Raw genomic sequence first — 70375 nt, 5'->3', positions numbered from 1 at the left:
ACAGCAGTCGGAGCGGGGCAGGCGGCGCTGTTTTCCTGTCAGGTCAGTCAGTGAAAGGGCGAAGTGACTGCAGTCACTTCGGCCCTGTCGACTGAGGAACGCGCGTCAGGATAAGGTGTCAGGCGATCCTCACATTGAATGCTCCTGTGATACGGTCGGTTAGCAAGGCGATCTGGCCAAGGTTGCTTCACTGCGAAGCCTGCCCGAGCTGGGCCTCGGGCGAGTCGAGGGTGCGCCCGTTGCTTGAGGAGGCCCTCGGGCGAGGCGTGAATTCGTCTAGGAGTACTGTTCCTGCCCGAGGCTGGGCTCGGGCGAGGCGAGATCGCGTCCCTTGAGTGGACGAAGCTTTGACCTGAATCATGCCCATCAGTCTCTGCGGCTTGCGCTGATGGTGATTACCAACCGAGTTTAGGAGTGTTGGGGGTACCCCTAATTATGGTACCCGACAGTAGCCCCCGAGCCTCAAAGGGAGTGTTGGTACTCGCTTGGAGGCTTTGTCGCACTTTTTTGCAAGGGGACCGGCCTTTCTCGGTTACATTTTGTTCCGGTGGGTGCGCGCGAGCGCACCCGCCGGGTGTAGCCCCCGAGGCCTTGGAGGAGTGGTTTGACTCCTCTGAGGTCTTAATGCCTTTTGTGATGCCTCAGCCGGTCTGGTTGTTCCCTCATGCAATCTGATGGTAGTCCGGGTGCATGGTCAGGTTCCGAGTTTTCAGGCTAGTTTGTTGATGCTGTCAATGGTTTGGCCGTAGCCGGGTTTGCGAGAGCAGCCCCCGAGCCTCTGCACGGAGCGAGAGGACTATCAAGGACTGACTCGACTTTTATCATACGCCCCTTCGTCGCCTTTCCGCAAGGAGGGGGGAAAGCGCCATGTTGCCCTCGGAGGGCGCCAAACATGGTGTCTCCAGTGAGTTGCTAACGGGTGATCCGAATGGACGCTCGTGCCCCGTTTGATAAGGGTCGGCTAGTGGCCCAGAGGCGCGCTCCAAAAGTACATGCAGGTGATTTGCTAGACCCGGTCCCGTTCGATAGGGTCCGAGGGCTCGATGCCTCCCTCTGGTGGGATTCCGTTACAAAATCGCTCCTGCTGGTCTCGGAAATGTCCTAGGGTACCTCGGGAGTGTAGCCCGAGCCTCGGCCATGTATCGGACGTACCCAGAGTCATCCCTCGCTCTGCGTGCTCTGGGGTGGCTGTCGAACCCTTCGAGGGGCCAGCCTTCGAACCCCTGATCAGTAGTGGGCGCGGAGCCCGAGTGCTCTGAGGCGGATGTTGAACCCTTCCGAGGGGCCAGCCTTCGAACCTCTGATCAGTAATGAGCCTGAAGCCCAAGTGCTCTAGGGCGACTGTCGAACCCTTCCGAGGGGCCACCTTCGAACCCCTGATCAGTAGGAGAGCTCGGGGCGTACTTCCTTCGCGGAGAAGGATCCCTTTCGGAGTATCCCCTTTCCCGGTCCCTGTAGCAAGAGAGAGAAAGGGGAGAAGGAAAAGGATATGAATTTAAACGGCGTGGCGCACCTTTTTTGACGCAGTCATCATGGCGGAGGTGAAACGTCGTCCGCTTCGCCTACCAAAGGCGTCGTTTGCCCTGCCGCAGAGTTAATGCGACAGGACGGGCGATTCGCGGGGCGGCCGTTGCGCGTGCGCGAGTCGTTCGAGGAACGGGAGTTTTGCCTTCGAGTTTGAATTTCGCAGCGGGTTTGGGCGAAGTGTTGAACGGATCTCGCCCGGGCCTTTATATACTCGGAAGAGGGGCTGGCGGTGGTTCTTTACTCTGCTGCTCGCCTTCTACTTTGGTTTCCGCAACCTAAGAGAATAGTTAGAGAAAAGAAAACCGCGCACCTTGTTCCCTTCGCCTCCACCCCCTTCGTTCGGTGATGGCCGATAGGGTGACCGTCGTTTCGCCGCGCGATCCGTGGCCTCTCTCCACCGTCACGGTGGATGATCTGGAGGCCCTCGTCGCCGATGGTTTGCTCTGTCCCCTCTCCGGTGACCCGCAGCCGGAGTGGGTGGTCCCTGCGATCGAGGCCGTCCTGACTCCGCCGCCGGGGTATGTGGTTAGTTTCGTCTCCTTCCACGAGCGGGGGGTTCGGAGTGCCAGCGAGTCGTTTCATGCGGGCGCTCCTGCACTATTACGGGGTGGAGCTGCACAACTTCAACCCCAACTCCATTGCGCAAGCGGCCATCTTCGCGGCGGTTTGCGAGGGTTTTCTGGGGGTTGACCCCCACTGGGATCTGTGGACCCATCTCTTCTCCGTGGAGCTTTTCGCCTTGACGACGGGGGAAAAGAAGGTCCGCATGGCGGTGCGGGCCGGTGGCTGCACCCTCCAGTTGAGGCAGGGGCGCGCGCAACAGTACATCCCCGCCATCCTTGTGTCTTCGAACAAGGGGTGGCAGCGCCGATGGTTTTACCTCCAGAACGACGACGGAAGGCTCCCGTCATTTTCTCAACGAGTGGTGACTGTCGCCGGCAGCAATTGGCGATGGGGGGCCACGCGCGAGAAACAAGAGAATCTCCAGCCTCTTCTGGTGGCCTTGCAGAGGTTGCGAGATGGGGGGCTCACCGCTGCGGGGGTGGTCGCCGCCATCCATCACCGGAGGGTGCTCCCTTTGGCAGAGCGGCGGTTGCCGCTCTCAGAGATGAAGCCGGGGGTTGATTTGGAGGGCTCGCAGATGTCCTCGGCTCCCCTTTCCACCGACGACCTCCGCAGGCGGATAGTGGGCACGGTAGGGAGTCTGGATGCCGGCGCCCTTACCCAGCCCGTGATGCGTCCCGAGCGTGGGTACGTGTCCCTGGTGAGTGTCTGCTCCTTCTTCTACCTTGTGCCGGGTCGCCTTTGATTCTCACCGTCGGGATTTCCGTTTGTCTCCAGGAGTTGGGATTTTTCAAGCCCTCCTTGCCACCGGTCCCGGAGGACGCGGTGGACCGAGCCGCGCGGAGGGTCGCCACGAAGAAGAAGGAGAAGAAGGACGCGGAGAAGGCCTGGGCTCGCGAGCGGATGCGGGCTCGGCACGCCTTGGAGAGGCGCCGTCTGAGGCAGGAGAGGGATGGGCTCCCGAGGGAGCCGTCGCAGGAGACGCCTGACGACGACGATGATGATGACGATGATGACGACATGGCGGCCCGCCTTGGTCTTAGCCCGGATCTGAGGCCGGGCTAGGGGTCGTCGAGTCAGCCTCCAAGTGGGCTGGAGCCGTCGGCATCTGGGGCCGGGCCATCTAGGTCCTGGTCCGAGGAGCGGGGGCAGGCCGAGGGGGTACTTGATCCGTTGGCCGAGGTAGTTGAGGTGACCTCGGGGAGTCAGGCCGACCCACCTGTCCCCCATGAGCAGTCGCCCATGCCGGCCGTACAGAAGGTTGATCCTCAGGCCATCGTGACTGCGCCTAGGCGGACCATCCCTTCGGCGCCCCGGGCGCCCGAGGCGGGAACGGTGCCGAAGCCGGCAGCGGGGCAAACCTCAGCAGCGCCTGTGGGGACCGAGGCCCGAGGGGCCTTCTCGCAGGCACGATTGGCCTTGGTCCGGAGCGGGTAAGTATCTGAGGATACCACTATTTTGGCTCCTTCTTTGTGTGTCCTGATCCTGCTTTATCTTTTCCTCTCAGCAAACAGAGGCAAGGTTCGACCGGTCTGGCTCCCCGGAAGGCCCTTAAGACGGTGCCGGCTTCTGCAGCTAGTGCCGCACCGCGCCACGCCGGTTGGCTGGCCTCCGCACAAGATGCCCTCAAGTGGGGGGCCCAGGAGGCACGAGTTGCCATGGGGCATGCTTAGGCTGACCCCTCCGTCGGGGCGGCCATCGTGCCGGGGGAGGCTGCTGACGTGGCTGCAGCCTTGAGCCCACCTGACGTGTTGCCGGCGCCGGCACCAACTCCTACCGAGGCCGTTGCTGTTTTGCCCGTGGAGCCACCCGTCGCCGCCGATGCTAGGATGGCTGAGGTGCCGCTGCTCGAGGTCGTCTCTGACCTTCCCAGTCTCGGCCATAAGGAGGGGGTGGCCGCTGTTGCCGAGGTCGGTGATAGGAAGCCTGCCTCCTTAGCCGAGGGGGTACCCGATGCGTCGACTGCAGGGGGTCCCGACGCCTTGGAGGAGGGGGCGCAGAACCGCGGCCCGTCTTGGGGAGCGGCGACCTCATCCCCGCGCGGTGCGATCCCAATGAGTGGCGTGGGCAGGCGCTCCGGTTCTAGACCCGCGGCGCCTCGAAACCCCTCTTCGTCCATGACGATGAGTGAGAGGAGCAGTCTCGGGATGAGCTCCGTGAGTATGCCGAGGCAGCGATGGGGTCGCTTCGGTCGACCATGGAGATCCTTTCCAGGGATGTTCCCAGGGTCCTCCTGGTAAGGATTTCAGGCATACCTTTCGTGTGACCAGGGCATTCTTTGTGACACCATGCTTCCCTTCCTCAGGAACTGATGCATCTGAGCACCGCCAAATCGCTGTTCATCCGCCACGAGATCGATGTCTGGGGTTTGCTGTGGTTCCTGAGGGCCACGCTTACCGAGGCTACCGAACGCCTCGCCCAACAGAGCGCCGAGGCGGCAGACCTTCGGTTGCTCTATGATGAGCTGGAGGTGGAGGCAGCGGCGGCTCGGGCAGAGGCGGCGTCGGCATGGACGGAGGCACAGCAACGGCAGCTGGAGCTTGGCCAGGTCATTGGCGAGCGGGACTAATCTCGGAACCAGGCTGTCGAGGCTGTAGGCCGGGCTGAGGCCCATGGGGGCCAGCTAGCCGAGGTGTCTGCTCGGGCCGGAGCCCTTGCAGAGGACCTGGCCGTGGCCGTCGGGTCTGCCCAGTCCGCCCAAGCCACAGCCTTGGAGCAGCGTGCCCGGGCTGAAGGTATGTTTTGGCCGCATTGTGACTTCGATTCAGCTTCATTCTTCAACTCGTGTCTGAAGAATTCTGTTTGGCTGTTTGCAGAGTTCGAGACAGCTCTCAACGAGTCCATCAAGGCGCTTGCCTAGGCGGCTGAGCAGAAGGAGGTCGACCGCGTGGCCATGTCCGAAGCTATCTCGGCCTTCTGCCAGGTCTTTGGCCTCAATGACGTCCCCTCGGGTAGTTCCCCCCCCAGAGTCGCCTGTGGGCCTTGGGCGGCCACGTGCGTAGCAGACTCCGCAAGGCGCTGCATCACGACGTTAGGCGGGCCTTCGCCGTGCTCGCTTCCCACTACGACGTGGATCTGGAGCGAGTCAGCGAGGGGTACTATCTACCCGACGAAGACGAGGCTGCCTTAGCCGAGGTTCAGAGGCTTGATGCGGCCGTTGCGGGCCCGAGCGCGGTGCTGGCGTCCTCCTTCGAGGTGGAGATCCTTTCGCTCGCGTCGCCGCCCGGGGCCAGGTCAGATCTCGCCGAGGGTGGAGACGGCGCCGAGGGTGACGCTCCTCCCCTGGGCGATGCCTGAATCTGCGAAGCAGTCTGTTTGGAACATGCATGTGTCTTTCGCGGCCGCCGAGGCCTAAACACTTTGTTTTCGTGTTATAAAGCTGCGTTTCTTTTCCTCTTGTTTCGAGTATCCGGACTTGTTTGTTAGTAGCAGAATCGCTTATCCGAGTAAGAGTTACTTTTTGCGGAAGGTGACGAGTGAGGTATCCGTATCCCGGAGGCGTAGGAGTCCCTCGGCTCGGTCGGCCTTGCCGCTTACGTGCGCTCTTACTCGTTTTGCAGAATTCTGATATCGATATAGTCGGAAAGCATGAAAGTCGTTTTGGTGGAAAAGTTTTTCCGAGGAAAATTTTGACGCAGAGGGGGTTCCCCCCTTCTAGCCCCCGAGGGAGGGTCGGGCTTTACCGAGGCAAGGCTGACCCTTCCTTGACGGTTAGACTTTATTTGTGTATGTATAGAAAATGAGGTATATGAACGATTTGAAAACATATTAAGGGTAAAATCGACGTAGTTGTCGGATGTTCCAAGCGTTGCTGTAGACCTCGCCTTGACTGTTGGCCAGCTTGTATGTTTCGGGCTTCAAAATCTTGGCGATGATGAACGGACCTTCCCAGGGAGGAGTAAGCTTGTGGCGACCTCGGGCGTCCTGCCGCAGCCGAAGTACCATGTCTCCCACCTAGAGGTCTCGAGGCCGAACCCCTCGGGCGTGGTAGCGTCACAGAGACTACTGATACCGTGCTGAGTGTAGTAAGGCCGTGTCCCGAGCCTCTTCCAACTGGTCCAGTGAGTCTTCTCGGCTGGTCTGGTTGCTTTGGTCGTCGTACACCCTCGTCCTCGGGGAACCGTATTCTAAGTCTGTGGGCAAGATAGCCTCGGCCCCATAGACTAGAAAGAACGGCGAGAAGCCTATGGCTCGGCTTGGCGTCGTCCTCAGACTCCAGACCACCGAGGGTAGTTCCTTCATCCATCGCTTGCCGAACTTGTTGAGGTCTTTGTAGATCCTCGGTTTTAGTCCCTGCAGAAGCATACCGTTGGCACGCTCTACCTGCCCATTCGTCATGGGGTGAGCTACGGCGGCCCAGTTCACACGGATGTGGTGGTCCTCGCAGAAGTCCAGGAACTTCTTGCCAGTGAACTGGGTGCCATTATCGGTGATGATGGAGTTCGGGACCCCAAAGCGATGGATGATGTTGGTGAAGAATGCCACCGCCTGCTCAGACCTGATGCTGGTTACGGGTCGGACCTCGATCCACTTGGAGAATTTGTCGATGGCGACCAGCAGGTGCGTGAAGCCCCCGGGTGCCTTCTGCAAGGGACCGACGAGGTCCAGACCCCACACAACAAGCGACCAGGTGATGGGTATTGTTTGCAGGGCCTGAGCGGGCAGATGCGTCTGTCTCGCGTAGAATTGACATCCTTGGCAGGAGCGTACAATCCTAGTGGCGTCGGCCACCGCAGTCGGCCAGTAGAAGCCTTGTCGAAAGGCGTTCCCAACGAGAGCCCGAGGTGCTACGTGGTGACTGCATGCCCCCGAGTGTATTTCTTGCAATAGCTCCTGACCTTTGGTGATGGATATGCATCGTTGGAGAATGCCTGAGAGGCTGTGGTGGTAGAGCTCCTTTTCATCACCTAGTAAGACGAACGACTTGGTGCGCCGCGCCAGTCGCTGGGCTTCGGCTTTGTCAAGGGGTAGCTCTCCTCGGTGGAGATATTGCAGGTATGGGGTATGCCAGTTTCGATTAGGTGTGACCCCATTCCACTCTTCCTCGACGCGCAGTGCCTCACCCTCGGCGGCCGAGGATACCTCGGGCTGGGCCAAGGCTTCCTCGGGCTCGGGTGTGTCGTCGGTCTTGACGGAGGGTTGATGTATGTCTCTGGAGAAGACGTTCGGGTGAACCGTTGTCCGCCCGAGGCTATTTTAGCTATCTCATCCGCAGTCTCGTTGTACTGTCGAGCGACGTGGTTGAGCTCGAGCCTGTAGAACTTGTCTTCTAGGCACCGAACCTTGTCGCAGTAGGCCTCCATCTTTGGGTCGCGACAGTGGGAGTTCTTCTTGACTTGGTTAATGACAAGCTGCGAGTCGCCATGAGCGTCGAGGCGCCGAACCCCTAGCTCGATGGCGATGCGCAACCCGTTAACTAGAGCCTAGTACTCGGCCACGTTGTTTGACACTGGGAAATGGAGGCGCAGCCGTAGCGGAGGTGCTTCCCGAGGGGTGAGATGAAGAGCAGGCCCGCACCTGCTCCTGTTTTCATCAGCGACCCATCGAAATACATGGTCCAGAGTTCTAGTTGGATCGGAGCTGTTGGTAGCTGGGTGTCGACCCATTCAGCCACGAAGTCCGCCAAGACTTGGGACTTGATGGCCTTCCGAGGAACGAACGAGATTGTCTCGCCCATGATCTCCACTGCCCACTTTGCTATCCTACCCGAGGCCTCTCGGCACTGGATGATCTCCCCCAGGGCGAAGGATGACACCACAGTCACCGGATGAGACTCAAAGTAGTGTCGCAACTTTCGTCGCATCTGAATTTGCGGGTAGCGCATCTTGGTCTCGGATAGCACTTCACTGATGAAGTAGACCAGCCTCTGGACGAGCAGTGTATGTCCTTCTTCTCGTCTCTCGACTACGATCGCGGCGCTGACCACCTGAGTGGTTGCGGCTACGTAGATCAAGAGGGCTTCTCCCGCAGCGGGGGCACCAAGATGGGCGCGTTTGTAAGGCGCGCCTTTAAGTTTCTGAGGGCTTCCTCAGCCTCGGGATCCAAGTGAAGTGCTCGGTCTTACTTAAGAGGCGGTACAAGGGTAGGCCTCTTTCGCCGAGGCGCGAGATGAAACGGCTCAGAGCCGCAAGGCATCCCATGACCCTCTGTACTCCTTTCAAGTCTTTGATAGGCCCCATGTTGGCGATGGCCGCGATTTTCTCCGGGTTGGCCTCGATGCCCCGCTTGGAGACAATGAACCCCAGGAGCATGCCTCGAGGGACTCCGAAGACACAATTCTCGGGATTGAGTTTCACGCCCTTCGCCTTCAGACACTTGAATGTCGCTTCAAGGTCAGAGAGGAGGTCGGAGGCTTTCCTCGTCTTGACTACGATGTCATCGACGTAAGCCTCAACCATTCGGCCGATGTGCTCTCCGAACACGTGGTTCATGCACCTTTGGTATGTCGCACCTGCATTCCTCAAACCAAATGGCATAGTAATATAGCAGTACATGCCAAAAGGTGTGATGAAAGAAGTCGCGAGCTGGTCGGACTCTTTCATCTTGATTTGGTGATAACCTGAGTAGGCATCGAGGAATGACAGGGTTTCGCACCCAGCAGTGGAATCCACGATTTGATCGATGCGAGGCAGAGGGTAGGGAACCTTCGGACATGCTTTGTTTAGACCAGTGTAGTCTACACACATCCTCCATTTCCCCCCTTTCTTTTTCACAAGCACAGGGTTGGCTAGCCATTCAGGATGGAATACCTCTTTGATGAACCCTGCAGCCATCAGCTTGTGGATCTCCTCGCCTATGGCTTTGCGCTTCTCTTCGTTGAAACGGCGCAGAGGCTGCTTCATGGGTCGGGCTCCAGCTCAGATATCCAGTGAGTGCTCGGCGACATCCCTCGGTATGCCGAGCATGACCGAGGGACTCCACGCAAACACCTTGTCGTTCGCGCGGAGAAAGTCGACAAGCACTGCTTCCTATTTGGGGTCGAGCTCAGAGCCGATCCGGACTTGCTTGTAGGCGTCGTTGCTGGGGTCGAGAGGGACGGACTTAACCGCCTCCGCTGGCTCGAAGTTGCCGGCGTGGCGCTTCGCATCAGGCACCTCCTTGGAGAGGCACTCTAGGTTGGCGATGAGGGCCTCAGACTCGGCGAGGGCCTCAGCGTACTCCACGCACTCCACGTCGCATTCGTACGTGTGTCGGTACGTGGATCTGACGGTGATGACCCCGTTGGGGCCCGACATCTTGAGCTTGAGGTAGGTGTAGTTGGGGACGACCATGAACTTGGCGTAGCATGGTCTCCCCAGCACTGCGTGGTAGGTTCCTCGGAATCCGACCACCTCGAACGTGAGGGTTTCCTTTCGAAAGTTGGAGGGAGTCCTGAAGCAGACGGGCAGATCGAGTTGTCCAAGGGGCTGGACGCGCTTCCCGGGGATGATCCCGTGAAAGGGCGCCGCACTGGCCCGGATCGTGGACAGATCGATTTGCAAGAGCCCGAGGGTCTCGGCGTAGATGATGTTGAGGCTGCTATCTCCGTCCATGAGGACCTTGGTGAGCCTGACGTTGCCGATGACGGGGTCGACGACGAGCGAGTACTTCCCTGGGCTTGGCATGCAGTCGGGGTGGTCGCCCTGGTCGAAGGTGATGGGCTTGTCGGACCAGTCTAGGTAGACTGGCGCCGCCACCTTCACCGAGCAGACCTCCCGGCGTTCCTGCTTGCGGTGCCAAGCCAAGGCGTTCGCCACTTGCCCACCGTAGATCATGAAACAGCCGTGGACCTCGGGGAACTCCTCTGCCTTGTCGCCCTCCTTCTTGTCGTTGTCTTGGCCTTTTCCACCTTCCGCCGGGGGCCCGGCCTTATGGAAGTAGCGCCGAAGCATGACACATTCCTCAAGGGTGTGCTTGACGGGACCCTGGTGATAGGGACACGACTCCATGAGCATCTTGTCGAACAGGTTGACCCCTCCGGCAGGCTTCCGAGGGTTCCTGTGCTCGGCGGCAACGACAAGATCTGCGTCGGCGGCGTCGCGTTTCGCTTGCGACTTCTTCTTGGCCTTCTTCTTCGTGCCGCGCTGAGCGAACGCCTCGGGGACGTCTTCCTGCTGGCTTTCCTGAGGCTGCTTGTCCTTCCGGAAGATGGCTTCGACTGCCTCCTGACCAGAGGCGAACTTGGTGGCGATGTCCATCAACTCGCTCACCTTGGTGGGAGTCTTGCGACCCAGCTTGCTCACTAGGTCACGACAAGTGGTGCCGGCGAGGAACGCCTCGATGACATCTGAGTCGGTGATGTTGGGCAGCTCGGTGCGCTGCTTTGAAAACCGCCGGTTGTACTCCCGCAGGGATTCCCCCGGCTGCTGGCGGCAGCTTCGGAGATCCCAAGAGTTCCCAGGGCACACGTATGTGCCCTGGAAGTTTCCAGCGAAGGCTTTGACCAGGTCGTCCCAGTTGGAGATCTGCGCAGGAGGCAGATGCTCCAGCCAGGCTCGGGTGGCGTCGGAGAGGAACAGGGGGAGGTTGCGGATGATGAGGTTGTCATCGTCCGTTCCACCCAGCTGGCAGGCCAGCCGGTAGTCCGCAAGCCACAGTTCCGGCCTCGTTTCCCCCGAGTACATAGTGATGGTAGTCGGGGCTCGGAAACGGGTCGGGAACGGCGCCCGTCGTATGGCCCGGCTGAAAGCATGCGGACCGGGTGGTTCGGGCGAGGGGCTCCGATCCTCCCCGCAGTCGTAGCGTCCCCCACGCCTGGGGTGGTAGCCTCGGTGCACCTTCTCGTCGAGGTGGGCTCGACGGTCGCGGCGGTGGTGCTCGTTGCCAAGGCGACCCAGGGCTGTAGGCATTGCGTCCCGCGTGCGCCCGGTGTGGACCGAGGCTTCACGCATGAATCAGGAAGTCGCTGGTGATGCTCTGGGGGGCACCCTTGCCTTCGGGAGGCAGAGCTCTTGGCCCATCGTACCGCGGCATCCTCCAGGAGATTCTTGAGTTCTCCCTAGATACACCGCCCCTCGGTGGTGGATGGCTCCAGCATCGCTCGGAGTAGTATTGCCGCTGCAGCCAGATTATGGCCGACCCCGCTGGAGGCCGGGGGCAGCCTTGCCCTGGCATCGTCAGCGATGCGGTGCTGGACATCTCGGGCCTGATGACGCGCTTCTCCGACGAGTGCTCGACCTGCCCACTCCTGCTCGATGTTTTGCCGGAGCTGCACAAGTTGTCCTGCTTCCTCGTCGAGCTTGGCCTGCATCTCGTGGATTTGCTCGAGCTGTGTGTCCTGACCCCCCACAGGGACTGGGACCACAGCTAGCTCCCGCAGGATGTCAACGCGAGGCGCAGGCCCAGGGGGATCGTCGTCCTCCAGCATACCAAGGTGGTTGCCTTCGTCGAGACCCCCTAGATCGACGTGGAAACATTCGCGACTTGGGCCACAGCCCTCGTTGTCAAGGCTGTGGCCATCATCGGAGCAATCGGAGAGGCAGTAGTCACATGCGGTCATGAAGTCTCGCATGGCACTAGGATTACCGAGCCCGGAGAAATCCCAACCAGAGTCGGGCTCGTCTTCTTCCTCGGAACCCGGGGGCCCGTAGGCCGAGACGACCATCAGTCGGTCCCAGGTTGACCACATATGGTACCCTGGAAGGTTAGGATATGCCTTTATGAAAGCGTTCACCGAAGCGGGGTCGCTCGGTGGATCGAAGCTGAATCTAAAAGGCACAGGGTGGAAAACGGACGGTACCTCTTGATCGACGGACGGTGACGAAGTCGCGTAGGGGACGGACTGCACCGTTCTCTTAGGTACGAGGCTAACGCCCAGCAAGTCCTCCGCGAGAGTGCTGGTGTCATCTGCCCGCTTAGGGTTGGCACGTTGCGGGGAAACGACACTCGCCGTCGTCTCAGGCGCGAGGTCAACGCCCGACATGTCCCCTGCTGGGGTGCCAGCGTCGTCGACTCGCTCAACAGCCGACGAGGTGCCGCCTCCTGCTTGGCCACGGTTGCCCTGCCTCCTCCTCCTGCGGCGAGGAAGGTGGCGGGACAGACCCGGATGCTGCTCTTCCGCCACGGGGGGAAAACGTCGTCGAGTCTGCCACCGCCGGGCGGGCTGACGACCGCTGTTGTCGCTGTTGCACTGCGGAGGAAGGAGTACCATGTCGTAGCTACCATCGAGGGACATGAACTCGAGACTCCCGAAACGGAGCAGCGTCCCGGGCTGAAGAGGTTGCTGGAGACTACCCATCTGGAGCTCGACGGGAAGTTGTTCGTCAACACGCAGCAGGCCCCTACCTGGCGCGCCAACTGTCGGCGTTTCGACCCCGGTGGGTCCCTGGACCGACGAGTAAAATTGTCGCTGCGTGTCCCAGCCCAGATGGGTTGGCACGAGATGGAACACAAGGGGGGAGAACCGTGGCTCGTATTATCCTGCGCCCAGGGCGGATGCGCTTGCAGTAGGGGTTACAAGCGTTCGCGAGGGAGAGAGAGAGTGTGAGCCTGTTCGTCAGCCCGTCCTCCCGCGCGACCACCCTCTCGTATGAGGGCCCTGGACCTTCCTTTTATAGATGCAAGGAGAGGGTCCAGGTGTACAATGGGGGTGTAGCTATATGCTAACGTGTCCGGCAGAGAGGAGCCAAAGCCCTATGTACATGCCAACGTGGCTGTCGGAGAGGTGCTTAAGCCCTGTGCATGTGGTGTCGTGGCCGTCGGAGGAGCGCTTGAGCCCTATAGAAGCACAGCTGTCGGGGCTGCTGGGGCCTTGCTGACGTCTCCTTGCTTTCGTAGGGGGCTTGAGAACCGCCGTCGTCATGGACGCACGCGGGGTGCCATCATTACTTGTTTTACCTGGGTGAGCCAGATGGGACGCTGGTCTTGTTCCCCGTAGCCTGAGCTAGCTAGGGGTAAGGCAATGATGTACCCCCTGTGGCGTGGTCGGTCTGAGCCCAAGGTCGGGCAAGGCAGAGACTCCTCCTGAGGCCAATGCCGGGGTGGGGTGAGGACGCGATTCCTTCTGAGGTCGAGGTTCAGGCCGAGCCCTGGGGTCGGACGAGGCGGAGACCGTCTTCCAAGGCCGAGGTTGAGGCCGAGCCCTGGGGTCGGGCGAGGCGGAGACCACCTTCTGAGGCCGAGGTTGAGGCCGAGCCCTGGGGTCGGGCGAGGCGGAGACCACCTTCCGAGGCCGAGGCGGGGGCCGAGCCCTGAGGTCGGGCGAGGCAGAGACCTCCTTCTGAGGACGAGGCCCAAGGTCGGGCGAGGCGGAGCTTCCTGTTGCGCCTGAGGCTGGACTTAGCTGTTGTCAGCCTCACCCTGGCACAACAGTCGGAGCGGGGCAGGCGGCACTGTTTTCCTGTCAGGTCGGTCAGTGGAAGGGCAAAGTGACTGCGGTCACTTCGGCCCTGTCGACTGAGGAACGCGCATCAGGATAAGGTGTCAGGCGATCCTCGCATTGAATGCTCCTGCGATACGGTCGGTTGGCGAGGCGATCTGGCCAAGGTTGCTTCACTGCGAAGCCTGCCCGAGCTGGGCCTCGGGCGAGTCGAGGGTGCGCCTGTTGCTTGAGGAGGCCCTCGGGCGAGGCGTGAATTCGTCTAGGACGGAGTACTGTTCCTGCCCGAGGCTGGGCTCGGGCGAGGCGAGATCGCGTCCCTTGAGTGGACGAAGCTTTGACCTGAATCATGCCCATCAGTCTCTGCGGCTTGCGCTGATGGTGATTACCAGCCGAGTTTAGGAGTGTCGGGGGTACCCCTAATTATGGTACCCGACAACATCAGACAAAGAAATACACTTCGGCATGATGCAACACCCATGACACTTAGGTTTTGTTTATACATGACACGGACACCTGTCACTATACTAGTTTGAAATTGGGAAGAAGAAGCGAAACGGGAAGAGAAAAGAGAGTAACGCCCGAATTTGGTGAGTGAAAAGAAGAAAAAATTCTACCCCCAAATTTAGGGCGTTACAAAAGCCATACACAAGCATTACATTTCCAAGCATACAAAAATTTAATATTCCTGTAGCACGTTTTCAGCAGCCTCGCGTAATAGTCTATCGACGACTTCGTCAACGACTTCGTTAGCAATCTTCATTATATCCAAAGCTTCTTTTATAGCCGGGTCGGCTTCGGGATTATACAGCTCCTGTGGTGGTGAAATATCAGCTGCAATAAAAAACATGTTGGTGAATTTCGAAGCTAGAAACGAGCAACGAAACAAAACCTTAAATAAAAGTACCTATAATCATGGCGCGTTCAGCAGCCTCTTCAGCTCGTTTAGCCTCTTCTCGGGCGTCGTGAGATTCTTTCTCATTCTTTTTAATGGCTTCATCAGCCATCTCGCGACTGCCCTACATCCAAACATCAAAGTAAAACCTCCCGCCTAGCAAAGAGGCTTTGGCCAAGGGATCCTTGGTGTCATCTGCTGATAAAATAGATTCTGGCTGGGCTGCGGCCTTAACATGCTCATAGCCGGCTTTCTCCAAAATTGCCGAAACCCCTCATGCACCGGCGAAAGCACAGAAATCACCACGATCGCTGAGTATTTCATCAAAAGCTTCAGCCTCTTGGCCGATCCACTAGATAACCCCTTCAGGATCACCGCAGATAAACCTTTGCTCCGAAGAGTATGCTCCCACCTTTGCAAAACTACCTTTTAGCTTCTTAGCGCATTCCAAGGATATTTCATAGCATTTCTCCTTGGAGTTCCGAAGCTCTTTGACATTATTTTCCACCCTTGATCTTTCCATTTCACTTATTTTCTGCTTCGCTTTTCCAACTTTAAAATTTTCATTCATTTCGGCAAGCTTTTTCTTCAAATCTTCAACTTCGGTCATGTAAGCTTCGGCTTGTGCATTAAGCTTGGCTTTGCTGGTTTTCACCCTGTTCACTAAGGAAAAAAATATCTTGTCTTTCTCCACAACTTCATTCCTTAGTGAAATTGCCTCTATCCAAGGTTTCCAAGAGCTATCTGGCAGCTCTCGTCGTCTGCTTCCTTTTGAGCCCTTAATGCTTTACTTAGAATTAAGCCCTAATGAAAAAAAGTGTATGTGAGAACATAACAATAGCAAGAAAACCTACAAACATAGTTTATTTTACAACAAAAGTATAAATACCTTCAAGCTATTATAAGCAAGGCTATCTGCAAGATCATCCTTTAACACTGCAGATAGGCCGAGCTCAAGCTTCGGGAATCCCATGTTCCTCATCATTTCCCGGCAAACAGATATCTCTTTATTGTCTGGTAGGCAATAGAGAAAATCATCTTCATCATTACCACTGTACACCAAGGATCCTTGTGGATACTTTAGATCCCTTGCATATTGTCTAGCTTCAGCAATCTGCTCCTTCAACAATTGTTTTCCTGAAGCATGTCGCACGATAAACTCTAGCTCTTCGGCAGGTGCTTCGGGAGCAGGAGACTTGGATTTCTTAGGGACATCTTCATTCTCCATGGCTAGAGGAGCAGCCCCCGAAGGATATGCTTCGGCGAGAACTGAGGGTCCAGCCTTAGAAGTAGTCTGCGCCGTGCTAGCTTCGCCAGATTTCTTTAAGACTTCGCCCTCTGTATCAGGCGCTGAAGAAGGAGTTTGTACCTTTATAGATTTCATGACAGTGTCTAGTACACTGGCCATTCTCCTCCTCCTCGAAGTTGCTGCAAGAATATTTGATGCCTTCGGTAGCTCTGTCTCACGCAATGGACTCAGGACCTTCGGTTGCTCTGCCGCTTGCTTTAGTTCTGGCCCTTCAGCCGGTTCTGTCCTAGCTTCGGTAGGAGCAGAGCAACTTGGCTCAGATACGAAAGAGGACCCCTCAACTAGCTTCGGCGCTTCGCCCGTTTCAATGCGCTTAGGCCAGTGGGTCAGAACCTTAACCTTCTTTGACTTCGACGCGCTAGAAGTCGCCGAAGTAGCAGTCTTTCTTTTCCTTACTTTCGCGAATGATAACAGTAATCCAAATATACGAATCCAATTACATCAAACACCATGTTCAGTCTTTTCTTGCCTCGAGCCCCGAAGGCCGTTTTCATGGCATTATCTTTAGCTTTCGAGTAGGCTCCAAGCAATTCATCGCTGGTTGCTTCTATGCCGTCTAGCCCGTCATCATTCGGCTCATCAAATTGACTCTTGTATTTGAAGATGTACTTCAGGTAGATTAAACCACCTTGGCTAGACCCAGCAGCAGCCTCCTTCGACATCTCCCACCCACTTGCGAGTGGCCACACTCTATAAGCAATGTGCTTCTGCACTAAGTCCCTTGTGCCTATGTAAGTACATGTTGTATTAAAAGTAGTCTGGCATGCTTGTATATCATTCCCCATGGTAGTGGATGACCTCCTAATGTCGAAGCGAGACCATATAAGACGTTGAATAATCCCCTTAATATCCTCTGTTTCAACCAAATCATTTTTCACGTAGAACCACTCCTGCATCCAGGCCCCCAGCCATCTCTTCCAAAATATCGGAACTGGGTAGCTCACCTCAGAGCGAGGCACGAAGATGTAGCAACCGAAGTTGTTGTGATATTGCTCCCTTCCTGTAACACTATAAAAACCATCAACTAAAAATAATGCATATAGTTATTTATGGTAATTAGGGTAATAATTTTTTCATTCAAGTGTTGGTTATTTATTTGCATTTTGAATAATTTTTGATTGTGCATGATTGATTTGTGGATATTTAATAGCATTTCTTCTTATAGGAAAATCCTAGTAAAATAATATAATAATTATTAGTCCAAAAATAAGTATTTTATTCATAAATAGTTTTGGTATAATTATTATGAATTTTAGAGTTATTTAAAAATGTATTTTGAATTTAGAAAAAACAAAAGGAACCCTAACCCTAACCCTAAGGCCCACCAAGGCCCATCTAACCCTCCCAGCCGTCGCTCCCCCTGGCTTCCTCCCAGGCAGGCGCCGCCACCGCCGCCCCTAATCCCCTCCCCTTCCCTTTCTCTCTCCTCCACCTCGCTTCTCTCTCACGCGCGCGCCGCCAGGAGCCCCAACCCGACCGCGCCCGAGCGCCCAGCCGCGACCCTGATCCCGCGCCGCCAGGAGCTCCCAACCCGATCGTGCCCGCGCCCTTGCACCCAGCGCCCGACGCCCAGGAACGGAGTAGTCGTGCCCCGACGTCTACCCCGCGCACCCAGCGGCCCCGAGCAGCCCAAGCGCCACGGCCAGGAACCACGCCACCCGCGTATTGAAGACCCCGTACCCCGCGACCGTTTATTCTCCCTCCCCATTGCTCCCTCCATTGATGCCTTGGGAAGTAACTGACGCATCTATGGCGCCATGAAGACCCGTCGGCGCCCCTCTTCCTTTCCCGGCCGACCTTCCCTCTCTCCTCCCTCCTTCTATAAAAACCGAGCTCCTCTCTCCCTCCTTCCTACCTGAGCTCACCCCATTCTCTCCCTCAAGCTCCTCACCGTTAGAGCCACCGTCGCCGTCGCCAGAGCCCGTGGAACTCGCCGGAGCTACGCCACCCATCGTACTGAGTCTTCACCTATACGCACGCCCAAGCCATCCACCGTTCGTCACAAGGTTGAAGACGACCCAAAATATTTGTGTATTTTCGAAATTACTTTTGATTCGATTTATGAATTGTATATTTATTTTGTTGTAATATGAACATGTGTGATTCGGAATTCATACGTATGTGCGCTAGGAATTTTCTGTAGATAAATGTGATAAGTAGTGTACCGTGATTATTCATGTTATCCGATGCGATGATTTTTAGAGTGACGGATTAGAGAGAAGTATGACGAAAATTAGTAGACACACGTTGGTGATAAAAACACTAGATAGGAAATTTTATAGTTAATTTTGGTCACATTGAACTTTGGAAATTATTTAGAGAATTATAATCATAGGTTCATTTTAATGGTATTAGTAAATGATATAGAATTCATGGCCATATAAATATTATAGGATTTTAGATGGTTTATCTCCGATTATTTTTAGTGATACTTTCTTTTAGAAAGAAAGGAGAAAATACCACTAGTCTTATGGAAAATAGTTTTTTACTAGCCAAAATAAAAATGCTCATAAGTATAGCACTTAACTTTTTAGAATTGGTAAAATACTTGTTTATGTTATAAAAAGCCCAATTGGTGATTTATGTTGATTTTTAGAATATTATGTTAGTAGATTCATTTTTAGCTATACTCAATAATTCAAGTTAGAAATAAAAAGAATAAAATCTATTAGTCTATTTATTAGTGTTAAAGAAAATAATTATCTTTTATTTTCATAAAGGATGTTAATACATATTAATACTAGTTAAAACTATTATTATAACACCTACTCATAATTTCATCATTTTTGACTCGCAATAACAGTCATAAATGAATTAATAAGTATTTACGCTTTATGATGTATTTATGTGTGTGATAAGTGTGATGTATGAGTGTGATGAATGTAATGGTGAATGATTACCCATGTACTGGTGTATGTTTATTTATCTGGCATACGTATTCTTTTGTATGTGCGATACGCAAATCGATGCTAGAAGTGGACTGTGAGGTAGATGAGCCTAACACGTTCGAGGACGACCCGCAGGACACGTTCGAGCAAGGCAAGTGGATTCTCCCTCTGCATATTCTAATTGTACCCAATTAACGCATATAATAATGTTTACTTTTTGGATATACTGCATAATTTGATGGGTTTTTCCTAATTAAGGATCTCCTAGATTTACCAACTGAATTCCTTGATTACCCTGGAAAATACTATGCTTTGCAAAATTGCTACCGCTCAACTTGTTAATTTTGATGTCACTCATTATTTGATATTAATGTTCCGGAAATGAAATTGGCAGTATGATATTAACCCGATGGTTAAACAAAATTATTTCATATTAATTGGAACATGGAGTGACCACCTAGGATAACAATGCAACCACGAGTGCTATCATGGCTCTAGCTTTCGTAATTAGCTTTATACGCTTAGTACCTAGCAACCTTACCTGAAATATGAGCAAGAGGGGGAGCGGCAGTGGTGGCAGCTCACGTTAACATGGGGATGTATTCTTGGCTAAGGTACCTCGCCCAGACAACCTCCTGTCACACCCGGTTTTAAGGTACAAAGCCGGGTGCATCTCATACATGCGCCAAGAAGACAACATATATAATAACATAGTGTATAGAGATAATGTCACAATATAATCAGAGTACTTATTACATAGCGGAAGTCTTACAAAATAAAATATAAATATAACAGGATCTAAAATTCATCCTTGGCGCCAGAAAGTCAACTCGGAGACGCCACCTAGATCGAATCGAACTCCTCGATACGTGACTCCTCTTGAACCACATGTCCTTCTCCTGTGTGGGGGGTGTGAGACAGCAAGGGTGAGCTCACACATGTTCATCGCTCAACAAGTTGTGGGGAATAATGTGGCATGAACTCACCTGTCGGCGTTTCGACCCCGGGGGGTCCTTGGACCGACGAGTAAATTGTCGCTGCGTGTCCCAGCCCAGATGGGTCGGCGCGAGACAGGACACAAGGGGGAAAACAGTAATGGGAAACCGCAGCCTCGTGTTGTCCTGCGCCCAGGGCGGATGCGCTTGCAGTAGGGGGTTACAAGCGTTCGCGTGGGAGAGAGAGAGCGAGAGCCTTGTGTGTCGGCCCGTTCTCCCGCGCGGCCACCCTCTCGTACGAGAGACCTGGACCTTCCTTTTATAGACGTAAGGAGAGGGCCCAGGTGTACAATGGGGGGTGCAGCAGTGTGCTAATGTGTCTAGCAGAGAGGAGCCAGAGCCCTAAGTACATGTCGTCGTGGCTGTCGGAGAGGTTTTGGCGCCCTGTTCATGTGATGTCGTGGCCGTCGGAGGAGCGCTTGAGCCCTGTGGAAGTACAGCTGTCGGAGCTGTCGGATCCTTGCTGACGTCTCCTTGCTTTCGTAAGGGGCTGAGAGCCGCCGTCGTCATGGAACACGCGGGGTGTCATCATTACTTGTTTACCGGGGCGAACCAGATGGGACGCTGGTCTTGTTCCCCGTAGCGTGAGCTAGCTAGGAGTAGGGTAATGATGGCCCCCCCTATGACGTGGTCGGTCTGAGCCCGAGGTCGGGCGACGCGGAGGCTCCTCCGAGGTCGAGGCTGAGCTCGGGCCCGGGGGTCGGGCGAGGCGGAGACCGTCTTCTGAGGTCGAGGTTGAGTCCGAGCCCTGGGGTCGGGGGAGGCGGAGTCCGTCATCCGAGGTCGAGGTTGAGTCCGAGCCCTGGGGTCGGGCGAGGCGGAGTCTGTCGTCCGAGGTTGAGGCTGAGTCCGAGCCCTGGGGTCGGGCGAGGCGGAGTCCGTCGTCCGAGGTCGAGGTTGAGTCCGTGCCCTGGGGTCGGGCGAGGCAGAGTCCGTCGTTCGAGGTCGAGGCTAAGTCCGAGCCCTGGGGTCGGGCGAGGCAGAGTCCGTCGTCCGGTGTCGAAGTTGAGCCCGAGCTCTGGGGTTGGGAGAGGCGGAGCTTCCTATGGCGCCCGAGGCTGGACTTAGCTGCTGTCAGCCTCACTCTGTCGAGTGGCACATCAGTCGGAGCAGGGTAGGCGGCGTTGTTTTCCTGTCAGGTCGGTCAGTGGAGCGGCGAAGTGACTGCGGTCACTCCGGCCCTGTCGACTGAGGAGCGCGTGTCAGGATAAGGTGTCAGTCGATCCTTGCATTAAATGCTCCTGCGATACGGTCGGTTCGTGTGGCGATCTGGCCAAGGTTGCTTCTCCACGAAGCCTGGGCCTCGGGCGAGCCGAGGGTGTGTCCGTTGCTTGAGGGGACCCTCGGGCGAGACGTGAATCCTCCTGGGTCGGCTGCCTTTGCCCGATGCTGGGCTCGGGCGAGGCGAGATCGTGTCCCTTGAGTGGACGGAGCCTTGACCTGAATCGTGCCCATCAGGCCTTTGCAGCTTTGTGTTGATGGGGGTTACCAGCTAAGATTAGGAGTCTTGGGGGTACCCCTAATTATGGTCCCCGACAGTAGCCCCCGAGCCTCGAAGGGAGTGTTGGTACTCGCTTGGAGGCTTTTGTCGCACTTTTTTGCAAGGAAACCGGCCTTTCTCAGTTGCGTTTCGTTCCGGTTGGTGAGCGCGAGCGCACCCGCCGGGTGTAGCCCCCGAGGCCTCGGAGGAGTGGTATGACTCCTTCGAGGTCTTAGCGCGTTTCGTGATGCTTCAGCCAGTCTGGTTGTTCCCTCATGCGAACTGGCCGTAGCCCGGGTGCATAGTCAGGTTCCAAGTTCTCGGGCTGGTATGTTGACGCTGTCAACGGTTTGGCTAGAGCCGGGTTTGCGATAGCAGTCCCCGAGCCTCCGCACAGAGTGAGAGGACGGTCAAGGACTGACTCGGCGTTTTTCATACGCCCCTGCGTCGCCTTTCCGCAAGGAGGATGGGGGGAGAGCGCCATGTTGCCCACGGAGGGCGCCGAACATGGTGTCTCCAGTGAGTTGCTAACGGGTGATCCGAGTGGACGCCCATGCCCCGTTCGATAAGGGTCGGCTAGTGGCCCAGAGGCGCGCTCCAAAAGTACCTGCAGGTGATTTGCCGGACCCGGTCCCGTTTGATAGGGTCCGAGGGCTCGATGCCTCCCTCTGATGAGATTCCGTTACAGAATCGCTCCTGCGGGTCTCAGAAATGTCCTAGGGTACCTCGGGAGCGTAGCCCGAGCCTCGGCCATGTATCGGACGTGCCCAGAGTCATCCCTCGCTCTGCGTGCTCTGAGGCGGCTGTCGAACCCTTTGGGGGCCAGCCTACGAACCCCTGATCACTAGTGGGCACGGAGCCCGAGTGGCCTGAGGCGGCTGTCGAACCCTTCCGAGGGGCGAGCCTTTGAACCTCTGACCAGTAGTGGGCGTGGAGCCCGAGTGCTCTGAGGCGGCTGTCGAACCCTTCCGAGGGGCCAGCCTTCGAACCTCTGATCAGTAGGAGGGCTCGGGGCCCGTTTCCTTCGCGGAGAAGGATCCCTTTCGGAGTATCCCCTTTCCCGGTCCCTGTATCAAGAGAGAGAAAGGGGAAGAAAAGGGATATGAAATCAAACGACGTGGCGTACCTTTTTTTGCCGCGGTCATCATGGCGGAGGGGAAGCGTCGCCTGCTTCGCCTGCCAAAGGTGCCGCCTGTCCTGCCGCAGAGTAAATGTGACGGGACGAGTGGTTCGCGGGGCAGCCGTTGCGCGTGCGCGAGCTGCTCGAGGAACGGAACACGGGCGCGTCGTCTTTACACCGTGGGAGAGGGTTCTCTCGCTGCTCCAGGAGGGGACGTGAGCCTGCAGTCAATTTGACTGCTGCTTCCGCCCGCCTGCCGCCGTCATTACTGTCGGCCCACTTTTGGCCATATCGACCGTCGCGCCTTCTCCCGCGGTAGACTGACCCATGACCGATGTGCTCGGTTGGCACTGTTGGGCCATGCGCAGGGTTGCCTCGAGTCGCGGTACCGGTTCCGCATTCGAGAAGGCGTGGTACTGGCGCAAGTGGCGGTGCAGTTTCTCGTACGTAGTAACCGGCGCGCCAGTTACATGACGTGTGGGCCTGGGCCCCATGCTGGACGCGTCGAAGTCGAAAGGGTGCGCCCCCTTGGTGCAGTTGCATGCCGCCTGCATGGTGGTCCGCCATTTCGCCCGCTGGTTTAGGCGAAAGTGGGGGAGTGCTTGTAACCGCTGGGCAGTTGTGCGCTCCGCGCGCGGTGGTTTGGCTCCTCCTGTCCTGGGCCAGCTTGTATGACGCATGGGACCCAGCCCCCGTGTCGTAGGGGGAGGACCTTGGAGCGTGTTGGTGAAGACTCAGTCCGTGACGGCTGAGGACACAAGTGGGGAGAGTCGCCTTTAAAAGGAGGGCAACCCCCTTGGATGACAACCATGTCTTCGCACTCTCCTCATGCATCGCGCCCTTCCACCTTCCGAGCCCCCGGATGGGGAGCGCCCGTGTTGCTTTCGTCTTGCTGTCGTTGGAGGAACACAACTTCGCGGGAGTTGGTACCTTTCAGCCATCGCTCGGCTTCAAGGATTTTCATCAAGCAGCCCGGCTGCATCCCCTTGCCGATGGTCACCCAAGATGGTGACCACCAGTTCGACGGTGGGGAGAAGCAAGCCGGGCTGCGGCCTCTGCCCCGCCCTCAGCTTCAAGGATGTTCATCATCAGTGCTAGGGAGGGGAGTGCGCCGAGTTGGGGCCTGTCTCCACGCGGGCAGCGACCCGCTCCTTCCCTCAGTGATCGGGGGGAAGGGCGTTCGCCGTTCGTGGCGCTGGCGGCTGCCGCGTGTCTGGCTCTCCGGCCCGAGCGGCTTCGGCGCTGCTTCCGGTGCCACCTCCCACCGAGGCAGCCAGAAGAGGTTTCTCTGCCGACGAGATAGTCGGTGCCACCCGCGGACTGACCTCCGGCTCTACAACCTTGGTAGCTTGTCCTCGCCCCTCGAGTGGGGACGTGGGCGAGGGCCTTGTCGCAGCAGCGTCTGCCCTGAGGTCATCGCTGCTGCTGTTTGGCTGCCCGGAGCGGAGGTCGTTGTCGCTGCTGCCGGAGTGGACGGCGGCGAGCCACTTGGGGTTTTGTCGTCCCGCAGGCCCTCCAATGTGGGGGGTTGTTCGTACGTGCGGGGGTGGAACCGAAGTTCCGTTTGTAATGGCACCTTGAGTGTCGGTGTTTGTTCCTCGTGGCTGTCGGGGCCTGAACATGTGTGTATTTCAGCGTAAAGCCGTGTTTCTTCCTCATTTCGAGCACTAGGACTCGCCTGTCGGCTAGCCGAACCACTTAACCAAGTGTGAGTCGCCTCGTGCGGAAGGTGACGAGTGAGGTATCCGTATCCCGGAGGCGTAGGAGTCCCTCGGCTCGGTCGGCCTTGCTGCCCGAGGCTTCTCTTGCTTAGTTAAAGAAACCCTCGGCCGCTCTGCGATGAGCCGGAGCCGGAGGCAGCGGAGTCAGCGTGGACAGAGGCGGAGTTGGCTCGAAAAGAAGCTTCGTCGGCCGGAGCCTGGCCAGGCCATCCACTGGCGGGACCAGCGCCGGAGTCAGGTTGCCGAGGCCATGAGCCGAGCTGATGTCCTCGGGGGAAGAAGCTTCGTCGGCCGGAGCCTGGCCATGCCATCCACTGGCGGGACCAGCGCCGGAGTCGGGTTGCCGAGGCCATGAGCCGGGCTGATGTCCTCGGGGGACAGCTGGCTGAGGCTACGGAGCGGCCAGTTGAGCCGTCTGCTCGGGCCGGTTTCCTGGAGGAGACCTCGGCAACGATGGCCCAGGTGCGGTGCTGACAGGTTCCTTCGAGGTGGAGATCCTCCGACCGTGTCGCCGTCCGAGGCTGGGACGGACTCCGCCGAGGGTGCTGCTGCTCCCCCACTGATGTCTGATCCTACAGGAACAGTTTATCTGTAGTGTGCGTATGTTTTTTGCGGCCGCCAAGGCCCAAACATACCGTCGTCGTGCTGTAAAGCTGCGTTTCTTTTTCCCCTTGTTTCGAGTATCAGGACTTGTTCGTCAGTAACATAATTGTTTATTCGAGCAAGAGTTACTTTTCACGGAAGGTGATGAGTGAGGTATCCGTATCCCGGAGGCGTAGGAGTCCCTCGGCTCGATCGGCCTTGCCGCTTACGTGTACTCTTACTCGTCCGTTGGATTCTGTTATCGATATAGTCGAGAAGGCACGAAAAATCGTTTCGGCAGAAAAGTTTTCGAGCATTAAGACTTGTTCGGTCAGCGGAATCGCTTATCCGAGCGTGAGTTACTTATCGCAGAAGGTGATGAGTGAGGTATCCGTATCCCATAGGCGTAGGAGTCCCTTGCCTCGGTCGGCCTTGCCTGCTTACGTGTACTCCGTCGTTTTCAGGATCCCACTTTCGAAGTAGTCGAAAAGCACAAAAGACGTTCTGGCAGAAAGATTTTTTCCGAGGAAAATTTTGACGCAGAGGGGGTGCCCCCCTTCTAGCCCCCGAGGGAGGGTCGAGCTTTGCCGAGGCAAGGCTGACCCTTCCTTGATGGTTAGACTTTGTTTGCGTATGTAAACGAGGTGTATGAACGACTTGAAAACATCTTAAGGGTAGAAGCGACGTAGCTGTCGGATGTTCCAAGCGTTGTTGTAGACCTCGCCTTGACTGTTGGCCAGCTTGTATGTTCCGGGCTTCAAAATCTTGGCGATGATGAATGGCCCTTCCCAGGGAGGCGTGAGCTTGTGGCGCCCTCAGGCGTCTTGTCGTAGCCAAAGCACCAAGTCGCCCACCTGGAGGTCTCGGGACCGAACCCCTCGGGCGTGGTAGCGTCGCAGGGACTGCTGATACCGCGCCGAGTGTAGTAAGGCTACGTCCCGAGCCTCTTCCAACTGGTCCAGTGAGTCTTCTCGGTTGGTCCGGTTGCTTCGGTCGTCGTACGCCTTCGTCCTCGGGGATCCGTATTCTAAGTCTGTGGGCAAGATAGCCTCGGCCCCATAGACTAGAAAAAACGGCGTGAAGCCCGTGGCTCGGCTTGGCGTCGTTCTCAGACTCCAGACCACCGAGCGAAGTTCCTTCATCCATCGCCTGCCGAACTTGTTGAGGTCGTTGTAGATCCGTGGCTTGAGTCCTTGCAGAATCATGCTGTTGGCACGCTCTACCTGCCCATTCGTCATGGGGTGAGCTACGGCGGCCCAGTCCACCCGGATGTGGTGATCCTCGCAGAAGTCCAGGAACTTTCTGCCGGTGAACTGGGTGCCATTGTCGGTGATGATGGAGTTCAGGACCCCAAAGCGATGGATAATGTTGGTGAAGAACGCCACCGCCTGTTCGGACCTGATGCTGTTTAGGGGTCTGACCTTGATCCACTTGGAGAATTTGTCGATGGCGACCAGCAGGTGCGTATATCCCCTGGATGCCTTCTGCAAGGGACCGACGAGGTCCAGACCCCACACAGCGAACGGCCAGGTGATGGGTATTGTTTGTAGAGCCTGAGCGGGTAGGTGGGTCTGCTTTGCGTAGAATTGACACCCTTGGCAGGTGCGTACAATCCTAGTGGCATCGGCCACCGCGGTTGGCCAGTAGAAAACCTGTCGGAAGGCGTTTCCAACGAGGGCTCGAGGCGCTGCGTGATGACCGCAAGCCCCGAGTGTATTTCTTGTAATAACTCCTGACCTTCGACGATGGACATGCATCGCTGGAGGATGCCTGAGGGGCTGCGGTGGTAGAGCTCCTTCCCGTCACCTAGTAAGACGAACGACTTGGCGCGCCAAGCCAGTCGCCGAGCTTCGCTCTGTCGAGGGGTAGCTCTCCTCGGTGGAGATATTGCAGGTATGGGGTCTGCCAGTTTTGATTAGGCAGGACCCCATTCTGCTCATCCTCGACGCGCAGTGCCTCACCCTCGAGGGCCGAGGGTGCCTCGGACTGAGCCGAGACCTTCTCGGGCTCGGGCGTGTCGTCGGTCTTGACAGAGGGTTGATATAGGTCTCAGGAGAAGACGTCTGGAGGAACCGTTGTCCGCCCCGAGGCTATCTTAGCCAGCTCGTCTGCAGTCTCATTGTATCGTCGGGCGATGTGGTTGAGCTCGAGCCCGTAGAACTTGTCCTCCAGGAGCCGAACCTCATCACAGTAGGCTTCCATCTTCGGGTCGAGGCAATGGGAGTTCTTTAAGACTTGGTCGATGACAAGCTGCGAGTCGCCACGAGCGTCGAGGCGTCGGATCCCTAGCTCGATGGCGATGCGCAACCCGTTAACCAGAGCCTCGTACTCGGCCACGTTGTTGGACGCCGGGAAATGGAGGCACAGCATGTAGTGGAGGTGCTTCCCGAGGGGCAAGATGAAGAGCAGGCCCGCGCCCGCTCCTGTTTTCATCAACGACCCGTTGAAAAACATGGTCCAGAGTTCCGGTTGGATCGGAGCTGCTGGAAGCTGGGTATCGACCCATTCAGCCACAAAGTCCGCCAAGACTTGGGACTTGATGGCCTTCCGAGGGACGAACGAGATTGTCTCGCCCATGATCTCCACCGCCCACTTTGCAATCCTACGCGAGGCCTCTCGGCACTGGATGATCTCTCCTAGGGGGAAGGATGACACCACAGTCACCGGATGAGACTCGAAGTAGTGTCGCAACTTTCACCGCGTCAGAATTACCGCGTACAGTAGCTTCTGAATTTGTGGGTAGCGGATTTTGGTCTCGGACAGTACTTCACTGATGAAGTAGACCGACCTCTGGACGGGCAATGCGTGCCCCTCTTCTCGTCTCTCGACCACGATCACGGCGCTGACCACCTGAGTGGTAGCGGCGACGTAGATCAAGAGGGCTTCTCCGGTAGCGGGGGGCACCAGGATGGGCGCGCTTGTAAGGAGCGCCTTCAGGTTCCCGAGGGCTTCCTCGGCCTCGGGGGTCCAAGTGAAGCGCTCAGTCTTCCTTAAGAGGCGGTACAAAGGTAGGCCTCTTTTGCCGAGGCGCGAGATGAAACGGCTCAGAGCCGCAAGGCATCCCATGACCCTCTTTACTCCTTTCAAGTCCTTGATGGGCCCCATGTTGGTGATGGTCGCGATTTTCTCCGGGTTGGCCTCGATGCCTTGCTCGGAGACGATGAACCCCAGGAGCATGCCTCGGGGGACTCCGAAGACACACTTCTCAGGATTGAGTTTTACGCCTTTCGCCTTGAGACACTTGAATGTCGTTTCAAGGTCGGAGAGGAGGTCAGAGGCTTTCCTCGTCTTGACTACAATGTCATCGACGTAAGCCTCGACCGTTCGGCCAATGTGTTCTCCGAACACGTGGTTCATGCACCTTTGGTATGTCGCACCCGCATTCCTCAAACCGAATGGCATAGTAACGTAGCAGTACATGCCAAAGGGTGTGATGAAAGAAGTCGCGAGCTGGTCGGACTCTTTCATCCTGATTTGGTGATACCCTGAGTAGGCATCGAGGAAAGACAGGGTTTCGCACCCAGCAGTGGAATCCATGATTTGATCGATGCGAGGCAGAGGGTAGGGAACTTTCAGACATGCTTTGTTTAGACCAGTGTAGTCTACACACATCCGTCATTTCCCTCCTTTCTTTCTCATAAGCACAGGGTTGGCAAGCCATTCGGGATGGAATACCTCTTTGATGAACCCTGCAGCCATCAGCTTGTGGATCTCCTCGCCTATGGCTCTGCGCTTTTCTTTGTCGAATCAGCGCAGAGGCTGCTTCACGGGTCGGGCTCCAGCTGGGATATCCAGCGAGTGCTCGGTGACATCCCTCGGTATTCCAGGCATGTCTGAGGGACTCCACGCAAAAACCTCGGCGTTCGCGCAGAGAAAGTCAACGAGCACTGCTTCCTATTTGGGGTCGAGCTCAGAGCCGATCCAGACTTGCTTGGAGGTGTCGTTGCTAGGGTCGAGAGGGACGGACTTAACCGTCTCAGCTGGCTCGAAGTTGCCGGCGTGGCACTTCGGATCTGGCGCCTCCTTGGAGAGGCTCTCCAGGTCGGCGATGAGGGCCTCGCATTCGGTGAGTGCCTCGGCGTACTCCACGCACTCCACGTCGCATTCGTACGCGTGTCGATACGTGGAGCCGAAGGTGATGACCCCGTTGGGGCCCGACATCTTGAGCTTGAGGTAGGTGTAGTTGGGGACGACCATGAACTTGGCATAGCATGGTCTCCCCAGTACTACGTGGTAGGTTGCTCGGAACTCGACCACCTCGAACGTGAGGGTTTCCTTTCAAAAGTTGGAGGGAGTCCCGAAGTAGACGGGCAGATCGAGTTGTCCGAGGGGTTGGACGCGTTTCCCGGGGATGATCCCGTGAAAGGGCACCGCGCCGGCCCGGATCGAGGACAGATCGATCTGCAGGAGCCCGAGGGTCTCGGCGTAGATGATGTTGAGGCTGCTGCCTCCGTCCATGAGGACCTTGGTAAGCCTGATGTTGCCGATGACGGGATCGACAACGAGCGGGTACTTTCCCGGGCTCGGCACGCGGTCGGGGTGGTCACCCTGGTCGAAGGTGATGGGCTTGTCGGACCAGTCTAGGTAGACTGGCGCCGCCACCTTCACCGAGCAGACCTCCCGGCGCTCTTGTTTGCGGTGCAGAGCTGAGGCGTTCGCCACTTGCCGACCGTAGATCATGAAGCAGTCGTGGACCTCGGGGAACTCCTCTGCCTTGTGGCCCTCATTCTTGTCGTCGTCGTAGGCTCTGCCACCTTCCGCCGGTGGCCTAGCCTTGTGGAAGTAGTGCCGAAGCATCACGCACTCCTCAAGGGTGTGCTTGACGGGACCCTGATGATAGGGGCATGACTCCTTGAGCATCTTGTCGAACAGGTTGGCGCCTCCGGGAGGCTTCCGAGGGTTCCTGTACTCGGCGGCAGCTACAAGGTCTGCGTCGACGGCGTCGCGTTTCGCTTGCAACTTCTTCTTGCCCTTCTTCTTGGTGCCGCGATGAGCGAACGCCTCGGGGACGTCTTCCGGCTGGCGCCCCTGAGGCTTCTTGTCCTTCCGGAAGATGGCCTCGACCGCCTCCTGACCAGAGGCGAACTTGGTGGCGATGTCCATCAGCTCGCTCGCCCTGGTGGGAGTCTTGCGACCCAGCTTGCTTACCAGGTCGCGACAAGTGGTGCCGGCGAGGAACGCGCCGATGACATCCGAGTCGGTGATGTTGGGCAGCTCGGTGCGCTGCATCGAAAATCACCGAATGTAGTCCCGCAGGGACTCTCCCGGCTGCTGGCGGCAGCTTCGGAGATCCCAGGAGTTCCCAGGGCGCACGTACGTGCCTTGGAAGTTGCTGGCGAAGGCTTTGACCAGGTCGTCCTAGTTGGAGATCTGCGCAGGAGGCAGATGCTCCAGCCAGGCTCGGGCGGCGTCGGAGAGCAATAGGGGAAGGTTGCGGATGATGAGGTTGTCATCGTCCGTCCCACCCAGCTGGCAGGCCAGCCGGTAGTCCGCGAGCCATAGTTCCGGCTTTGACTCCCCGAGTACTTGGTGATGGTAGTTAGGGTTCGGAACCGGGTCGGGAACGGCGCCCGTCGTATGGCCCGGCTGAAAGCTTGCGGACCGGGTGGTTCGGGTGAGGGGCTCTGATCCTCCCCGCTGTCGTAGCGTCCCCCACGCCTAGGGTGGTAGCCTCGGCGCACCTTCTCGTCGAGGTGGGCTCGACGGTCGCGGCGATGGTGCTCGTTGCCGAGGCGACCCAGGGCCGCAGGCGCTGTGTTCCGCGTTCGCCCGGTGTGGACCGAGGCTTCCCGCATGAATCGGGAAGTCGCGGCGCGATGCTCCGGGGGGTACCCTTGCCTTCGGGAGGCAGAGCTTTCGGCCCGTCGGACCGCGGCATCCTCCAGGAGATTCTTGAGTTCTCCCTGGATACGCCGCCCCTCGGTGGTGGATGGTTCTGGCATCGCTTGGAGTAGTATCGCTGCTGCAGCCAGGTTCTGGCTGACCCTATTGGAAGCTGGGGGCAGCCTTGCCCTGGCATCGTCGGCAATGCAGTGCTGGACGTCCTGGGCCAGATGACGCGCTTCTCCGGACGGTGCTCGGCCTGCCCACTCCTGCCCGATATTTTGCTGAAGCTGCACAAGTTGTCCTGCTTCCTCGTCGAGCCTGGCCTGCATCTCGCAGATTTGCTCGAGCTGTGCGTCCTGACCCCCCGCAGGGACTGGGACCACAGCTAGCTCCCGAAGGATGTCAATGTGACGCGCAGGCCTAGGGGAATCACCGTCCTCCGGTATACCAAGATGGTTGCCTTCGTCGAGACCCCCTAGATCGACGTGGAAGCATTCGCGACTTGGGCCACAGTCCTCGTCGTCGAGGCCGTGGCTACTATCGGAGCAATCGGAGAGGCAGTAGTCACATGCGGTCATGAAGCCCCGCATGGCACTGGGGTTATCGAGCCCGGAGAAATCCCAACCAGAGTCGGGCTCGTCATCTCCCTCAGAACCCAAGGGCACGTAGGTCGAGACGACCGTCAGTCGGTCCCAGGTTGAACGCATATGATACCCCGGAGGGTTTGGACATGCCTTTATGAAAGCGTCCACCGAAGCGGGGTCGCTTGGCGGGTCACAGCTGAATCTAAAAGGCATGGTATGGGAAACGGACGATACCTCTTGATCGACGGATGGTGACGAGGTCGCGTCAGGGACGGACTACACCGTTGTCTCAGGTACGAGGCTAACGCCCAGCGAGTCCTTCGCGAGCGTGCTGGCGTCGTCCGTCTGCTTGGGGTTGGCGTGTCGCGGGGAAACGACGCTTGTCTTCGTCTCAGACGCGAGGTCAACGCCCGACGTGTCCCCCATTGGGGCGCCGGTGCCGTCGACTCGCTCGACAGCCGACAAGGTGTCGCCTCCTACTTGTCCATGCTTGCCCGCCTCCTCCTCCGTCGGCGGGGAAGGTGATGGGACAGACCTGGATGTTGCTCTTCCACCACGTGGGGAAGACGTCGTCGATTCCACCGTCGGCGGGCGGGCTGACGGCCGCCATTGTCGTTGTCGCGCGGCGGAGGAAGGAGTATCATGTCGTAGCTGCCGTCGAGGGACATGAACTCAAGACTCCCGAAACGGAGCACCGTCCCGGGTTGGAGTGGTTGCTGGAGACTACCCATCTGGAGCTTGACGGGAAGCTGTTCGTCAACATGCAGCAGGCCCCTACCTGGCGTGGCAACTGTCGGCGTTTCGACCCCGGGGGGTCCCTGGACCGACGAGTAAATTGTCGCTGCGTGTCCTAGCCCAGATGGGTCGGCGCGAGACGGGACACAAGGGGGGAAACAGTAAGGGGAAACCGCGGCCTCGTGTTGTCGTGCGCCCAGGGCGGATGCGCTTGCAGTAGGGGATTTCAAGCGTTCGCGTGGGAGAGAGAGAGCGAGAGCCTTGTGCGTCGGCCCGTTCTCCCACGCGGCCACCCTCTCGTACGAGAGCCTTGGACCTTCCTTTTATAGACGTAAGGAGAGGGCCCAGGTGTACAATGGGGGGTGTAGCAGTGTGCTAACGTGTCTAGCAGAGAGGACCCAGAGCCCTAAGTACATGTAGCCGTGACTGTCGGAGAGGTTTTGGCGCCTTGTTCATGTGATGTCGTGGCCGTCGGAGGAGCGCTTGAGCCCTGTGGAAGTACAGCTGTCGGAGCTGTCGGATCCTTGCTGACATCTCCTTGCTTCCGTAAGGGGCTGAGAGCCGCCGTCGTCATGGAACGCGCGGGGTGTCATCATTACTTGTTTACCAGGGCGAACCAGATGGGACGTCGGTCTTGTTCCCCGTAGCCTGAGCTAGCTAGGAGTAGGGTAATGATGGCCCCCCTGTGACGTGGTCGGTCCGAGCCCGAGGTCGGGCGAGGCGGAGGCTCCTCCGAGGTCGAGGCTGAGCCCGGGCCCGGGGGTCGGGCGAGGCGGAGACCGTCTTTCGAGGTCGTGGTTGAGTCCGAGCCCTGGGGTTGGGGGAGGCGGAGTCCGTCGTCCGAGGTCGAGGGTGAGTCCGAGCCCTGGGGTCGGGCGAGGCGGAGTCCGTCGTCCGAGGTCGAGGCTGAGTCCGAGCCCTGGGGTCGGGCGAGGCAGAGTCCGTCGTCCGAGGTCGAGGTTGAGTCCGAGCCCTAGGGTCGGGAGAGGTAGAGTCCATCGTCCGAGGTCGAGGCCGAGTCCGAGCCCTAGGGTCGGGCGAGGCGGAGTCCATCGTCCGGCGTCGAAGTTGAGCCCGAGCTCTGGGGTCAGGCGAGGCGGAGCTTCCTATGGCGCCCGAGGCTGGACTTAGCTGCTGTCAGCCTCACTCTGTCGAGTGGCATAGCAGTCGGAGCAGGGCAGGCGACGCTATTTTCCTGTCAGGTCGGTTAGTGGAGCGGCGAAGTGACTGCGGTCACTTCGGCCCTATCGACTGAGGAGCGCGCGTCAGGATAAGGTGTCAGTCGATCCTTGCATTAAATGCTCCTGCGATACGGTCGGTTGGCGTGGCAATCTGGCCAAGGTTGCTTCTCCGTGAAGCCTGGGCCTCGGGCGATCCGAGGGTGCGTCCGTTGCTTGAGGGGACCCTCGGGCGAGACGTGAATCCTCCTGGGTCAGCTGCCTTTGCCCGAGGCTGGGCTCGGGCGAGGCGAGATCGTGTCCCTTGAGTGGACGGAGCCTTGATCTGAATCGTGCCCATCAGGCCTTTGCAGCTTTGTGCTGATGGGGGTTACCAGCTGAGATTAGGAGTCTTGGGGGTACCCCTAATTATGGTTCCCGACAGTAGCTTCCGAGCCTCGAAGGGAGTGTTGGTACTCGCTTGGAGGCTTTTGTCGCACTTTTTTGCAAGGGGACCGGCCTTTCTCGGTTGCGTTTCATTCCGGTGGGTGAGCGCGAGCGCACCCGCCGGGTGTAGCCCCCGAGGCCTCGGAGGAGTGGTATGACTCCTTCGAGGTCTTAGCGTGTTTCATGATGCTTCGGCCGGTCTGGTTGTTCCCTCATGCAAACTGGTCGTAGCCCGGGTGCATAGTCAGGTTCCAAGTTCTCGGGCTGGTATGTTGACGCTGTCAACGGTTTGGCCGGAGCCGGGTTTGCGAGAGCAGCCCCCGAGCCTCCGCACAGAGTGAGAGGACGGTCAAGAACTGACTCTGCTTTTCTCATACGCCCCTGTGTCGCCTTTCCGCAAGGAGGAGGGGGGAAAGCGCCATGTTGCCCTCGGAGGGCGTCGAACATGGTGTCTCCAGTGAGTTGCTAACGGGTGATCCGAGTGGACACCCGTGCCCCATTCGATAAGGGTCGGCTAGTGGCCCAGAGGCGCGCTCCAAAAGTACCTGCAGGTGATTTGCCGGACCCGGTCCCGTTTGATAGGGTCCGAGGGCTCGATGCCTCCCTCTGATGGGATTCTATTACAGAATCGCTCCTGTGGCTCTCAGAAATGTCCTAGGGTACCTCGGGAGCGTAGACCGAGCCTCGGCCATGTATCGGACGTAGCCAGAGTCATCCCTCGCTCTGCGTGCTCTGAAGCGGCTGTCGAACCCTTCGGGGGCCAGCCTACGAACCCCTGATCAGTAGTGGGCGCGGAGCTCGAGTGGCCTGAGGCGGCTGTTGAACCCTTCCAAGGGGCGAGCCTTCGAACCTCTGACCATTATTGGGCGCGGAGCCTGAGTGCTCTGAGGCGGCTGTCGAACCCTTCCGAGGGGCCAGCCTTCGAACCTCTGATCAGTAGGAGGGCTCGGGGCCCGTTTCCTTCGCGGAGAAGGATCCCTTTCGGAGTATCCCGTTTCCCGGTCCCTGTAGCAAGAGAGAGAAAGGGGAAGAAAAGGGATATGAAATCAAACGACGTGGCGTACCTTTTTTTGACGCGGTCATCATGGCGGAGGGGAAGCGTCGCCTGCTTCGCCTGTCAAAGGTGCCGCATGTCCTGCCGCAAAGTTAATGCGACGGGACGAGTGGTTCGCGGGGCAGCCGTTGCGCGTGCGCGAGCCGCTCGAGGAACGGAACACGGGCGCGTCGTCTTTACACCATGGGAGAGGGTTCTCTCGCTGCTCCAGGAGGAGACGTGAGCCTGCAGTCAATTTGACTACTGCTTCCACCCGCCTGCCGCCGTCATTACTGCCGTCCCACTTTTGGCCATATCGACCGTCGCGCCTTTTCCCGCGGCGGACTGACCCATGACCGATGTGCTCGGTTGGCACTGTTGGGCCATGCGCAGGGTTGCCTCGAGTCGCGGCACCGGTTCCGCAGTCGAGAAGGCGTGGTACTGGCGCAAGTGGCGGTGCAGTTTCTCGTACGTAGTAACCGGCGCGCCGGTTACATGACGTGTAGGCATGGGCCCCATGCTGGACGCGTCGAAGTCGAAAGGGTGCGCCCCCTTGGTGCAGTTGCATGCCGCCTGCATGGCTGTCCACCCTTTCGCCCGCTGGTTTAGGCGAAAGTGGGTGTCGGCGTTTCGAGACAGGGGGGTCCCTAAGCCGACGAGTGAGTGTGCTGCGTGCCCCAGCCCAGATGGGTCGAGCGCGTGGGCGAGCGCGGAGGGGGGAGAGGCGAGGCGGCCGGAGCCGAGCGTGAGAGAGGTGGAATGTGATATCCTGGCCCCTGGGATGGGATGTCCTGGCCCAAGGCTTAATAGGATTAATAGTGTAATCATACCAACAAGGTGCATCTTCTTTTTCGGAAGCCTATCTCGAAAGAACCTCTAAGTTAAGCGTGCTTGGCTTGGAACAATTTGGGATGGGTGACCGACCGGGAAGTTTTCTCGGGTGCGCATGAGTGAGGACAAAGTGCGCACAAAAAGACTCGTGTTGGTCTGTGGGGACAATATATGATCCTAGAGAGCTGCCAGGAGTAAGTACCGTCGGTCCAGGGATTGGACGGGGTGTTACAAGTGGTATCAGAGCCGACCCTCGCGGTTTCACGGGCGTGTGTGGGCTAGGGGGTTCGGGTATATGGCGCATGGCGCTTGTGGGCCTGGAGTGGTCACATGGCATGGCATATGACGACACTAGACATACAGACGTGGCCAAGAGGGGAGGTTCCTGGATTGGGGTTGACCGACGAGGACGTCGGTCTTCTAAGGGGGGTGGATTGTGATATCCTGGCCCCTGGGATGGGATGTCCTGGCCCAAGGCTTAATAGAATTAATAGTGTAATCATACCAACAAGGTGCATCTTCTTTTTCGGAAGCCTATCTCGAAAGAACCTCTAAGTTAAGCGTGCTTGGCTTGGAACAATTTGGGATGGGTGACCGACCGGGAAGTTTTCTCGGGTGCGCATGAGTGAGGACAAAGTGCGCACAAAAAGACTCGTGTTGGTCTGTGGGGACAATATATGATCCTAGAGAGCTGCCAGGAGTAAGTACCGTCGGTCCAGGGATTGGACGGGGTGTTACATGGAAGTCCCGCGGCCTTCGTGTTCGTCCCGCGCCCAGGTCGGGTGCGCTTGCAGTAGGGGGGTTACAAGCGTCCACGCGGGTGAGGGAAGCGAGCGGCCCCAAGAGAGCGCGGCCAACCTCCTCTGAGAAGGCCCTGGTCCTTCCTTTTATAGTCGTAAGGAGAGGATCCAGGTGTACAATGGGGGTGTAGCAGAGTGCTACGTGTCTAGCGGAGGGAGAGCTAGCGCCCTAGGTACATGCCAATGTGGCAGCCGGAGAGATCTGGGCACCCTGCTGGCGTGATGTCGTGGCTATCAGAGGTGCGGCGGAGCCTGATGGAGGGACAGCTGTTGGAGCGGTCGAGTCCCTGCTGACGTTGTCCTGCTTCCGTAAGAGAGCTGGGGGCCGCCGTCGTCATAGAGCTTGTGGAGCGCCATCATTGCCCCTCTGGCGGAGCTGGCCGGACGAGACGCCGGTCTTGTTCTCCGTGACCCGAGTCGATTCGGGGTAGGATGATGATGACGCTTCCTGTTGACGTGGCGGTCTGTGCTCTAGGCAGGGCGACGTGGGGTTTCCTCCGAAGCCGAGGTTGAGTCTTGCCTTCAGTTGCCGTGGCCGAGCCCGAGCCAAGGGGTCGGGCGAGGCGGAGGTCGTTCGGCCGAGGCCAGGGCGGAGTCCGAGCCCTGGGGTCGGGCGGAGCGGAGTTCGTCGTCTTCCGGGTCTTAGCCCGAGTCCGAGCCCTGGGGTCGGGCGGAGCGGAGTTCGCCGTCTTCCGGGTCTTTGCCCGAGTCCGAGCCCTGGGGTCGGGCGGAGCGGAGTTCGCCGTCTTCCGGGTCTTAGCCCGAGTCCGAGCCCTGGGGTCGGGCGGAGCGGAGTTCGCCGTCTTCCGGGTCTTAGCCCGAGTCCGAGCCCTGGGGTCGGGCGGAGCGGAGTTCGCCGTCTTCCGGGTCTTAGCCCGAGTCCGAGCCCTGGGGTCGGGCGGAGCGGAGTTCGCCGTCTTCCGGGTCTTTGCCCGAGTCCGAGCCCTGGGGTCGGGCGGAGCGGAGTTCGCCGTCTTCCGGGTCTTAGCCCGAGTCCGAGCCCTGGGGTCGGGCGGAGCGGAGTTCGCCGTCTTCTGGGTCTTTGCCCGAGTCCGAGCCCTGGGGTCGGGTGGAGCGGAGTTCGCCGTCTTCCGGGTCTTTGCCCGAGTCCGAGCCCTGGGGTCGGGCGGAGCGGAGTTCGCCGTCTTCCGGGTCTTTGCCCGAGTCCGAGCCCTGGGGCCGGGTGGAGTGGAGTTCGTCGTGGCGCCCTTGGCAAGGCCTGATTGCCTGTCAGACTCACTCTGTCGAGTGGCACTGCAGTCGGAGTGGCGCAGGCGGCGCTGTCCTTCTGTCAGACTGGCCAGTGGAGCGGTGGAGTGACGGCGGTCACCTCGGCTCTGCCGGGGGCGCGTGTCAGGATAGAGGTGTCAGGCCACCTTTGCGTTAAATGCCCCTGCAGTTTGGTCAGTCGGTGTGGTGATTTAGTCAAGGTTGCTTCTGAGCGAAGCCAAGGCCTTGGGCAAGCCGGTGATGTGTCCGCCATAAAAAGGGGGCCTCGGGCGAGACGGTAGTCTCTCGAGGTCGGCTGCCTTCGGCCGAGGCTAGGCTCGGGTGAAGCGTGATCGAGTCACTCGTGTGGACTGATCCCTGACTTAATCGTGCCCATCAGGCCTTTGCAGCTTTATGCTGATGGGGGTTACTAGCTGAGAATTAGGCGTCTTGAGGGTACCCCTAATTATGGTCCCCGACAGTAGCCCCCGAGCCTCGAAGGGAGTGTTAGCACTCGCTTGGAGGCTTTTGTCGCACTTTTTTGCAAGGGGACCAGCCTTTCTCGGTTGCATTTCGTTCCGGTGGGTGCGCGCGAGCGCACCCGCCGGGTGTAGCCCCCGAGGCCTCGGAGGAGTGGTTACACTCCTTCGAGGTCTTAATGCTTCGCTTTACGCTTCGGCTGGTCTGGTCGTTCCCTCATGCGAACTGGCCGTAGCCCGGGTGCACGGTCGGGGCCCAAGCTCTCGGGCTGGTATGTTGACGCTGTCAACGATTTGGCCGGAGCCGGTTTTTGCGAGAGCAGCCCCCGAGCCTCTGCACAGGGCGTGAGGACGATCAGGGACAGACTCGGCTTTTTACATACGCCCCTACGTCGCCTTTCCGCAAGGAGGAGGGGGGAGCGCGCCATGTTACCCTCGATGGGCACCGAACATGGTGTCTCCGGTGAGCTGCAAGCGGGTAATCCGAGTGGACGTCCGTGCCCCGTTCGTTGGGGGTCGGCTAGGGGCCCAGAGGCACGCCCAAAAGTACCTGCGGGTGATTTGCCGGACCCGGTCCCCTGGCGACGGGGTCCGAGGGCTCGATGCCTCCCTCCGATGGGATTCCGTTACAAGATCGTTCCCGCTGGTCTCGGAAATGTCCTAGGGTACCTCGGGAGCGCAGCCCGAGCCTTGGTTATGTATCGAACGTACCCCTGGTCATCCCTCGCTCGGTGTCTGAGGCGACTGTGAACCCTTCGGGGGCCAGCCTTCGAACCCCTGATTAGTAATGGGCGCGGAGCCCGAGTAGCCTGAGGCGGCCATGGAGCCCTTCGGGGGGCTGGCCTTCGAACCCCTGACCAGTAGTGGGTGTCGGGCCCACGCGATCTGAGGCGGCTGTTGAACCCTCGGGGGGCCAGCCTTCGAACCCCTGATCAGTAATGGGGGGCTTGGAGCCCGGTTCCTTCGTGGAGAAGGATCCCTTTCGGGGTATCCCCTTCCCCGGTCCCTGTTGCAAGAGATAGAGAAAGAGGAAAACGGAAAAGGATACGAAATCGGACGACGTGGCGTACCTTTTCTGAAGCGGTTATTACGGCGAAGGTGAAGCGTCGCGCGCTCCTCCTTCCAGAGGCGCCGCGTGTCCCGCCGCGGAGTTAATGCGACGGGGCGAGTGGTTGGCGGGGCGGCCGTTGCGCGCGGGTGGTCCGTTCGAGGAACGGGTCACGGGTGCACCGTCTTCACGCCGTGAGAGGAGGCTCTCTTGCTGCCTCAGGATGGGACGTGAGCCTGACTGACGACGTGACCGCTGCGCCCGCCCGCCTGCCACCGCCATTACTGCCGGCCCACTTTCGGTCGCTTTGACCGACGCGCCAGTCTGGCGCTGTTGGGTCGCCTCGAGTCGTGGCATAGGCTTCGCAACCGAAGAGGCGCGATGGTGGCGCAAGTGGCGGTGCGGTTGCTTGCATGCAGCAACTGGCGTGCCGGTTGCTCGACGCGTGGGCCTGGGTTCCAAGCTGGCGTGTCAGAAGTCGGAGAAGCGCGTCCATCTGGCGCGGTTGCATGCCGCCTTCATGGCTGCCCGCCCCTTCTGCCCGTTGGTCTGGGCGAAAATGGGGGGTCGCCTGTAACCGCTGGACGGTCGTGCGCACCATGCGCGGCGGTTTGGCTTCTTCTGCCCTGAGCCGGCTTGCATGACATGCGGGACCCAGCCCCCGAGTCGCAGGGGAGGGCCTTGGAGCGTGTTGGAGAAGACTTGGCCCGCGGCGCCTGGGGGCGCACGTAGGGGGAGTTGCCTTTAAAAGGAGGGAGGCTCCTTTTGTAAGGCAACCATGTCTTCTTCCTCCCTTAAGCGCCGGGTCTTCCCGTCTTCCAAGCCCCCGGATGGGGGATATCCGCCGCCTTTCCGCCTCCTCGTTGGAGGAACGCAACTCCATGGGAGTTGGTACCTCTCAGCCATCGTTCGGCTTCAAGGATTTTCATCACGCAGCCCGGTCGCACCCCTTCACCGGCGGTCACCCGAGATGGCGACCTCCAGCTTGATGGTGGGGGAAAGCGAGCCGGGCTGCGGCCTCTGCCCCTTCCTCAGCCTCAAGGATTTTCATCACCAAGGCTGGGGAGGGGAGAGTGCCGAGTTGGGGTCGGCCCCTGCGTGGGCGGTGGCCCGCTCCTTCACTCAGTGATGGGGGGAGAAGCGGGCATTGCCCGTGGCGTCCGGCAGCTGCAGCGTGCCTGGTCTTCAGCCGCGAGTGGCTTCGGGGCCCCTTGCGGCGTCGGCGTCTGCCACGGCAGCCGGAAGAGGTTCTTCCGCCGGCGTGGCGGCCGGGACCGGCCACGGGCTGACCTCCAACTTCTACGGCCTTCTGCCCGCCCTTGCCTCACGAGTTTTGGCACGGGCGGGGGCCTCCTGACAGCGGCATCCACCCTGAGGTCAGCGTTGCCGCTGTTCGGCCCCCCGGAGCAGGAGTCGCCGTCGTCGCCATTGCTGGAGCAGGTGACGGCGCGCCGTTCGTCGGTCTTCCGTTGCTCCGTAGGCCTTCCCCCTCGGAGTGGGGTTGTTTGTACCTGCGGAGGGGGAACCGGAGTTCCGTTTGTAATGGCACTTCGAATGCCAGTGAATTCGTTCATTGTGGCTGTCGAGGCCTGAACGTGTATGTAATTTTGGCACGGAGCCGTGTTTTTTCCTCATTTCCGAGCACTAAGTCTCGCCTGTTTGATTATCTGAACCGCTTTACCAAGCATGAGTTGCCCCTGTGTCAAGGTGACGGGTGAGGTGTCCGTATCCCGGAGGCGTAGGAATCCCTCGGCCCGTTCGGCCTTGTTACGTGAGGCTCCTCTAGCTTAGTTGAAGAGACCCCTCGGCCGCCCTTTGGTGGATCGAGGCTGGGGGTAGCGATATCAGTATGAACAGAGGCGGAGTTGACTCGAGAATGGGGAACCTGGTTGGCCGGAGTCTAGCCGTGTTGCCCGTCAGCGGAGCCGACGCCCAAGTCGGTCAGTCGAGGCCTCGGATCGGGCTAGCGCCCTTGGAAGCCGGTTGCCCGAGGCCTCAGGGGTAACCGGTTGAGCCGCCTGCTCGGGCCGGATTCCTGGAGGAGCCCCTGGACCTCGGCGCCGCCCGAGGCTGGGTCGGGCTTTGCTGAAGACGTCGTCGATGCCGAGGGTGCTATGGCTCCCTTCGGCGTGAAGACCCGAGCCTGCAGGATCAGATCATCTTGTAGCGTGCGCTTTCTGCGGCCGCCGAGGCCAGAAGAACACGCCCTCGCCGCGCTTGCGAAGCTGCGTCTATTTTTCCTCCTGTTTCGAGCATCTGGACTTCGTCGGTAACAGGGATGTTTGTGTGAGCGAGAGTTGCTTTTCGCGGAAGGGACGAGTGAGGTATCCGTATCCCGGAGGCGTGGGAATCCCTCGGCTCGGTCGGCCTTGCCGCTTACGCATACTTTCACCCGTCCATGAGGCCCTGTCCCCGACTTAGTCGAGAAAGCTTGAAGGACTGCTTCGGCAGGAGAGCTTCCGAACGTGATGACTCGTTTGGTCCACGGAGTCGCTTTATCCGAGCGCAAGTTACTTATCGCAGAAGGGGACGAGTGAGGTATCCGTATCCCGGAGGCGTAGGAGTCCCTCGGCTCGGTCAGCCTTGGCTGCTTACGTGTACCTCGTCGTTTCCAGGATCCGCTTTCCGAAGTAGTCAAGAAGCACGGAAGAAACCCTGCTAAAAAGAGATCCTTTTTCGAGGAAAAATTCGACGCAGAGGGGGTCTCCCCCCTTTTAGCCCCCGAGGGAGGGTCGGGCCTTGCCGGGGCTAGGCCGACCCTTCCTTGACAACTAAACTTTGCGTAGGTGCGAGGTATATGGACAACTTGAAAACATCTTAAGGGTAGAAGCGACGTAGCTGTTTGATGTTCGAAGCGTTGCCGTAGATCTCGCCTTGATTGTTGGCCAGCTTGTATGTTCCGGGCTTCAGAACTTTGGCGATGACGAATGGCCCTTCCCAGGGGGGCGTGAGCTTGTGCCTCCCTCGGGCGTCTTGTCGCAGCCGAAGCACCAGGTCGCCCACCTGGAGTTCTCGGGACCGGACCCCTCGGGCGTGGTAGCGTCGCAGGGACTGTTGGTACCGCGCCGAGTGTAGCAAGGCCCTGTCCCGAGCTTCCTCCAGCTGGTCCAGCGATTCCTCTCGGCTAGCTTGGTTGCTTTGTTCGGTGTAGGCCCTCGCCCTCGGGGAGCCGTATTCCAGGTCAGTGGGCAAGACAGCTTCAGCCCCGTAGACCAGGAAAAACGGCGTGAAGCCCGTGGCACGACTCGGCGTCGTCCTTAGGCTCCAGACCACCGAGGGGAGTTCCTTCATCCATCGCCTGCCGAACTTGTTGAGGTCGTTGTAGATCCGAGGCTTGAGCCCTTGTAGAATCATGCCGTTGGCACGCTCTACCTGCCCATTCGACATGGGATGAGCCACGGCGGCCCAGTCCACCCGGATATGGTGATCTTCGCAAAAATCCAAGAATTTATTGCCGGTGAACTGGGTGCCATTGTCGGTGATGATGGAGTTTGGGAACCCGAAGCGATGGATGATGTTGGTGAAGAATGCCACCGCCTGCTCGGACCTGATGCTGTTCAGAGGTCGGACCTCGATCCACTTGGAGAATTTGTCGATGGCGACCAGCAGGTGCGTGTAGCCCCCGGGCGCCTTCTGCAAGGGGCCGACGAGGTCCAGACCCCATACAGCGAAGGGCCAGGTGATGGGTATTGTCTGCAGAGCCTGAGCGGGCAGGTGTGTCCGCTTTGCATAGAATTGGCACCCTTCGCAGGTGCGGACAATTCTAGTGGCGTCAGCCACCGCCGTTGGCCAGTAGAAGCCTTGCCGGAAAGCATTTCCAACAAGGGCTCGGGGTGCTGCGTGGTGGCCGCAAGCCCCCGAGTGTACTTCTTGTAGCAGTTCCCGACCTTCGGCGATGGAGATGCATCGCTGGAGGATGCCCGAGGGGCTGCGATGGTAGAGCTCCTCTTTGTCGCCCAGCAAGACGAATGACTTGGCGCGTCGCGCTACCCGCCGAGCCTCGACTTGGTCGAGGGGTAGCTCTCCTCGACGGAGATATTGCAGGTACGGGGCCTGCCAATCTTGGCCTGGCGTGGCCCCGCTCTGCTCTTCCTCGATGTTCAATGCCCCGCCCTCGGGGGCCGAGGGTACCTCGGGCTGAGCCGAGGGTACCTCGGGCCGAGCCGAGGTTACCTCGGGCTGAGCCGAGGGTACCTCGGGCTGAGCCGAGGTCACCTCGGGCTGAGCCGAGGGTACCTCGGGCTCGGGCGCGTCGTCGAGCTTGACGGAGGGTTGATGCAGGTCCCGGGAGAAGACGTTCGGGGGGACTGTCGTTCGCCCCGAGGCTATCTTCGCCAGCTCGTCTGCGGTTTCGTTGTAGCGCCGAGCGACGTGGTTGAGTTCGAGCCCGAAGAACTTGTCTTCCAGGCGCCGAACCTCGTCGCAGTAGGCCTCCATCTTCGGGTCGCGGCAGTGGGAGTTCTTCATGACTTGGTCGATGACGAGCTGCGAATCACCGCGGGCGTCGAGGCGTCTGACCCCTAGCTCGATGGCGATCCGCAATCCGTTGACCAGAGCTTCGTACTCGGCCACATTGTTGGACGCCGGGAAGTGGAGGCGCAGCACGTAGCGCAAGTGCTTTCCGAGGGGCGAGATGAAGAGCAGGCCCGCACCGGCTCCCGTCTTCATCAGCGACCCGTCGAAAAACATGGTCCAGAGCTCCGGTTGGATCGGAGTCGTTGGTAGTTGTGTATCGACCCATTCGGCCATGAAATCCGCCAACACTTGGGACTTGATGGCCTTCCGAGGGGCGAACGAGATCGTTTCGCCCATGATCTCCACCGCCCACTTTGCGATTCTGCCCGAGGCCTCTCGGCACTGGATGATCTCCCCCAGGGGGAAGGATGACACCACAGTCACCGGATGGGACTCGAAGTAGTGTCGTAGCTTCCGCCTTGTCAGGATCACAGCGTACAGCAGCTTTTGAACTTGTGGGTAGCGGATCTTGGTCTCGGACAGCACTTCGCTGATGAAGTAGACCGGCCTCTGAACGGGCAATGTATGCCCTTCCTCCTGCCTCTCGACCACAATCGCGGCGCTAACCACCTGAGTGGTCGCGGCAACGTAGACCAAGAGGACTTCTCCGTCCGCCGGCGGCACCAAGACCGGCGCCTTTGTAAGGAGTGCCTTCAGGTTGTCGAGGGCTTCCTCGGCCTCAGGGGTCCAAGCGAAACATTCGGCCTTCCTTAAGAGGCGGTACAGAGGCAGACCTCTTTCGCCGAGGCGTGAGATGAAGCGGCTCAGGGCCGCGAGGCATCCCATGACCCTCTGTACCCCTTTTAAGTCCTTGATGGGTCCCATGCTGGTGATGGCCGCGATCTTCTCCGGGTTGGCCTCGATGCCTCGCTCGGAGACGATGAAACCTAGGAGCATGCCTCGGGGCACCCCGAAGACACACTTCTCAGGATTAAGCTTGACTCCTTTCGCCTTGAGACACCGGAATGTCACTTCAAGGTCGGAGAGGAGGTCGGAAGCCTTCCGAGTCTTGACGACGATGTCATCGACGTAGGCCTCGACCGTGCGACCGATGTGTTCGCCGAACACATGGTTCATGCACCGCTGGTACGTCGCACCTGCATTTCTCAAGCCGAACGGCATGGTGACATAGCAGTACATGCCGAACGGCGTGATGAAAGAAGTCGCGAGCTGGTCGGACTCTTTCATCCGGATCTGGTGATACCCTGAGTAGGCATCGAGGAAGGACAGGGTTTCGCACCCAGCAGTGGAATCCACGATTTGGTCGATGCGAGGCAGAGGGTAGGGAACCTTCGGACATGCTTTGTTGAGACCAGTGTAGTCTACACACATCCGCCATTTCCCCCCTTTCTTCCTCACAAGCACAGGGTTGGCAAGCCATTCGGGATGGAATACCTCTTTGATGAACCCTGCCGCCATTAGCTTGTGGATCTCTTTGCCAATCGCTCTGCGCTTCTCCTCGTCGAATCGGCGCAGAGGCTGTCTGACGGGTCGGGCTCCGGCCCGAATATCCAGCGAGTGCTCGGCGACATCCCTCGGTATGCCGGGCATGTCCGAGGGACTCCACGCAAAGACGTCGGCGTTCGCGCGGAGAAAGTCGACGAGCACTGGTTCCTATTTGGGGTCGAGCCCGGAGCCGATCCGGATCTGCTTGGTGGTGTCGCCACTGGGGTCGAGGGGGACGGCCTTGACCGTCTCCGCTGGCTCGAAGTTGCCGGCATGGCGCTTCACGTCTGGGACCTCCTTGGAGAGGTTCTCCAGGTCGGCGATGAGGGCCTCGGACTCGACGAGGGCCTCGGCGTACTCCACGCACTCCACGTCGCATTCGAACGCGTGTTTGTACGTGGGGCCAACAGTGATGACCCCGTTGGGGCCCGGCATCTTGAGCTTCAGGTAGGTGTAGTTGGGGACGGCCATGAACTTCGCGTAGCATGGCCTCCCTAGCACGGCGTGGTAGGTTCCTCGGAACCCGACCACTTCGAACGTCAGGGTCTCCCTTCGGAAGTTGGAGGGTGTCCCGAAGCAGACTGGGAGGTCGAGTCGCCCGAGGGGCTGGACGCGCTTCCCAGGGATGATCCCGTGGAAGGGCGCAGCGCCTGCTCGGACGGAGGACGGATCGACGCGCAGGAGCTTGAGGGTCTCGGCGTAGATGATGTTGAGGCAGCTGCCCCCGTCCATCAGGACCTTGGTGAGCCTGACATCGCCGACAACAGGGTCGACGACGAGTGGGTATTTCCCCGGGCTTGGCACATGGTCGGGGTGGTCGGCCCGGTCGAAAGTGATGGGCTTGTCGGACCAGTCTAGGTAGACTGGCGCCGCCACCTTCACCGAGCAGACCTCCCGGCGCTCTTGCTTGCGGTGCCGAGCCGAGGTACTCGCCGCATGCCCTCCATAGATCATGTAGCAGTCGCGGACCTCGGGGAACCCCCCTGCTGGGTGATCTTCGTTCTTGTCGTCGTCGTGGGCCCTGCCACCCTCGGCGGGCGGCCCGGCCCTGTGGAAATGACGCCGAAGCATAACGCACTCCTCGAGGGTGTGCTTGACGGGCCCCTGATGGTAGGGGCACGGCTCCTTGAGCATCTTGTCGAAGAGGTTTGCACCTCCGGGGGGCTTCCGAGGGTTCTTATACTCGGCGGCGGCGACAAGGTCCGCGTCGGCGGCGTCGCGTTTCGATTGCGACTTCTTCTTGCCTTTCTTCTTGGCGCCGCGCGGAGCAGACGCCTCGGGGGCTTCTTCCGATGGGCGGCCCTGGGACTGCTTGTCCTTTCGGAAGATAGCCTCGACTGCCTCCTGGCCAGAGGCGAATTTGGTGGCGATGTCCATCAGCTCGCTCGCCCTGGTGGGGGTTTTGCGACCCAGCTTGCTCACCAGGTCGCGGCAAGTGGTGCCGGCGAGGAACGCGCCGATGACATCCGAGTCGGTGATGTTGGGCAGCTCGGTGCGCTGCTTCGAGAATCGCCGGATGTAGTCCCAGAGCGACTCCCCTGGCTGTTGCCGGCAGCTTCGAAGGTCCCAGGAATTCCCGGGGCGCACGTATGTGCCCTGGAAATTGCCAGCGAAGGCTTGGACCAAGTCGTCCCAGTTGGAAATCTGCCCCGGAGGCAGGTGCTCCAACCAGGCACGAGCAGTGTCGGAGAGGAACAGGGGGAGGTTGCGGATGATGAGGTTGTCGTCGTCCGTTCCACCCAGTTGGCAGGCAAGGCGGTAGTCCGCGAGCCACAGCTCCGGTCTCGTTTCCCCCGAGTACTTTACGATAGTAGTCGGGGGTCGGAACCGGGTCGGGAATGGCGCCCGTCGGATGGCCCGACTGAAAGCCTGCGGACCGGGTGGTTCGGGCGAAGGACTCCGATCCTCCCCGCTGTCGTAACGTCCCCCACGCCTGGGGTGATAGCCTCGGCGCACCCTTTCGTCGAGGTGAGCCCGACGGTCGCGTCGATGGTGCTCGTTGCCGAGGTGGCCCGGGGCCGCAGGCGCGGTGTTGCGCGTGCGCCCGGTGTAGACCGAGGCTTCCCGCATGAATCGGGAAGTCGCGGCATGAGGTTCCGAGGGATATCCTTGCCTTCGGGATGCAGTGCTCTCGGCCCGCCGGGCCGCGGCGCCTTCCAGGAGATTCTTGAGTTCTCCCCGGATCCGCCGACCCTCGGTGGTTGACGGCTCCGGCATCGCGCGGATGAGCATTGCTGCGGTTGCCAGGTTCTGACCGACCCCGCTGGATGCGGGCGGCGGCCTGATCCTGACGTCGTTGGCGACGCGGTGCTGGAGACCTTGGGGCAGATGACGTATTTCTCCGGCCAGGGGTTGGCCCACCCATGCCTGTCCGACGTCCCGACGGATCGGCTCAAGCGCTCCTGTTCCCTCGTTGAGCCTGGCCTGTGCCTCGCGGACTTGCTCGAGTTGTGGGTCGTAACCCCCCGCCGGAGCGGGGACCACAGCTAGCTCCCGTGGGATGTCAGCGCGAGGCACCGGCCTAGGGAGATCACCATCCTCCGGCATACCAAGATGGTTGCCTTCGGTAGGATCCCCCAGCTCGATGTGGAAACATTCGCAGCTCGGGCCGCAGCTCTCGTCGCCAAGGCTGCGGCTTCCATCGGAACAGTCGGACAGACAGTAGTCACACGCGGTCATAAAGTCCCGCACGGCACTGGGGTTGCCAAGTCCAGAGAAATCCCAACCGATGCTGGGGTCGTCATCTTCCCCGGACCCAGAGGGCCCGTAGGTCGAGGCGTCCGTCAGTCGGTCCCAAGGCGACCGCATACAGAACCTCAGTGGGGTTGCACTCGCCTCAATGAGAGCGCCCGCCAAATCGAGGTCGTTTGGCGGGTGGAGGCCGAGTCGAAATGACGCAAGATGGGAGTTAGTCGTTACCTTTTGGTCGACGAGGAGCGACGTAGTCACATCGGGGACTGGTTGCGCCGTCATCTCTGGTTCGAGGGCGACGTCCTGCAGGCTTTCCGCGAGCGCGCCGGCGTCGTCTTCTTGCTCAGGGTCAGCGTGCCGCGGGGGGACGGCGCTCGCCTCCGTCTCGAACACGAGGTCGACGTCCGGCGTGCCTTCCGTCGGGGCGTCGGGGGCGTCGATTCGCTCGACGGCTGGCGAAGCGCGGCCTCCCGTCTGGCCTTGACGGCTCCGCCTTCCCCTCCGTTGGCGGGGGAGAGAACGGAGCGAGCCCGAAAATAGCTCTTCCACCACGCGAGGAAGACGTCGTCGATTCCGCCGCCGGCGGGCGGGTTGTCGGCCGCCATTGTCGTGGTCGCACGGCGGTGGAAGAAGTATCATGTCGTAGCTGCCGTCGAAGGACATGAACTCGAGAGCCCCGAAACGAAGCACCGTCCCGGGCCGGAGAGGTTGCTGGAGACTGCCCATCCGGAGCTTGACGGGGAGCTAGTCGTCAGCACGCAGCGTGCCCCTACCTGGCGCGCCAACTGTCGGCGTTTCGAGACAGGGGGGTCCCTAAGCCGACGAGTGAGTGTGCTGCGTGCCCCAGCCCAGATGGGTCGAGCGCGTGGGCGAGCGAGGAGGGGGGAGAGGCGAGGCGGCCGGAGCCGAGCGTGAGAGAGGTGGAAGTCCCGCGGCCTTCGTGTTCGTCCCGCGCCCAGGTCGGGTGCGCTTGCAGTAGGGGGGTTACAAGCGTCCACGCGGGTGAGGGAAGCGAGCGGCCCCAAGAGAGCGCCTGTCTCGTCCTCGGTCCCGCGCGGCCAACCTCCTCTGAGAAGGCCCTGGTCCTTCCTTTTATAGTCGTAAGGAGAGGATCCAGGTGTACAATGGGGGTGTAGCAGAGTGCTACGTGTCTAGCGGAGGGAGAGCTAGCGCCCTAGGTACATGCCAATGTGGCAGCCGGAGAGATCTGGGCACCCTGCTGGCGTGATGTCGTGGCTATCGGAGGTGCGGCGGAGCCTGATGGAGGGACAGCTGTTGGAGCGGTCGAGTCCCTGCTGACGTTGTCCTGCTTCCGTAAGAGAGCTGGGGGCCGCCGTCGTCATAGAGCTTGTGGAGCGCCATCATTGCCCCTCTGGCGGAGCTGGCCGGACGAGACGCCGGTCTTGTTCTCCGTGACCCGAGTCGATTCGGGGTAGGATGATGATGACGCTTCCTGTTGACGTGGCGGTCTGTGCTCTAGGCAGGGCGACGTGGGGTTTCCTCCGAAGCCGAGGTTGAGTCTTGCCTTCAGTTGCCGTGGCCGAGCCCGAGCCAAGGGGTCGGGCGAGGCGGAGGTCGTTCGGCCGAGGCCAGGGCGGAGTCCGAGCCCTGGGGTCGGGCGGAGCGGAGTTCGTCGTCTTCCGGGTCTTAGCCCGAGTCCGAGCCCTGGGGTCGGGCGGAGCGGAGTTCGCCGTCTTCCGGGTCTTTGCCCGAGTCCGAGCCCTGGGGTCGGGCGGAGCGGAGTTCGCCGTCTTCCGGGTCTAAGCCCGAGTCCGAGCCCTGGGGTCGGGCGGAGCGGAGTTCGCCGTCTTCCGGGTCTTAGCCCGAGTCCGAGCCCTGGGGTCGGGCGGAGCGGAGTTCGCCGTCTTCCGGGTCTTAGCCCGAGTCCGAGCCCTGGGGTCGGGCGGAGCGGAGTTCGCCGTCTTCCGGGTCTTTGCCCGAGTCCGAGCCCTGGGGTCGGGCGGAGCGGAGTTCGCCGTCTTCCGGGTCTTAGCCCGAGTCCGAGCCCTGGGGTCGGGCGGAGCGGAGTTCGCCGTCTTCCGGGTCTTTGCCCGAGTCCGAGCCCTAGGGTCGGGCGGAGCGGAGTTCGCCGTCTTCCGGGTCTTTGCCCGAGTCCGAGCCCTGGGGTCGGGCGGAACGGAGTTCGCCGTCTTCCGGGTCTTTGCCCGAGTCCGAGCCCTGGGGCCGGGTGGAGCGGAGTTCGTCGTGGCGCCCTTGGCAAGGCCTGATTGCCTGTCAGACTCACTCTGTCGAGTGGCACTGCAGTCGGAGTGGCGCAGGCGGCGCTGTCCTTCTGTCAGACTGGCCAGTGGAGCGGTGGAGTGACGGCGGTCACCTCGGCTCTGCCGGGGGCGCGTGTCAGGATAGAGGTGTCAGGCCACCTTTGCGTTAAATGCCCCTGCAGTTTGGTCAGTCGGTGTGGTGATTTAGTCAAGGTTGCTTCTGAGCGAAGCCAAGGCCTTGGGCAAGCCGGTGATGTGTCCGCCATAAAAAGGGGGCCTCGGGCGAGACGGTAGTCTCTCGAGGTCGGCTGCCTTCGGCCGAGGCTAGGCTCGGGTGAAGCGTGATCGAGTCACTCGTGTGGACTGATCCCTGACTTAATCGTGCCCATCAGGCCTTTGCAGCTTTATGCTGATGGGGGTTACCAGCTGAGAATTAGGCGTCTTGAGGGTACCCCTAATTATGGTCCCCGACAGTGGGGGAGTGCTTGTAACCGCTGGGCAGTTGTGCGCTCCGTGCGCGGTGGTTTGGCTCCTCCTGTCCTGGGCCAACTTGTATGACGTGTGGGACCCAGCCCCCGTGTCGTAGTGGGAGGACCTTGGAGCGTGTTGGTGAAGGCTCAGTCCGCGACAGCTGAGGACGCAAGTGGGGAGAGTCGCCTTTAAAAGGAGGGCGACCCCCTTGGATGGCAACCATGTCTTTGCACTCTCCTCATACATCGCGCCCTTCCACCTTTCGAGCCCCTGGATGGGAAGCGCCCGCGTTGCTTTCGTATTGCTGTCGTTGGAGGAACACAACTTCGCGGGAGTTGGTACCTTTCAGCCATCGCTCGGCTTCAAGGTTTTTCATCAAGCAGCCCGGCTGCATCCCCTTGCCGATGGTCACCCAAGACGGTGACCACCAGTTCGATGGTGGGGAGAAGCAAGCCGGGCTGCGGCCTCTGCCCCACCCTCAGCTTAAAGGATGTTCATCATCAGTGCTGGGGAGGGGAGTGCGCCGAGTTGGGGCCTGTCTCCGAGCGGGCAGCGGCCCGCTCCTTCCCTCAATGATGGGGGGGGGAGGGCGTTCGCCGTTCGTGGCGCTGGCGGCTGCCGCGTGTCTGGCTCTCCGGCCCGAGCGGCTTCGGTGCTCCTTCCAGTGCCACCTCCCACCGAGGTAGCCGGAAGAGGTTTCTCTGCCGACGAGATAGTCGGTGCCACCCGCGGACTGACCTCCGGCTCTACGGCCTTGGTAGCTTGTCCTCGCCCCTCGAGTGGGGACGTGGGCGAGGGCCTTGTCGCAGCAGCGTCTGCCCTGAGGTCATCGCTGCTGCTGTTTGGCTGCCTAGAGCGGAGGTCGTTGTCCCTGCTGCCGGAGTGGGCGGTGGCAAGCCACTTGGGGTTTTGTCATCCCGCAGGCCCTCCAATGTGGGGGGTTGTTCGTACCTACGGGGGTGGAACCGGAGTTCCGTTTGTAATGGCACCTTGAGTGCCGGTGTTTGTTCATCGTGGCTATCGGGGCCTGAACATGTGTGTATTTCGGCGTAAAGCTGTGTTTCTTCCTCATTTCGAGCACTAGGACTCGCCTGTCGGCTAGCCGAACCGCTTAACCAAGTGTGAGTCGCCTCGTGTGGAAGGTGTCGAGTGAGGTATCCATATCTCGGAGGCGTAGGAGTCCCTCGGCTCGGTCGGCCTTGCCGCCCGAGGCTTCTCTTGCTTAGTTAAAGAAACCCTCGGCCGCTCTGCGATGAGCCGGAGCCGGAGGCAGCGGTGTCAGCGTGGACAGAGGCGGAGTTGGCTCGAAAAGAAGCTTCGTCGGACGGAGCCTGGCCAGGCCGTCCACTGGCGGGACCAGCGCCGGAGTCGGGTTGCCGAGGCCATGAGCGGGGCTGATGTCCTCGGGGGAAGAAGCTTCGTCGGCCGGAGCCTGGCCATGCCATCCACTGGCGGGACCAGCGCCGGAGTCGGGTTGCCGAGGCCATGAGCCGGGCTGATGTCCTCGGGGGACAGCTGGCTGAGGCTACAGAGCGGCCAGTCGAGTCGTCTGCTCGGGCCGGGTTCCTGGAGGAGACCCCAGCGACGATGGCCCAGGTGCGGTGCTGACAGGTTCCTTCGAGGTGGAGATCCTCCGACCGTGTCGCCGTCCGAGGCTAGGTCGGACTCCGCCGTAGGTGGAGTCGACGCCGAGGGTGCTGCTGCTCCCCCACTGATGTCTGATCCTGTAGGAACAATTTATCTGTAGTGTGCGTATGTTTTTTGCGGCCGCCGAGGCCCAAACATACCGTCGTCGTGCTGTAAAGCTGTGTTTCTTTTTCCCCTTGTTTCGAGTATCAGGACTTGTTCGTCGGTAACAGAATTGTTTATCCGAGCAAGAGTTACTTTTCACGGAAGGTGATGAGTGAGGTATCCGTATCCCGGAGGCGTAGGAGTCCCTCGGCTCGGTCGGCCTTGCCGCTTACGTGTACTCTTACTCGTCCGTTGGATTCTGTTATCGATATAGTCGAGAAGGCACGAAAAATCGTTTCGGCAGAAAAGTTTTCGAGCATTAAGACTTGTTCGGTCAGCGGAATCGCTTATCCGAGCGTGAGTTACTTATCGCAGAAGGTGATGAGTGAGGTATCCGTATCCCGGAGGCGTAGGAGTCCCTCGGCTCGGTCGGCCTTGCCTGCTTACGTGTACTCCGTCGTTTTCAGGATCCCACTTTCGAAGTAGTCGAAAAGCACGAAAGACGTTCTGGCAGAAAGATTTTTTCCGAGGAAAATTTTGACGCAGAGGGGGTGCCCCCCTTCTAGCCGCCGAGAGAGGGTCGGGCTTTGCCGAAGCAAGGCTGACCCTTCCTTGATGGTTAGACTTTGTTTGCGTATGTAAACGAGGTGTATGAACGACTTGAAAACATCTTAAGGGTAGAAGCGACGTAGCTGTCGGATGTTCCAAGCGTTGCTGTAGACCTCGCCTTGACTGTTGGCCAGCTTGTATGTTCCGGGCTTCAAAATCTTGGCGATGATGAATGGCCCTTCCCAGGGAGGCGTGAGCTTGTGGCGCCCTCGGGCGTCTTGTCGTAGCCGAAGCACCAAGTCGCCCACCTGGAGGTCTCGGGACCGAACCCCTCGGGCGTGCTAGCGTCGCAGGGACTGCTGATACCGCGCCGAGTGTAGTAAGGCTACGTCCCGAGCCTCTTCCAGCTGGTCCAGTGAGTCTTCTCGGTTAGTCCGGTTGCTTCGGTCGTCGTACGCCTTCGTCCTCGGGGATCCGTATTCTAAGTCTGTGGGCAAGATAGCCTCGGCCCCATAGACTAGAAAAAACGGTGTGAAGCCCGTGGCTTGGCTTGGCGTCGTTCTCAGACTCCATACCACCGAGCGGAGTTCCTTCATCCATCGCCTGCCGAACTTGTTGAGGTCGTTGTAGATCCATGGCTTGAGTCCTTGCAGAATCATGCCGTTGGCACGCTCTACCTGCCCATTCGTCATGGGGCGAGCTACGGCAGCCCAGTCCACCCGGATGTGGTGATCCTCGCAGAAGTCCAGGAACTTTCTGCCAGTGAACTGGGTGCCGTTGTCGGTGATGATGGAGTTCGGGACCCCAAAGCGATGGATGATGTTGGTGAAGAACGCCACCGCCTGTTCGGACCTGATGTTGTTTAGGGGTCTGACCTCGATCCACTTGGAGAATTTGTCGATAGCGACCAGCAGGTGCGTATAGCCCCTGGGTGCCTTCTGCAAGGGACCAACGAGGTCCAGACCCCACACAGCGAACGGCCAGGTGATGGGTATTGTTTGCAGAGCCTGAGCGGGTAGGTGGGTCTGCTTTGCGTAGAATTGACACCCTTGGCAGGTGCGTACAATCCTAGTGGCGTCGACCACCACGGTTGGCCAGTAGAAACCCTGTCGGAAGGCGTTTCCAATGAGGGCTCGAGGCGCTGCGTGATGACCGCAAGCCCCCCGAGTGTATTTCTTGTAATAACTCCTGACCTTCGGCGATGGATATGCATCGCTGGAGGATGCCTGAGGGGCTGCGGTGGTAGAGCTCCTTCCCGTCACCCAGTAAGACGAACGACTTGGCACGCCGCGCCAGTCGCCGAGCTTCGGCTCTGTCGAGGGGTAGCTCTCCTCGGTGGAGATATTGCAGGTACGGGGTCTGCGAGTTTCAATTAGCCGGGACCCCATTCTGCTCTTCCTTGACGCGCAGTGCCTCACCCTCGAGGGCCGAGGGTGCCTCGGGCTGAGCCGAGGGCGCCTCGGGCTGAGTCGAGACCTTCTCGGGCTCGGGCGTGTCATCGGTCTTGACGGAGGGTTGATGTAGGTCTCGGGAGAAGACGTCCGGAGGAACCGTTGTCTGCCCCGAGGCTATCTTAGCCAGCTCGTCCGCAGTCTCGTTGTATCATCGGGAGATGTGGTTGAGCTCGAGCCCGTAGAACTTGTCCTCCAGGAGCCGAACCTCATCGCAGTAGGCTTCCATCTTCGGGTCGCGGCAATGGGAGTTCTTCATGACTTAGTCGATGACAAGCTGTGAGTTGCCACGAGCGTCGAGGTGTCGGATCCCTAGCTTGATGGCGATGCGCAACCCGTTAACCAGAGCCTCGTACTCGACCACGTTGTTGGACGCCGGGAAATGGAGGCGCAGCATGTAGCGGAGGTGCTTCCCGAGGGGCGAGATGAAGAGCAGGCCCGCGCCCGCTCCTGTTTTCATCAACGACCCGTCGAAAAACATGGTCCAGAGTTCCGGTTGGATCGGAGCTGCTGGAAGCTGGGTATCGACCCATTCAGCCACAAAGTCCGCCAAGACTTGGGACTTGATGGCCTTCCGAGGGACGAACGAGATTGTCTCGCCCATGATCTCCACCGCCCACTTTGCAATCCTACCCGAGGCCTCTCGGCACTGGATGATCTCTCCCACGGGGAAGGATGACACCACAGTCACCGGATGAGACTTGAAGTAGTGTCACAACTTTCGCCGCGTCAGAGTTACCGCGTACAGTAGCTTCTGAATTTGCACGTAGCGGATTTTGGTCTCGGACAGTACTTCACTGATGAAGTAGACCGGCCTCTAGACGGGCAATGCGGGCCCCTCTTCTCGTCTCTCGACCACGATCGTGGCGCTGACCACCTGAGTGGTAGCGGCGACGTAGATCAAGAGGGCTTCTCCGGTAGTGGGGGCACCAGGATGGGCGCGCTTGTAAGGAGCGCCTTCAGGTTCCCGAGGGCTTCCTCGGCCTCAGGGGTCCAAGTGAAACGCTCGGTCTTCCTTAAGAGGCGGTACAAAGGTAGGCCTCTTTCACCGAGGCGCGAGATGAAACGGCTCAGAGCCGCAAGGCATCCCATGACCCTCTGTACTCCTTTCAAGTCCTTGATGGGCTCCATGTTGGTGATGGTCGCGATTTTCTCTGGGTTGGCCTCGATGCCTTGCTCGGAGACGATGAACCCCAGGAGCATGCCTCGGGGACTCTGAAGACACACTTCTTGGGATTGAGTTTTACGCCTTTCGCCTTGAGACACTTGAATGTCGTTTCAAGGTCGGAGAGGAGGTCGGAGGCTTTCCTCGTCTTGACTACGATGTCATCGACGTAAGTCTCGACCGTTCGGCCAATGTGTTCTCCGAACACGTGGTTCATGCACCTTTGGTATGTCGCACCCGCATTCCTCAAACCGAATGGCATAGTAACGTAGCAGTACATGCCAAAGGGTGTGATGAAAGAAGTCGCGAGCTGGTCGCGCTCTTTCATCCTGATTTGGTGATACCCTGAGTAGGCATCGAGGAAAGACAGGGTTTCACACCCAGCAGTGGAATCCACGATTTGATCGATGCGGGGCAGAGGGTAGGGAACTTTCGGACATGCTTTGTTTAGACCAGTGTAGTCTACACACATCCGCCATTTCCCTCCTTTCTTTCTCACAAGCACAGGGTTGGCAAGCCATTCGGGATGGAATACCTCTTTGATGAACCCTGCAGCCATCAGCTTGTGGATCTCCTCGCCTATGGCTCTGCGCTTTTCTTTGTCGAATCGGCACAGAGGCTGCTTCACGGGTCGGGCTCCAGCTGGGATATCCAGCGAGTGCTCGGCGACATCCCTCGGTATTCCAGGCATGTCCGAGGGACTCCACGCAAAAACCTCGGCGTTCGCGCAGAGAAAGTCAACGAGCACTGCTTCCTATTTGGGGTCGAGCTCAGAGCCGATCCGGACTTGCTTGGAGGCGTCGTTGCTGGGGTCGAGAGGGACGGACTTAACCGTCTCAGCTGGCTCGAAGTTGCCGGCGTGGCGCTTCGCATCTGGCGCCTCCTTGGTGAGGCTCTCTAGGTCGGCGATGAGGGCCTCGGATTTGGCGAGGGCCTCGGCGTACTCCACGCACTCCACGTCGCATTTGTACGCGTGTCGGTACGTGGAGCCGACGGTGATGACCCCGTTGGGGCCCGGCATCTTGAGCTTGAGGTAGGTGTAGTTGGGGACAGCCATGAACTTGGCGTAGCATGGTCTACCCAGTACTGTGTGGTAGGTTGCTCGGAACCCGACCACCTTGAACATGAGGGTTTCCTTTCAGAAGTTGGAGGGAGTCCCGAAGCAGACGGGCAGATCGAGTTGTCCGAGGGTTGGACGCGTTTCCCGGGGATGATCCCGTGAAAGGGCGCCGCGCCGGCCCGGATCGAGGACAGATCGATCTGCAGGAGCCTGAGGGTCTCGACGTAGATGATGTTGAGGCTGCTGCCTCCGTCCATGAGGACCTTGGTAAGCCTGATGTTGCCGATGACGGGATCGACAACGAGCGGGTACTTTCCCGGGCTCGGCACGCGGTCGGGGTGGTCACCCTGGTCGAAGGTGATGGGCTTGTCGGACCAGTCTATGTAGACTGGCGCCGCCACCTTCACCGAGCAGACCTCCCGGCGCTCTTGTTTGCGGTGCCGAGCCGAGGCGTTCGCCACTTGCCCACCGTAGATCATGAAGTAGTCACGGACCTCGGGGAACTCCTCTGCCTTGTGGCCCTCCTTCTTGTCGTCGTCGTGGGCTCTGCCACCTTCCATCGGTGGCCCAGCCTTGTGGAAGTAGCGCCGAAGCATGACGCACTCCTCAAGGGTGTGCTTGACGGGACCCTGATGATAGGGGCACGACTCCTTGAGTATCTTGTCGAACAGGTTGGCGCCTCCTGGAGGCTTCCGAGGGTTCCTGTGCTCGGCGGCAGCGACAAGGTCTGCGTCGGCGGTGGCGCGTTTCGCTTGCGACTTCTTCTTGCCCTTCTTCTTGGTGCCGCGCTGAGCGGACGCTTTGGGGACGTCTTCCAGCTGACGCCCCTGAGGCTGCTTGTCCTTCCGGAAGATGGCCTCGACTGCCTCCTGACCAGAGGCGAACTTGGTGGTGATGTCCATCAGCTCGCTCGCCCTAGTGGGAGTCTTGCGACCCAGCTTGCTTACCAGGTCACGGCAAGTGGTGCCGGCGAGGAACGCACCGATGACATCCGAGTCGGTGATGTTGGGCAGCTCGGTGCGCTGCTTCGAAAATCACCGGATGTAGTCCCGCAGGGACTCTCTCGGCTGCTGGCGGCAGCTTCGGAGATCCCAGGAGTTCCCAGGGCGCACGTACGTGCCCTGGAAGTTGCCGGCGAAGGCTTTGACCAGGTTGTCCCAATTAGAGATCTGCGCAGGAGGCAGATGCTCCAGCCAGGCTCGGGCGGCGTCGGAGAGGAACAGGGGAAGGTTGCGGATGATGAGGTTGTCATCGTCCGTCCCACCTAGCTGGCAGGCCAGCCGGTAGTCCGCGAGCCACAGTTCCGGCTTTGACTCCCCCGAGTACTTGGTGATGGTAGTCGGGGTTCGGAACCGGGTCGGGAACGGCGCCCGTCGTATGGCCCGGCTGAAATCTTGCGGACCGGGTGGTTCGGGTGAGGGGCTCCGATCCTCCCCGCTGTCATAGCGTCCCCCACGCCTGGGGTAGTAGCCTCGGCGCACCTTCTCGTCGAGGTGGGCTCGACGGTCACGGTGATGGTGCTCGTTGCCAAGGCGACCCGGGGCCGCAGGCGCTGTGTTCCGCGTTCGCCCGGTGTGGACCGAGGCTTCCCGCATGAATCGGGAAGTCGCGGCGCGATGCTCCGGGGGGTACCCTAGCCTTCGGGAGGCAGAGCTTTCGGCTCGTCGGACTGCGGCATCCTCTAGGAGATTCTTGAGTTCTCCCTGGATACGCCGCCCCTCGGTGGTGGATGGTTCTGGCATCTCTCGGAGTAGTATCGCTGCTGCTGCCAGGTTCTGGCCGACCCCATTGGAAGCTGGGGGCAGCCTTGCCCTGGCATCGTCGGCAATGCGGTGCTGGACGTCCTGGGCCAGATGACGCGCTTCTCCGCCGGTGCTCGGCCTGCCCACTCCTGCCCGATATTTTGCCGAAGCTGCACAAGTTGTCCTACTTCCTCGTCGAGCCTGGCCTGCATCTCGCGGATTTGCTCGAGCTGTGCGTCCTGACCCCCCGCAGGGACTAGGACCACAGCTAGTTCCCGAAGGATGTCAACACGAGGCGCAGGCCTAGGGGGATCACCATCCTCCGGCATACCAAGATGGTTGCCTTCGTCGAGACCCCCTAGATCGACGTGGAAGCATTCTCGACTTGGGTCACAGTCCTCGTCGCCGAGGCCGTGGCTACTATCGGAGCAATCGGAGAGGCAGTAGTCACATGCGGTCATGAAGCCCCGCATGGCACTGGGGTTATCGAGCCCGGAGAAATCCCAACCAGAGTCGGGCTCGTCATCTCCCTCGGAACCCTGGGGCCCGTAGGTCGTGACGGCCGTCAGTCGGTCCCAGGTTGACCGCATATGATACCCCGGAGGGTTTGGACAAGCCTTTATGAAAGCGTCCACTGAAGCGGGGTCGCTTGGTGGGTCGCAGCTGAATCTAAAAGGCATGGGATTGGAAACGGATGGTACCTCTTGAACGACGGATGGTGACGAGGTCGCGTCAGGGACGGACTGCACCGTTGTCTCAGGTACGAGGCTAACGCCCAGCGAGTCCTTCGCGAGCGTGCTGGCGTCGTCCGTCTGCTTGGGGTTGGCGTGTCGCGGGGAAACGACGCTCGTCTTCGTCTCAGACGCGAGGTCAACGCCCGACGTGTCCCCCGTTGGGGCGCCGACACCGTCGACTCGCTCGACAGCCGACGAGGTGCCGCCTCCTGCTTGTCCATGCCTGCCCCGCCTCCTCCTCCATCGGCGGGGAAGGTGACGGGACAGACCTGGATGTTGCTCTTCCGCCACGTGGGGATGACGTCGTCGATTCCGCCGCCGGTGGGCGGGCTGACGGCCGCCATTGTCGTTGTCGCGCGGTGGAGGAAGGAGTATCATGTCGTAGCTGCCGTCGAGGGACATGAACTCAAGACTCCCGAAACGGAGCATCATCCCGGGTTGGAGTGGTTGCTGGAGACTACCCATCTAGAGCTTGACGGGAAGCTATTCGTCAACACGCAGCAGGCCCCTACCTAGCGTGTCAACTGTCGGCGTTTCGACCCCAGGGGGTCCCTGGACCGACGAGTATATTGTCGCTACGTGTCCCAGCCCAGATGGGTCGGCGCGAGACGAGACACAAGGGGGAAAACAATAAGGGGAAACCGCGGCCTCGTGTTGTCCTGCGCCCAGGGCGGATGCGCTTGCAGTAGGGGGTTACAAGCGTTCGCGTGGGAGAGAGAGAGAGAGGGAGAGCCTTGTGCGTCGGCCCATTCTCCCACGCGGCCACCCTCTCGTACGAGAGCCCTGGACCTTCCTTTTATAGACGTAAGGAGAGGGCCCAGGTGTACAATGGGGGGTGTAGCAGTGTGCTAACGTGTCTAGCAGAGAGGAGCCAGAGCCCTAAGTACATGTCGTCGTGGCTGTCGGAGAGGTTTTGGCGCCCAGTTCATGTGATGTCGTGGCCGTCGGAGGAGCGCTTGAGCCCTATGGAAGTACAGATGTCGGAGCTGTCGGATCCTTGCTAACGTCTCCTTGCTTCCGTAAGGGGCTGAGAGCCGCCGTCGTCATGGAACACGCGGGGTGTCATCATTACTTGTTTACCGGGGCGAACCAGATGGGACGCCGGTCTTGTTCCCCGTAGCCTGAGCTAGCTAGGAGTAGGGTAATGATGGCCCCCCCTCTGACGTGGTCGGTCCGAGCCCGAGGTCGAGGCTAAGCCCGGGCCCGGGGGTTGGTCGAGGCGGAGACTGTCTTCCGAGGTCGAGGTTGAGTCCGAGCCCTGGGGTCGGGGGAGGCGGAGTCCGTCGTCCGAGGTCGAGGTTGAGTCCGAGCCCTGGGGTCGGGCGAGGCGGAGTCTGTCGTTCGAGGTCGAGGCTGAGTCCGAGCCCTGGGGTCGGGCGAGGCGGAGTCCGTCGTCCGAGGTCGAGGTTGAGTCCGAGCCCTGGGGTCGGGCGAGGCAGAGTCTGTCGTCCGAGGTCGAGGCTGAGTCCGAGCTCTGGGGTCGAGCGAGGCGGAGTCCGTCGTCCGGCGTCGAAGTTGAGCCCGAGCTCTGGGGTCGGGCGAGGCAGAGCTTCCTATGGCGCCCGAGGCTGGACTTAGCTGCTGTCAGTCTCACTCTGTCGAGTGGCACAGCAGTCGGAGTAGGGCAGGCGGCGCTGTTTTCCTGTCAAGTCGGTCAGTGGAGCGGCGAAGTGACTGCGGTCACTTCGGCCCTGTCGACTGAGGAGCGCGCATCAGGATAAGGTGTCAGTCGATCCTTGCATTAAATGCTCCTGCGATACGGTCGGTTGGTGTGGCGATCTGGCCAAGGTTGCTTCTCCGTGAAGCCTGGACCTCGGGCGAGCCGAGGGTGCGTCCGTTGCTTGAGGGGACCCTTGGGCGAGACGTGAATCCTCCTGGGTCGGCTGCCTTTGCCCGAGGCTGGGCTCGGGCGAGGCGAGATCGTGTCCCTTGAGTGGTCGGAGCCTTGACCTGAATCGTGCCCATCAGGCCTTTGCAGCTTTGAGCTGATGAGGGTTACCAGCTGAGATTAGGAGTCTTGGGAGTACCCCTAATTATGGTCCCCGACAGTAGCCCCCGAGCCTCGAAGGGAGTGTTGGTACTCGCTTGGAGGCTTTTGTCGCACTTTTTTGCAAGGGGACCGACCTTTCTCGGTTGTGTTTCGTTCCGGTGGGTGAGAGCGAGCGCACCCGCCGGGTGTAGCCCCCGAGGCCTCGGAGGAGTGGTATGACTCCTTCGAGGTCTTAGCGCGTTTCGTGATGCTTCGGCCGGTCTGGTTGTTCCCTCATGCGAACTGGCCATAGCTCGGGTGCATAGTCAGGTTCCAAATTCTTGGGCTGGTATGTTGACGCTGTCAACGGTTTGGCTGGAGCCGGGTTTGCGAGAGCAGCCCCCGAGCCTCCGCACAGAGCGAGAGGACGGTCAAGGACTGACTCGGCTTTTTTCATACGCCCCTGCGTCGCCTTTCCACAAGGAGGAGGGGGGAAAGCGCCATGTTGCCCTCGGAGGGCGCCGAACATGGTGTCTCCAGTGAGTTGCTAACGGGTGATCCGAGTGGACGCTCGTGCCCCGTTCGATAAGGGTCGGCTAGTGGCCCAGAGGCGCGCTCCAAAAGTACCTACAGGTGATTTGCCGGACCCGGTCCCGTTTGATAGGGTCCGAGGGCTCGATGCCTCCCTCTGATGGGATTCCGTTACAGAATCGCTCCTGCGGGTCTCGGAAATGTCCTAGGGTACCTCGGGAGTGTATCCCGAGCCTCGGCCATGTATCGGACGTAACCAGAGTCATCCCTCGCTCTGCGTGCTCTGAGGCGGCTGTCGAACCCTTCGGGGGCCAGCCTACGAACCCCTGATCAGTAGTGGGCGCGGAGCTCGAGTGGCCTGAGGCGGCTGTCGAACCCTTCCGAGGGGCGAGCCTTCGAACCTCTGACCAGTAGTGGGCGCGGAGCCCGAGTGCTCTGAGGCGGCTGTCGAACCCTTCCGAGGTTGAGTCTTGGGGTACCCCTAATTAGTGGGCGCGGAGCCCGAGTGCTCTAAGGCACGCGTCAGGATAAGGTGTCAGTCGATCCTTGCATTAAATGCTCCTGCGATACGGTCAGTTGGCATGGCGATCTGGCCAAGGTTGCTTCTCCGCGAAGCCTGAGCCTCGGGCGAGCCGAGGGTGCGTCCGTTGCTTGAGGGGACCCTCGGGCGAGACGTGAATCCTCCTGGGTCGGCTGCCTTTGCCCGAGGCTGGGCTCGAGCGAGGCGAGATCGTGTCCCTTGAGTGGACAGAGCCTTGACCTGAATCGTGCCCATCAGGCCTTTGCAGCTTTGTGCTGATGGGGGTTACCAGCTGAAATTAGGAGTCTTGGGGTTACCCCTAATTATGGTCCCCGACATCACCAAAGGTGGGAGTTCATGTGATGTGTAAGGCTGATCAACAATAGGGGTTAAAGCTGAGCATTGCTTTTAATAAGTTGGTCAAAATTTTATTAGCAATTACTATATGTAAGTAAATACCAAACCATAATAAATAATAAAACAAAATTAAATAATAATCCCATGTAGATGCAAATGACAAATTGAGTTTAGGTTCCATAATTTAATCATCAGAGAGTCCTGAGCTGCTCATGACCGTGAGCTCGGCTAGTATACCAGTTTTACACTCTACAGAGGTTGTACCCTTTACCCACAAGTCGTGTATCCCATGTCGCCAGGGTTAGCTAGACCCTTAGACACTACCGAGGTGAATGGCTAGGGATCCACTACGAGGCCTTTACAAAGTTCCACTAGCTTCCGAAAACCCGCTACAGTTTATGGGAAGAGCACTTGCAAGAATCCCCCGTCTGACCGCCATCGCAGCAAAATCAACCCGAGAACCTCCTTGCATGCAATCCCCTACTGCCCTTGCCCCTTCCGGGTAAGGTAGTCTTCCACTAGCTTTCCTAGTTAGTTGGTTAAGGGCGTCCCATTAAACCCTTGTGGTGGCACGTGTTTCTCAAGTTAAGCTCCATGTTCCAATTAACATTTAATGATCTTGACATGAACATAAATAGAATAACACAATAACTGGAACATGGATATAATAAAATATTATCCCAAAACCATGTAAAGCAATAGCAAAACTACCCAAGTGATTCAGGGATAACAAGGTAAAATGGAATAACAATCTAGGGTGACCTATTGGGTCCCATCAAAATTAAACCTATGCTTGGTAGATGATTATAAAGAACATTATTGGGTAACAAAAGTGGTCAAGGGCACAACTTGCCTTCAATGAGCTCCTGCTCAACTACTTCTATCTGCTGCTCACCAGGATCCTCAGTCACAGGCTCTTCTACTCGACACAATACAAACAAGCACAGTATATAGAGAAAATTAACATCACACCAAACATATAAACAAAATACATAATAGTAATCTACACATTAAAATAAAATCCTAGGAACAGGAATCATAATTTTTGGAGTTGTGGATATTAAATTATGGATTTCCAAAGGTTTTATGTGCTTAAAATAGGATTAAGTGAGAAATTATTTTTCTTACTGTTTTAATGACAAAACAGAGACTCTAAGTGATAGAGAATAATTTACAAAATTTTATAAAGTGGAATGGATTAATTTGGAGTTCATATGAATTTTATATGAATTAAACAAATTCTGGCATTTATTTATGCATTAAAAATCAATTTCTATTTACTTTTAACGGATTTTCTAATCTTCTGAACTGGGCGTCAATTACAGGAAAGCGCAGGGGCTAACGCATAAGAAATCCTAAGACACATAGCGCTACTGTGTGGACTGCGGGTTTAATCAACCGTACCCGAGGGTTTCTATTGTAAAACGACTTCGGCGAAAGGGTACCGAAGGATTTCAACCGCACGATCACACACCCGCGGTTGAGATTAGATCTTGAACCAGCTCTCAGCCACGCCCCTCCGATCTCGCGTCAACGTTTGGGATTCAATACGTGAAGGGGTATTTCTATCTCTAATCGCGACCGTTCGCTGCACGATCGACGACCGAGGGCCAACACACGCCAGATCTAATCCCAGCTGCCTGCTACTGATCCAGCGGTTGTGGCATCTTCTTCTCACACGGCCAACAGGCACGGTGGCGCACGGCCCAGCCGCGGCGGAGCCATGGCCGGTATTCCCCAAATTCGATCCCTGTGATCGAACTCCGATCCGAAGGCAATATCACGTAAAGGGTAACGAGGCGATACGGTGGGGAGGTTGCTCACCAGTGATTAGCGTCGCAGAGTGTCCGGCAGCAGCACAGGGCGCATCCGCGGTGGCGGTGAAGAATTCCGGCGATGCTGGTGTCCGAACCCGCGAAACAAGAATACGAACGCCACCGAGGGCGCGAACGACGACTATGATGAGGATTTCCCCTCCCACAGCGGCACCCCGAGCACCGCCCGAGCTTGAGGTCCCCTGGCGGCCACAGTTCTCCGATTTGGAGTTGCAGCCGAGGGGATAGGAAGGGGCCCCGCGACCGATTATATAGAGGCGAGGGAAAAGGGGGTTCATGGCGGCGAAGTTAACCACCAGTCGCACGACTCCGGCCATTGCGGCGGATCCCGCTGCGTTTCTGTTGAGCAGAGGAGCTGGGAGATGACATCATGGGCCCGCACGACAGTGTAACAGGCGGGGTGCACGCGGATGGCAAGTGGGCCCCGAGCGTCGGCGAATGCTCCAGCTGGTTGGGCCGCGCAAGAGGCTGCCCAGCAGGGCCCGCTGTCGGCGCGCGCGAGGGATGTCCAGATGGGTCGCGCAGTTGAGGATTTAAGTAAGTGGGCCAAATTGAGATCTGCGGCCCAGGTAGGTTCTTTCTCCCCTTTTCTTTTTATTTTCTATTTTCCTTTCTTGTTTTCTTTTATTCTTAACTATTTTGAATTTAAATTTGAATTGTGAATACGAATTTCACCATTGAGCCAAGTATACAAATTCAAGCTTCTAGTGGAGGAATAATATATTTTTATTTACTTATTTTTATCCACAAAATTCTTATTTTCTTCTCTTTTCTAAATTCTACAATTCCTTTTGGATTTTAAATTCCTCTTTGGACTTTAATATATTTATTGTCTCATTATTTTTATACTGTCACAAAATGCACACAAAAATAAAATCCCAGCATGATGCATAATTTAGTTGAGTGTCTTTTGTTAATTATTTATTGGTGTAAGTGAGGTGTCCACATGAAATTATAAATAGGGATGACACCCATATATGCAAAGGAATATAATTTCTACTCTTAGATTTTCTTTTACAAAGTGGGTATTACACCTCCACACCGACTTGGAAACCTTAGCGGGTTGCTTTGTATTAAGTGTATTTTGTGAAAGCCTCATAATGGATCCCTAGCCATTCACCTTGGCAGTGTTTACGGGTCCGATCAACCCAGGCTAGGTGGGATACATGGTTTGTGGGTAAAGTTGTACCACCTTTGGAGAGTATAAAACTGATATGTCAGCCGTGCTCATGGTTAAGAGCAGCCTGGACTCCTCACATGATAATTGAACCTAAAGATGGACAATAAATCGAGATCCGATGATCTGCCAATGATTTGCTTAAGTGGTTTCATTTAAGTGTTTTTGATACACTCCTATACCTTTGTTTAATGGGAATACTTGGGATACACACTTATTAGTAAGACAAGTGTTGTTAATAAAATGTTGACCAACTAAAATGCTCACTGCTCAACCTTAGCCTCACATTGTTAAACTTGCATTAACTTTTCCCCCACTTGCTGAGCCCCAACAATAAGTGAGCTCACCCTTGCTAATATTTTGATCAGAGGGTGATGATGGAGACTTCGCTGACGATGATGAGTTTTAAGTCTAACGATGCGCCGGTCATCTTCCTGTGGGAGATTACCCATGTTATTTAATTTCGTCTTACTTTGATGTTGATATTTGTTAAAGATACAATGATTCAGATGATGTTATAAAGTACTCTACTCTCTTTACATCTTTTTTGCATTGTCTTTTGATATATTACACTTGTGATGTCAACATATGTGTGGAAATGGATCTTGGCACACATATGATATGCGCTCGGTTCTGCCCCCTGGAACCGGGTGTGATAGAAGTGGTATCAAAGCTATGCTGACCCTTGGTCGTTAGACTAGTTAGAAATGGAAAGCCTAGTTTGTTCAAAACTTGCTAATTTCATTCTTATAAAATTATTTTATCAGTCTTACCTCTTTAAAATTCAACTGAGTTGACACTTTCTCTTGTAGATGGTTTGTACCCTCCAAACCACCCGGGTTCACACCAGCTATGCCCCTCCGCCACGGCAAATTCCTGTCTACCCAGTGGTAGTAGAGGAAGTTCCGGTGGATCTCCCTTGCGTTCGAGTGGAGCATGGAGTCATCCTGGAGGACAGCTCGGAGGAACTTCTGCCGACTCCCACCCCGTTGGCAGAATCACTGGCCTTCACAGCTAGGTCATCAACCTTGGCACCGCCTGCACCAGCCGTTCAAGCTCCTGCACCCAGAGGCGATGACCCAGACGACTCTGGGGACGAAGATGATGAGGATGATGATGACAACAAGGACGAAGAGGAACAAGTCAATGAGGAGGCCAACTACGCCCAGCAGAACTACTTCATGGGGTTTGGGCCTATCACCGAACATTACACATCAATGTTCGAGACGGGGCACTTCCCCAACCTGCTGCAAGACGTGTTGCATGCATTGGGAACCTACGTCCGACCCTTGTACGAGACAAGGCGAGAGAGCGAGCCTCCCCGGGCTTGCTACTACATCACTCGCATTCACGTCAGGGTGATGGATGCAGGGGATAGGGGATTCAGGACTCTGTCTGCTCATGAGTCTCTGACACAGCTATCCACCTATGCTGCTTCGGTCAGCGATGCTGCCAGACGGACTATGGTCTCTCAGCCACACCTACCGGCAGTAGCTGCATGACACGAGGTTCAGGCATCTTCCTCTGTGTCTGAGTGGAGGAAGCCAAACTAGCATCGTTCCATGTGGAGCTGGTGAGGATCGCCTTAACACCCTAGCTAGGGTAGTGGTCGGTCTCAACACCGACGTGGACAGTGCCACCCTAGGTCTCTCTAGGGTGCACTTGGAGCTAGAGGATGCCCACACTAGGATTACAGCCCTGGAAGCCCAACTTCAAGGACGGGATCCGCCTGAAGCCCAGGTCCCCGTCATGGCGTTGTCTCCTCTCCGGAAGAGGCTTCGCTATGGGGAGCCCGGATCTATCACCAGGCTGCTCTAGAAACTTTAAGTTATGTTGTAATAAGTTAGCTCTCGCGTCAAACGATGAAAACTCTCTTTTTAAGTTATCTTCATAATAATAACAACCATGTGATGGTGTTAGTTGCTATGTTTGAGTTGGATTTTTGTTTGAGTGCAATGGTCTTATGGAATGATGGCCATAAGAGCATATAAAAAAATTTAAACTTAAGCTATTCCCCTCTAGAATCTTTATTACTCCTCACTCCTATAAAGAAGTTCACTTTCTAACCAATCAGATGGTGAACGCTTGTTCAGGACCTAGCAACAACAAGAACCAGCATGGTCAACAGATACCACCACCACCACCGAACCGTAACATGGAACAATTCATCGCTGCTCAGATTCAGCTTCTGTAGGGTCTCACTGCATTTGTGCAGCAGATTCAGCAAAACCAGCAAAATCAGCAACACCAGCAGCAACAACAGTATGCACCCCCGGCTAGAGATAAGCACCAGGATTTTATGAGCCATCACCTGCCTGCGTTCGCTCATGCGGTTGGTCCTTTGGATGCCGATGACTAGCTCAAAGTCATTGGAAAGAAGTTGGATATCACCTAGTGCAACGACCGGGAGAAGGTCTTGTACGCCTCGGGAAGACTCGAGGGTTCCGCGTCCGATTGGTGGGATGCCTTCACAGCGGCACCCGCCAATGCTAATACAATAACCTGGCAGGAGTTCCAAATGAACTTCCGCGCTCATCATATTCCCTCGGGAATTATGAAGCTGAAGAAGAAAGAGTTCCTTTACCTTACTCAAGGGAATATGACTGTCAGTGAGTACTGTGATTGCTTCACTCAGCTTTCACGCTACGCACCAGAAGAGGTGGATACAAATGAGAAGCGCCAAGAGCGTTTCTTGGAAGGACTGATTGGACCTCTGAACTATCAGCTGCAGAGTCATACCTTCCCTAACTTATAGACTCTGTTGAATAAGGCAATTGGCCTTGAAAGTAAAAGAAGGGAATTGTCTGACCATAAAAGGAAGTTCCAAGGTCAGTCCAGCAGGAACACCCGCCCGAACAACGCTCAAGGTTCTCAGGTTCGCTCTGGAAATCAGGGTGGAAATAATTATCAAGTGTAACGCTCTGGACAACAAGGCTAGAGGAATAATCAAAGTCAAAACCAGCAGAGGAACAACTCTCAGACCAACCAAAGGCCTGGTGGGAATTCACAGACTCGTCAAGGTGGCGCCGTGAACACGCAGGCCAAAAGCAACAACGCACTAGTCCAACTCAATGGTTGTTTCAAGTGCGGAGAGCTTGGCCATTATGCTAACAACTGCCCTAGGCGCAACCAGCAGACACCTCAGAAGAGCAACAATCAGAGGAATAACTAGAATACCCCCGCTCGAGGATCTACACAGAACAGGACTCCACAGAACCAGAGTAGAGGAAGAGTCAACCATGTGACAGCGGAATCAGTGCCTGATGATGCCGACATGGTATATGGTATGTTCCATGTTAACTCCATACCTGCATCAGTTTTATTTGACTCTGGAGCATCGCATTCATTTATAACTGAGTCATTCATGGAAAAGCATAACTTACCAAAGCACCCTCTTAAGAAGATGTTACACATTAGTTCACCAGGAGGTGACATGAAGGCCACACATTCAGGCCTCCATGTTAATCTCAAGATTCAAGGAATAGATTTTCCAGTCAACCTAGTGGTCCTGGGATCCAATGGTATTGATGTGATTCTTGGATGTGACTGGTTGAAAAGTCGTGATGGAGTGATACAATGTGCCAACGGAACAATTACGTTGACAAGTCCGCAAGGCGAAAGAATCCAAGTTAGCACAGACATGCCAACAAATGCAAAAGGAAATACAATGATAAATCACTTGGAAGAAAAGCCGTTGGAAAATATCAAGGTAGTGTGTGAATACCCAGACGTATTTCCGGAGGAATTACCAGGTATGCCACCTGATCGTGATATAGAGTTTTCTATTGAATTATTACCCGGACTGCACCTATCTTAAAAAGACCTTATAGAATGGATGTCAAAGATTTAGTTGAACTGAAGAAACAAATAGAGGAATTATTAGAAAAAGGTTTCATTCGCCCAAATTCATCCCCTTGGGGAGCCCCAGTTCTATTTTTGAGCAAGAAAGATGGTTCGAGGAGAATGTGTGTTGATTATAGAAGTTTGAATGAAGTAATCATCAAGAATAAATACCCATTACCTTGGATTGAAGATTTATTTGATCAGATGAAGGGAGCTAAGATATTCTCGAAGATAGATCTAAGGTCGGGATATCATCAGTTAAAGATTCGAGCAAAAGATGTACCCAAGACAGCCTTCACTATGAGATATGGATTATATGAGTTTTTGGTCATGTCGTTTGGACTGACTAATGCACCAGCATACTTTATGAACTTGATGAATAAAGTATTCATGGAATATCTGGATCAGTTTGTGGTCGTATTCATTAACGACATACTGATATACTCTCCAAATAAAGAAACACATGAAGATCATCTAAGACTAGTCCTACAAAAGCTTCGTGACAACCAATTGTATGCAAAGTTCTCGAAGTGTGATTTTTAGCTAAAGGAAGTTGCTTTCCTAGGACATATTGTTACTGATGGAGGAATTAAAGTAGACCCAGGAAAGATAAGCGAAACACTAAATTGGAAGCAACCAAAGGATGCGTCCAAGATCAGAAGTTTTCTTGGATTGGCATGATACTACAGAAGATTTATTGAAGGTTTTTCCAAGTTAGTGAAACTTCTTACCTCACTACTGGAGAAGGTAAAGAGTTTAAGTGGGATGTAGCATGCCAGAATTGTTTTGAGGAACTCAAGAAAAGGTTAACCACTGCACCAATATTGGTAATGCCAGACATTCACAAGGGATTTGATGTGTATTGTGATGCATCACACCTTGGACTTGGATGTGTGCTAATGCAAGAAGGAAAAGTAATAGCTTATGCCTCAAGGCAGTTGAGAAAGCATGAGAAGAATTATCCTACGCATGATTTGGAACTAGCTGCCGTAGTGCATGCTTTGAAGATTTAGAGACACTATATGATAGGAAACAAGTGCAAAATCTTCACGGATCACAAAAGCTTGAAATATATATTCACTCAGAAAGAACTCAACCTAAGACAGGGAAGTTGGCTTGAGTTGATCAAAGACTATGATTTGGAAATACAATATCACCCAGGAAAAGCAAATGTAGTGGCTGATGCTTTGAGCCGTAAGGGTCAGGTGAACAACATCACTACTCATTTGATGTCACAGGAATTGTGCTGGGAATGGAACAACTCAACCTTGGTGTGATCAATACTATGGAAGCAACAGTTATGGAAGTTGAATCCACATTGGAACAAGAGATTCGTAAAGGACAGGAAGCTGATGAGAAAATTAAGGAAATTAAAACTTTGATTGGTTTGGGTAAAGCCCCAGATTTCACGGAAGATGATCAAGCCACAATATGGTTTAAAAAGAGAATCTGTGTACCGGAAATCGAACACCTACACCAACTTATTTTGAGAGAAGCTCATGATTCGGCTTACTCTATTCACCCTAGAAGTACAAAGATGTACCAGGATCTAAAGGAAAAGTATTGGTGGTATGGTTTTAAAAGAGATGTTGCTACTCATGTTGCATTGTGTGACGTGTGTCAGCGGGTTAAAGCCGAACACCAAAGACCAGCAGGATTACTACAACCCTCAAGGTACCGGAATGGAAATGGGAAGAAATCGGTATGGATTTCATAGTTGGACTACCCCGTACTCGGGATGGCTATGATTCAATATGGGTCATAGTAGACAAGTTGACTAAAGTGACACACTTTATACCTGTGAAGACAACTTACTCAGGAGCCCAGTTAGCAGAGTTAT

Source organism: Zea mays, chromosome 7, assembly GCF_902167145.1.
Source record: "Zea mays cultivar B73 chromosome 7, Zm-B73-REFERENCE-NAM-5.0, whole genome shotgun sequence".
Taxonomy (NCBI): Eukaryota; Viridiplantae; Streptophyta; class Magnoliopsida; order Poales; family Poaceae; genus Zea; species Zea mays.
This window is presented reverse-complemented; position numbering follows the sequence as displayed.